Source organism: Sorex fumeus, unplaced genomic scaffold (assembly GCF_029834395.1).
Source record: "Sorex fumeus unplaced genomic scaffold, SorFum_2.1 ptg000007l, whole genome shotgun sequence".
NCBI classification, from domain to species: domain Eukaryota; kingdom Metazoa; phylum Chordata; class Mammalia; order Eulipotyphla; family Soricidae; genus Sorex; species Sorex fumeus.
This window is the reverse complement of record NW_026606064.1, coordinates 3,804,331-3,876,419: the sequence shown is the minus strand read 5'-3', so window position 1 is coordinate 3,876,419 and position 72,089 is coordinate 3,804,331. Positions and strand designations below refer to the sequence as shown.

At 40.4% G+C, this 72,089-nt stretch overlaps 1 protein-coding gene across 1 annotated transcript; it reads left to right on the top strand.

Annotated features, from left to right (window-relative positions):
• Positions 1 to 27,732: 27,732 nt before the first annotated feature.
• Positions 27,733 to 67,472, top strand: LOC130041898 (fatty acid desaturase 2-like protein FADS2B). Its single transcript, XM_056134181.1, has 12 exons — positions 27,733 to 28,071; positions 38,912 to 39,022; positions 42,774 to 42,971; positions 44,784 to 44,885; positions 53,837 to 53,962; positions 56,647 to 56,707; positions 59,158 to 59,234; positions 59,428 to 59,525; positions 60,511 to 60,607; positions 61,861 to 61,940; positions 63,156 to 63,281; positions 67,421 to 67,472. The coding sequence occupies exons 1-12, from the start codon at positions 27,733 to 27,735 to the stop codon at positions 67,470 to 67,472; spliced, it is 1,467 nt and encodes a 488-aa protein (XP_055990156.1).
• Positions 67,473 to 72,089: the final 4,617 nt, after the last annotated feature.

The following is a 72,089-nucleotide window of genomic DNA, read 5'->3' as shown; positions in this document are numbered from 1 at the left end:
CGAGCTTTTCAGGAAAAACTGCCATTTATTAATAAACATAACAAAATCATATTAGAAAATTAGATTGTATTGAATTGGTAAATTATTATTATATAAGTCTATCTGCAGACTTAATTATCATAAATAATAGAGTAGAACCAGAGGCATGTTTTGTCCATGACCTGAGAAGAAAATAGAAGGGGCCAGAGCTATAGTACAGCGGGCAGGGCATTTGCTTTGCACAGGGCCTACACAGGTTCAATCCCCAGCATCTTGTATGGTCCATCAAGCACTGCCAGGAGTAATTTCTGAATGTTGAGCCAGAAGTAATCTTTGAACACTGCTGAGTATGCATCCCCTCCCCCCCAAAAAAAAACAGAAAAAAAAGAAATGAAAGATGACTGTTTGCAAGAGATAGAGGCTCTTATATTATCGAATATTACCTGATGTAGAGTTTCTTAACTTGGCCCTTCCACAATCCACCAAAGTGGAATTGTCACTTCATGATCAGAGTACACACTACAAAAATAGCTTATGACAATATGACAAATGAAATTACACAGTAATTTCCTTTGGTAATCCTATAAGATCCTCAGAACTAGTAAATTACAACACTATGAACATTTTTATCTTCAATTATAAAAACTGCATGCATATATGTATCTATTTAGGACAACACCATCATTACCAAGTCATGTTGTGTTTGTGGTTTTGAACATCTTACCACCAAATGATCCATAGTGAGAGCTTCCAAATGTGAACTCAGTATGCAACAGAAAAGTAGAGATATGGAGTTTCCAAGTGCAGATATTTTTGTGGTGTATTCAGCTAATATGTGATGAGAATTGTGACTCTAGATACAAGAATCAGTATATGCTTTATCACAATTTAGCCTGCAGCCCTGGGAATAGGGGGTCACAAGTACCATAACTTTCAGGATCTCTAGATACAGGCACAACTTAATAATACACAATGGTGCAACTTACCTTCATGAACTTCAGATCCCTAGTTCCAGTTTTTATTGGATTAGGTAGATCTGTGCCCTACCCGACCAAGAAGCACACATAGAAGTCAGAATAGATGACTCTTACTAAATATCATAAACGTCAGGGTTTTTAAAAGAAAAATAAATATATATATATATACTCTGATTCTCTGATTTTACAGAATTCACTTCTTTACACTGATGGGTAATTTTTCTGTCATTCTCATACAATAAAATTTAGGATCCTATAGTAGATATTGCTTCTTTATTCATCTAAAGAATGTGAAACTGATTTCTTATTAGGAAATCTCAAGACCAGCAATCAACCATTTTTTGGTTTATCTATGCTTTATACTTTTAAAGTATCTGCTGGGTGTAGTTTGATGCTACTTAAAATTAGTTTATGCAATGAATAATCTCATTTAGAACTGGCAGCTAGATGAACACCCAGGGCTGGAGATTTATGGGACTCTGAAAATGGCTGTTCAGCAAAATCACCTGGGAAACTTTGGGGACACACAGACCTTGGGACCCCACCCCAGACTAATTAAACCAGAATTTCCACCATTTAATACCCAGAATTCCACATTTCTAGAAAGCTCTCTAGGCAATTCTGATAGTATCTGTTACTTAACTAATAATGGACCTATATTTTTCAGAACAAAATATTCTAAGCTAATATGATGTAATCAGTTATGAAAAACAAATAGACTCCTTAATGGGGTATGCAGAGTCTCCTACCCCCATGCCTGACTGTCCTCACCGGGGCCCCTTGGATGTGGGCGGGGTAACTTTCCCTCCCTGCCCCAAGCAGAGCCCTGGCAGCAGAAGACCTCTGGAACCAGCCACAGCCATGCTTAAGACCACTCTCCACATGTTCGGAAAAGCCCACGCATGAAGGAACTGGCAGAGGAACCCAAGCATGCGGGACCTGGGGCTGAGATCTCTAAGCCTGCTTGGATCAGGACTGTGACTCCTCCACCCAGATCCCCTATCTTCCAGTATGTAGGCATTACACCCACCAACTGCCCCCGGCACCATGTTATCTCATCAACAGCCAAGACCCAGAGACTATAAAACCCAGCTCCTGGAAGCACGACCTCTTATTATCTAGTTCTTACTCTGGAGAACCTGGCAGGCTACCAAGAGTATCCTTCCTACACAGCAGAGACTGGCAAACTCCCCGTGGTGTATTCAATATGTCAAAACCCAGTAACAATGATGGGTATCATTCCCCTGACCCTGAAAGAGCCTCCAATGTGGCACTTTCTAAAATCTCAGGGCTAGGATGAAGGAGACATTACTGGTGCCTGCTCGGGGAAATCGATGAACAACTGGATGGCAGTGAATAGGGTATGAAACCTTCCAGAGAGGCTTGGAGAGAAAGCTCAACAGGCTAAGTGCATGCTTTACATGAGGAAGGCCCAGGTTTGATCTCCAGCATCAGATGGTCCCCCAAGTTCTGCCTGGTATGGTCTAAACACACACACACACACACACACACACACACACACACACACACACTTTCTAGAGAGGAGGTTTTGAAGCAACTGTCCTCCCTTTCCTTCATTCAACTCTTTTCTCTGTTCAAGGAACACTTATCCTTTCATTACATAATGATTAAACGTTTACTTATAAGACAGAAGGATATTGTAGCCTATATTCTCATGGAGCCATGGATTTTAATCACTCGAGCATGACAAGAGTTTTATCCAGGAAATTCTCCTGAATTTATAAACTTGACTTTTTCTCTTGATATCTTCTTACTCTTTAAACTTGATGCCGATAAACATTTGGGGGGTTAGTAGATGTAGTTCAGTAGTAGAATATACTTGACATATGTGTGAATCTCTGAGTTCAATATGCTGTAAACACACAAACAAACACACAAACACACAACACACACACACACACACACACACACTTGATGTTCTGGTCCAAATAGTGAAAAGGATATACTGTCAAGTGTGGTCACTTTTGCATTTACATCTATTGCATTCAAGATAACACTATCCAAATGAAGTTGATTGTTTCGACTTGGGTTGGAAAACTTTTCTGGGATAACTACCATGACCTGGAGGAGGAGGATTACAGGGACAGATGACTTTAAGCGAACAATCATCAGGGAAAAGTTAGGCAATTTCCTCAGAAAGAGATGAAAAATAAACAATTCAATACAGTTCCATCACACTTCTCTGAAGTCAGCTCATGCAATGTTCTTTCTTATTTAATTCATATTTGTTCTGTTCAGATAATTAAGTTATTGTAGTTATTATTCAGTAATAGTGAGCAGTTACATTTCCTTCTCCTGTTTGCAAGGATAAGAAAAAAGGGGGTTGGGTCCATTGCCCCTCTTGGAGTTCATGATGCAGTGAATGGGGCAAACATATAAGCACATAATGATAATTAGTGTGATAGAGTTAAGAACCAACAAAGTACAAGAGAATTAAAGAATTCTTTGCAGATTTCTTTAGTGATTTTTAATGTTTTTTTAGGGTATGTAGAGAGGAAACTTCCAAACTTTTTTAAGTCAAAGGAAAGGTTAATGTGACGAAAAAAAAAGTCTCTAGAGATAAGGAATACTGTATGACTGAAACTTAATCATGAACAGCTTTGTAAGGGTCTATCTAACAGTGACTCAATAAAAAAAATTTAGGGAAAAGGGAGCTCAGATAGAGAAGGGAACACCAAATAAAGGGTGTTGGGGGGATCCTCCCAGGATGGGAGAAGCATGCTGAAAGTAGACTATAGACTAAACATGATTGTCACTCATTGCCTCTTTTGCAAACCACAACACCCAATAAGAGAGAGAGAACAAAAGGGAATGCCCTGCCACCACAGAGGCAGGGTGGTATTGGGGGGGGGGGGAGGGATACTGGGATCCGTGGTGGTGGGAAATGGGCACTGGTGGAGGGATGGGTATTTGATCATTGTATAATTGAAACCCAAGCACAAAAATTTGTAAGTCTACACTATACCTCATGATGTCTCACTAATAAAAATTAAAAAAAAAATTTTAAAGAGATTAAAGTAACCATTAGTTCCCATGTAAATGACCTCCCAACCCCACTCATTTATATACTATATAAACTTGGGCAAGTTACTAAGTTTAACTTGCTTGTCCCATAAGCTTGTTACACAAATCAACTTTTTAAATCCAATTTATTTAGCATCATGCCAGAGAGATGGTGATTAAGACTTGACTCAGGGTATGAAGTTCAGGGATCAAATACCTTAGGTAACTGACAAGATCTGAGGATCTCAAAGGATTACCAAAATTCCAGTGTAACCTCACTGCCCACATCACATTACAGTTTCTGTGTAATTACATGTGTGCTTTGATCATAAGGTGGCCATTCCATTTTGAATAAAACAAACTTTTACTACTTGTATTGTAACTTAACTTTGTCCCCATTAGGAAGTCTCTAAACCAGAAGCCAACCACATCATCCCCAAGTGCTCCAAAGCCAGGTGTCCAAATTTATTTGGCCTATTTCCCTCTTTCCTGAGAAAAAAAATTATCACTCAGCATCCTTCTGAATTCGTACCTTCCTTAAGTGAATAAGCAGAATGCACTTCCCAATAGCACTTGAGGCTACTAATGACCCTCTGGAAGGTTCCAGTGCTTCGCATGAGTTAGTTTCATGAACTTTAGGAAACACTGCAGCAAAGCATGAGCCAATCTTGAAACATTCAATGTTAGAACACACAGACTGCTAAATTTCAACTTTAGAGCTATCGCTCTGTATTTTTATGGCTTTGGCCAAGAGTTGAGAACAACACCCTCAAAGATTTGGGTAGGTATTAAGCTGGTAGGCAAACAGAGGTGGGTCTAGCAATGAGTTTCTTGGAATGTAGTAGAGAAACTCTTCTGTCACCACCAGCTTTGAAGTAATCCAAAGGCATGAAACCAAACCTCACTTGAAACTGCAAAAATTGAGCCTTGCTAAGATTAAGTGGTGCGACACAACCCAAAGAAAGAGGAACCCTCTCAGGAAGGGAAGTTCCCAAAGGAAAAAAAGAAAACCACGAGAAAACTACAAAAAATTCTAAGTTCTTCCTCTGTGACAAAATCCTGCTAATTTCTTATGTAAGCAGAGAACTCCAGGCTAAAGTAATTTGGATAATAAAGGTAAAGGTAAAGGCCCTCCCGTTGATCGTCGATTTGCTCCAGCGGGCCCAGTAACATCTCCATCGTGACACTTGTTACTGTGTTTGGCATATCGAATACGTCATGGGTAGCTTGCCAGGCTTTGCCATGTGGGCAAGATACTCTCGGTAGTTTGCCGTGCTCTCTGAGAGGGGCAGAGGAATCGAACCTGGGTCAGCAGGGTTGGCTGCATGCAAGGTAAACGCCCTTCCCATTGAGCCCATCAGAAAAATAGATAAATAAAATAGGTGGTCTTTGCCTCTTCATCAAGGGTTGGGACTACATGATGACCAAGTCAAATAATTAAACATCATAGACACATTCAAAGCAGTAGAAACCAGCACCTCACTGACTCCAATCAGACATTCATCCAGTGCATGTTCAACTAACAGAGGTTTATTTATTACTTGGCCCATATGAACCTAATTATATTCGACTGGAGCTTGACAAGAAAGTAAATGCCAATTAAGAATGATTCAACATAATAAAAGTTAATACAGGATCTGATGGGCTGGAGCCATAGCACAGCCGGTAGGGCATTTGCCTTGCACGCAGCTGACCCGGGTTCGATTCCTCTGTCCCTCCCAGAAAGCCCAGCAAGCTACCGAGAGTATCCCGCCCACATGGGAGAGCCTGGCAAGATCACTGTGGCATATTCGATGTGCCAAAAACAGTAACAACAAGTCTCACAATGGAGTTGCTACTGGTGCCCACTCGAGCAAATCTATGAACAACAGGAAGACAGTGCTACGGTGCTACAGGATCTGATAGAATCAAGCATAGGGAGTGGAGGGACTACCAATGAGAAGCAAGAAATAGTTTTCCTAAATTTCCCCTTTTGTTGCTTCCTGGTTGCAAAAGGAATGCATCTGAGGAAAGTCTTGAAGAACAGACTCATAAATTCATTTTAATTTCACTGCCACTTCTCCTATCCAATTCACTGTCACCACAATCCTGGTCTCCATTGACCTTCTCTAACCCTTCTGCTAAAGAAGGCAAGTAGTTAAGTAGGAGCCATGGAGGAAGGAAGGAGATAGTGGAGGAAGGAGAGAGGTGGAGAGAGGTTAAATATAGAAAACCACCTGGGCCTTCTCATAGTTTTTTTGATCTTGATGTAATCAAAACACCCTGATCTGTGGTCAGAAATAAAGGTGAAGTGACTCAGTGGTACATCTGTGGCTATTTATGCAAATGACGTTGTTGTTCAAGTGTTGTTCAATGAACTTCCATCAGGGGGTTCTAGACCAGGAAGGGCAAATTAGGGTCTCAGTATAAGTGCATAGCCACAAGCTGGCGTTAAGAACAGTGAACTATGGACTCTGAAGGAAGTGTGAACTCCCCATTATTTTTTAAAATTTTTTTGTTTTATAAGGTATTTCACAATATTTCATTACATTTAATATTCAAACACCAATCCCACCGCCATGACACCTTCCCACCACCATATTTGGGATGTTTCCATCCCAAGCAGCAATCTCAGTCTCAAAGCACAACCAAAATAATATATTTTGTATTGTTTGTGATGAAAAACTGCTAAAAATGCTACAAAAAAGGTATCCATAGAGGAAACTGTGAAGATTGTTCTATTTTGGAAGGGGCCATTAAGACCTTCTTTAGGATATCACTGACATGTTGTTAAAGGTTGAGTGATGTGAACTTTTGTATATATATATATATATGAAAAAAAATATATATATATTTCCTTTATGATTGGTTGCCTACTATTTGATCCCCATCAAATGTGATATGATATTCTTGGAGAATGACTCCCCCTTATTTACCCACTTACCAAAATCTCTTTCAAACCCAGTAGTATGTCACACCAGTAGCAGCCCCACATCTTGGGTGTGTACTACCTCGTTAATAAATTTCTCTACTATTATCTCATTATCTCTATGTCTCAAACTTTTTCCAACCATGGTCCCCTTTGACCTTCTTTTCATCTTATGGACCCTACCATTTAGCCCCCTAGTCTTGTGCAATGACTTCCCACTTCTGTGATTTTCACACGTGGTTCCTTGTAAGATCCTGGAGACACGTGGGGGAAAGGTGGTCCCAGACCAACGAGAAATGCTGATCTAAACTATCATTTCCTGGGATTTGTTGTAGTGTAAGTGGAAGAGAAGGGAAGGGTTTCAGGTAGTCTAGTTAATTCAACTAATCATTTTAAATTTCAGCTACCTGAGGGGTAGCCAAACAGCTAATGGAAATAGCTAAGTAGGGGTAGAGACAGCTAAAGCATTAAAGGGATTATGGGGCAGGTAACTTCCTCTTTGACCCCACACTTTTGCAACAACAGGAAATGAAGTTGTTTTCACAGTGGTGAATGAGTGAGGACAGAGAACAAGAAAAATCCAAGACACAAAGAATAACAAACTTTGGGCTGGATGTATAGTACAGCAAGAAGGGCGTAGGCCTTGCACAGGGCCAACCAGGATTCAGTCTCTGGCATCCCATATGGTCCCCCAAGTACTGCCAGGAGTAATTCCTGAGTGCAGAGCCAAGAGTAACCCCTGAGAATCACTGGGTGTAACCCAAAAATAAAAAAATAAAAGAATAACAAACACTATCAAGAAAAGAAGGCAGACCACAAAATACCAATGAGAGGTGTGTGATCCATCAACCATCAAGAGCACCAGACATTGTGGGTCACACCCAGTGTGGCACAGGACATAGTACACAGGACTGAAAGAAACCCCTGGACTTCATTCACGAGACATCAAAAGTCCTACATCTACTGATTTAAACTGTAGAATAAAGAAACAATGATACCGAAACAGCTAGGGCCATGTGGTAATTTTACACTCGTGTTTTCAAAGACCCATTCAGGATCTAGTCAAATTCATTATATCAGATTCTTTGTTTTCATTTGTTTTGTTTGGGGACCACACTCAAGCAGTGCTCAGAGGTTCATCCCGACTCTGTGCTGGAAAGCTAAAGTCCTTCACTCCACAGATCATCAGATGCCTACAACTCTACCCAAGCCTCTTCAGTGCAAAGCATGTTCTTTAGTCTATTGAGCTATCTCACCCCCACTTGTCCTTAAATTCTTTTTCCAACAAAGACTGAAGATTCAGTGATGCACATCCTATTTCTTTCATTTCCCCATTGCACTTCTACAGAAGCGCTGGAGTGATAGCACAGCAGGTAGGGCATTTGCTTTGCATGTGGCCGACCCTGGTTCAATTTCTTTGTCCCTCTCGGAGAGCCTGGCAAGCTACTGAGAGTAGCCCGCCCACAGGGCAGTGCCTGGCAAACTCCCCCATGGCGTATTCAATATGCCAAAAACAGTAATAACAAGTCTCACAATGGAGATGTTACTGGTGCCCGCTTGAGCAAATTGATGAACAAAGGAGGACAGTGCTACAGTGCTACTTCTACAGAGGATCTAGACTGTCTGGTTTTTGAAAAGCTCCCAGACCAGTTTCCTGTGCTGTGTAAAACATCCCAGGGGCGACCACTTTCACATAAATAAAAACATAAAAGCTATAAAGCTACCAGGAAGATCTTGCACCTGTTTCCTCCTTTCTTCTTTTCAGTCTTCATCCTACTCAGGCGCACAGAGCTTCATTTTTTCATTACTCCATCACAGTCTGTGTTTTAATGCATGTATCTGGCTGAAGCCTCCAAGGAAAGTTTTTTCATTAGAATAACAGGGAAAGTTATATAAATTTTGACTTCATGTCAAAACCTTATTAAACCAGAGTTGTCTTTGTTATTCCTTATGCTACACCAACCAAAACTCAAAGGTGTGTTCCATTTTTAATATTCTTTTTGGTAAAAGTATGCTTTTCTTTAGGCATTTTGTATTATTGAAGTTCTAAATCCACTTTTTTCTCTTTGTATTCTCCTCTTTGCTCTACTCAGTTTTGTTTGGTTCTTGCCCAGAATCAAAGCAACAAAAGGCTTTTAGTGAGTGACCTTTCCCTATTCCTCTCCACCTGAGGTCTTCCAGTCCCACTGGGACCTCTTTCTGACCTTTGCATAGAGATAATAGTCTGTCCCGCTAGTAGGACCTATATGCTCTCCCTCACATGCATGGTCTGCATCCATGAGTCTTCAGGCATAACAAGTATCACTTTCAGGATAACAGGTGGCAGCCTCTTAAAATTTATTGTCAAGGTCCCTGCCATATACTTACCACCAACTTCAGAAACATTTTGCTATCCCTTATGAATTAGCTAGAAGTGGTAGCCAAAGACCCAGATGTTGTTTAGAACTGTTTTTTTTTAATTCACTGTGGAAAGAACATTTTAGAATCACAGCAAACTTGCCATTATGAAAATGAACATGTAAAGCAACAATTCTACGGAAGACAGAGAAAGAGGGATGCTTAACCCCCTGGAAATAAGTGACAAGGTCTTGAGAGACAATTTAAGTGTTATAACTTGATTTAGAGATAGAGGGTGTTTGCTATTAAGAGTTAGTAGAGACTGGACAGAGATGGTGTCCTATCTTCTTCAGTGCTCTGAAAACTCCTCCCTGGCTACACCACCCAAACAATGAAGAATTATCTGGCTCCGATAGTCCATAGTGCTCAGGTTGAGAAACTCACATACAGGAGCAGCAATTGCAACAGGTAAAAAGACATTCCTTCCGCGCCCCCCTCTCCCATTGTGGTTGTGATAGGAACAAAGGAGAAGAGGTAGGGCAAGTTTAGGGTTATGGTCCTGAAGAAAGGGAATCATCTGTAGGGACGGTCATAGGGAGGGAAGGGAGGGGTGCCTGATAACCTTGATGACCTGCTGGAAGTAAACATAGAAGAGAATCATCTCAGCATCCTCTCCCTTCGTTATTTGTTTGTTTGTTTGTTTGTCTTGCTTGGGTCACACTTGGCGATGCTCAGGGTTACTCCTGGCTCTGCACTCAGGAATTACTCCTGGAAATGTTAGAGAACCACATAAGGTAAAGGTAAGGTAAAGGCCCTCCCGTTGATCGTCGATTTGCTCGAGCGGGCCCAGTAACGTCTCCATTGGAGACTTTGTTGTTACTGTGTTTGGCATATCGAATACTCTCGGTAGCTTGCCGGGCTCTCCGAGAGGGGCGGAGGAATCGAACTCGGGTCGACCATGTTGGCCGCTTGTAAGGCGAACGCCCTAGCCGCTGTGCTATCGCTCCAGCCCACTACTCCAGAGAACCACATAGGATGCCAGAAATGGAACCCAGGTCAGAAGTTTTCAAGGCAACACCCTACCCACTGTTCTGTCACTCCAACTCCCCTCTTCCCAGTTTTAATGGCCAACATTCTTGGAACATAATACAGAAATTGGTGCCTCACCTACCTTTGCTAAAGGGGGAAAAGCTTCTGCCTTTCTCCAAAATCCTTTACAAGCCCTCTCCTGTAATCTGGGAGCTTCCTGTCTTCCTTTCCTTTTCCTTTAATAAACTCTTCTCTGAACTTGGCCATTCAATCTTCAGTTCCTTGCTTTAGATTTTGACTGCTTGAGGATAAGAACCTAAGCACCTTCATCACTATAGAAATTGGGCATTTTTGGGCATATTTGGGCATATTTGGGCATATTTCTAACCTCTCCTCTCGGTTCCAATATCACTGAATCACTAGGTTGATGCTGCAAGTCATTTTGATTGTTCGGAGTTTATTTTCTGCTTTCAGGTTCTCACATATGTAAGACAAAGGCTCTACTGCTAAGCTACATCTCTGGTCCAAAAATTTTCAACTGAATATGAGGTTGACATTTTTTTTTAAAATATGAAGTTCTTGTGTACCCTTCGCCTACCTTCTTCCTTCACCTACCTTCTATGATTATGTTACGCACCTGTAGTAGATAGCCAAACCGCAGGAAAAGGATTATGACGCAAATGATTAATTCAGCTACCGGCATTACCTAAATTTTTACCAGTACTTGCATGACTCTATTTACTTGCTTTAGCGTAAAATTCTATGACATGTGTATTATCACATGGGTACACTCAAGTTCGGAGAGCCCGGCAAGCTACCAAGAGTATTCGATATGCCAGACACAGTAACAACAAAGTCTCCAATGGAGACGTTACTGGGCCCGCTCGAGCAAATCGACGATCAACGGGAGGGCCTTTACCTTTACCTTTTACACTCAAGTAACCATCACCATAATTAAGAAACATGCAGAACTGGTCTTTTCTAAAGCCCTCACGTTCTCCTGTCGCACAATCTAATTTCTGACAATCTTGTATCTGTTATCTGAACCAATAGATTTGTCATTAGATGTTATGTAAATGAATGATAAAGTATATAGCCCTTGGATTCTTTTTCTTTCATTTAGCACAATGCCCTTGAATTGTCTAAAGCAAGCTACTCTACTATCAATCACTCTTTATTACTAATGAGTAATATCCCACTGGATGGATATATAATCATTTATTGACAAAAAGCTGTCTGAAATGTTTTCAGTCTAATCAATGGTAAATGAAAGTAGTATTGAAGGAAGTCAAGAGAGATTAATATGAACTTTTATGTTCAGAGTGTTTTTTTTGGTTTGTTTGTTGCTTGTTGGTTGGTTGTTTTTGTTTTGTTTTGTTTTTTGTTTTTTGTTTGTTTATTTTCGGTTTGGGAGCCATCCCCAGTAATACTCAGAGGCTACTCTGAGCCTCTTTCAAATCTGTGGTCCGGTGACACTTCCAGAAATGCTGAGGATTAAACCTAGACCTCCATCATGCAAAGCATGTATTCTAGTCAATTGAGCTATCTCCCTGGCCCCTGTGTTCATTTTTGAATATGAACATAGTTTTAATTCCTTTGGACAAATGCCCAGAAATTTAATTGCTATAGTACCCTTTTAAGTGTATATTTGCCTTTATAAGAATCTAGGAAATTGTTTTCCACCAGGTCTGGGCTGTTTTGCATTTGCATCAGCAATGCATGTAATCATCAGCATATATATGAGATGTAAATTGGAAAGTGTTATGTCTTAATAACCCCAAATGAGACTCTTTGTAAGTAGAAAGACTCTATGGCAAAGTACCTGACTTCAATTGTCATACAGCTGGTGCAAATGCCAATTGAGCCAGTCTTTCTGGAAAACTGTAAATCTGTAAACAGTCCAAGTGCCTAAGAGCAGATGAGTGGGTAAAGAAATCATGGTACATCTACACAACAGAACATTATGCAGCTGTTAGGGAAAAGGAAGGCATGAAATTTGCTTATACATGGATGGACATGAAGAGTATCATGCTGAGTGAAATCAGTCAGAAGGAGAGGGGCAAACAGAATGATTGCACTCATTTGTTGAATTTTTTTTGAAAAAATATAATATATGACTAATACTCAAAGATGGGCTGGTCACGTAATGAGATTTAAAGACGACCGCTGGACTAGAGCTGTTACCGACTGGATTCCACGGGATGTCAAAAGACCGCGTGGCCGCCCACCTACCAGATGGTCAGACTTCTTCATCAAGATCATGAACAATCGGTTTGAGGCTCTTCATGTTCCTAGAGCGAACAGATGCCATTGAGCTACACTAGCATGTGACAGGGACAAATGGAGACGGTACTGGCTCCCACTCAAGCAAATGGATGATTAACGGGAAGTCAAGTGATCAAGTGACTCAAAGACATTGAAACAAGGGCCAGGAGGACCGGTCAATGGTAGAAAGCTTGTCACAAAGAGTGTGGGGTATCGCAGTTAAGACAGAGAAAGGACTATTGTAACAAAGATAGTTGAAATTAAAAGTATGAAAAAAAGTTGGAAAAAACAGTATTATCTCATACTTTTAATGCAATTTGATAATATATTTAAAGCAGTCAACACATTGCCTGGGATTCTGTGAATGCTGAATAACTGTTGACTACTTTTCAGAGAGAACGGCAAGTAAGAGGGTGGAATCAGAAGTTACAGAAGAGGAATGATGTCGTGCATTAGTATTAAAAAGAGATGTCAGAATATCAAGCTGTTTTAGAATAGAGATTAATTGGATTTGAGACAAATGGAGAGTAATTTGCTGTTATCTGACAGAGAGGAGATCTGCACTTATATATTTAGATCTGCAATTATCCAGGAGATAGGATAACCACCTCATGTGGTTATTTACATGTATATTTGAGTTAAGTAAATTAAAATTTAAGCCATAGTTGTCCCACTTAAACTCTAGCCACATTTCAAGTCCTCCATAGTCATGTATGTCTGTATCTGCTATATTAAACAGACTTTGAACTTTGCCATTCGTAGCAGAAACTTCCACTGAATAAAACTAGTATATTTTCAGACCATTAGTCATGGTTTTTTATTTTAGGATGTCTTCCTGTAGTATTAGGAATTTTTGTTTCTGTACGTGTTTAAGTCTTTACAGAAAGAATCCCATAGGCTCCATCTGATCTCCCAGTAAGATTTAAAAGTATGAGTAAAATATCAGAACCAGGAAGGCATCCTTCGGATGAGATGATTAGAGTCAATGATAGAGTCAAAACAATTCAAACAAATTCAAACAATTCAAATAATTCAAAACAAATCCCTTTACCTACTTTCAACACTCAGTTCACCTTTCAGTATCTATATTGAAAATCAAAATACCCAAAAGAAGAGAGAGAGAGAGAGAGAGAGAGAGAGAGAGAGAGAGATAAAAGAAAAAAGAAAAGTGTCTGCATCAAGGCAGGGGGGAGAGAGACAGAGAGGTGGGAAGGAAACTTGGCATATTAGTGGCATGAAAGGTGTTGGAACATTATGTGATTGTAACTCAATCATAAACAATTTTGTAACTGTATATCTCACTGTGATTCAATTAAAATAGTAAATTTATTACATATTTTCATAAAATCACAGAATTTAAAAAAAAATTTTAAAATAATTCAGTATTCTGATGTCAGGAGAGGAAGGAATGGCTGATAACTGAACCAGATGCTACAAATAGATTAGAGGATGAATTCAAAGCTTTTAGATGGGAATCAGAACAGGTGCAGTAACTCAGAGAAGTTTCCATGAATAGCAGGTCCGGTATCCAGTCCCCATGGAAGTAAGTGTATGTGCTTAGGAAATGGTGCCCGAAGATTACCATTTCAAGAAGTTAGCAAGTATGAAGGGAGAAAACAGAATGTATCTTGAATATATAGACTTGAAAAAATTGTAAAAGACTTGTGTATTAACAAAGGAAAATGGGTTCTGAGTCAGAGAAATACCAAAAATACCTAGTAGCATAATAAATATGTATTATTTATTTCTTGTCCCCTTGATGATCATAAAGATATCAGATGCGCTCGAATTTTTATGATCTACTATCTTTTTTTGTTGTTGTTTTGCTGTTTTTGCTCTCCGCCCCTCTCGGAGAGCCCGGTAAGCTACTGAGAATATCTCACCCGCACGGCAAAGCCTGGCAAGCTACCCATGATGTATTCAATATGCCAAACACAGTAACAACAAGTCTCAGGATAGAGACGTTACTGGGCCCGCTTGAGCAAATCAATGAACAACGGGAGGACTGTGACTGGCTGTGACTGTTTTTGTTGTCATAATTCTTAGAAATTATTGTGATAGGTTGGAGATATAGTACAGGGCTAAGGTATTTGCCTTGCAGCTTGCCTGCCTGCCAGGAGTAATTCCTGAGTGCATGAGCTAGGAATAACCCCTGTGCATCGCTGGGGGTGGGGGGCAATTTCATCCCCAGAACACATGATCCTCTGAATATCTCCATCAGGGATGCCAGAGCACAGAGCCAGGATTATCCAGTAAATACTGCTGGACATGGCCCACCCCAACATTAATTAATTAATTAATTAATCACTGTATCACTATGTCATTGTCATCCCGTTATTCATCGAATTGCTCAACTATGCACCAGTATCATTTGCATTCGTTCTAGCCCTGAGATTTTAGCAGCCTCTCCTTACTCCCAATGGTGCTGCATTGGAGGCTCTTTCAGGGTCAGGGGAATGAGACACATTGTTACTGTTTATGGCATGTAGAATAATGCCACAGGAACTTCTTTGGCTCCGCAGTGAAAATTAATTAATTCTGGAGCTGGAGCGATAGCACAGCAGGTAGGGTATTTGCCTTGCACGTGGCCGACTCAAGTTGGATTCCCAGAATCCCATATGGTGCCCCGAGCATGCCAGGAGTAATTTCTGAGTGCGTGAGCTAGGAATAACCCCTGTGCATCACCAGGTGTGACCCAAAAAGGGAAAACAAAACAAAACAATAAAAAGAAGGAGGTCATTAATAAGAGCGGATCTCATCCCATCCCCTGGAGTCTTTAAGCAAAAACGTAAAGAACGTAATTAATTAATTAAAAATAAAATAATTGTGAAACTAGAGAGATAGTACAGTAGATAAGGAGCTTGCCTTGCACATGCCTTGCACATGCCAAATCCAGGTTCAATCCCATCATCGCACATGGTTCTTTGAGCACCAGCAGGGGTAATTCTGAAGTATAGAGCCAGGAGTGACTCTTGAGCAGTGCCAGATATGAACCCAAAACTAAAATAAATAAATAAATAAATAATGCTAAAATAAAATTTTGCCACTAGTAAAACATTTTTAAACAGTAAAATGTTTAAAGAGGGGAAAGTAAAAAGTGTCCTTCATCAAGCTTAGTTTCTTATATGTTCACCTAAACTGAAATCATCTGATCATATTGACATAACATCCATTTTGATTAATGTTCCGAGTTCTATTCCTCCGCCCCTCTCAGAGAGCCCAGCAAGCTACCAAAAGTATCTCACCCGCACAGCAGAGCCTGGTAAGCTCCCATGGCATATTCGATATGCCAAACACAGTAACAACAAGTCTCACAATGGAGACGTTACTTGGCCCGCTTGAGCAAATTGATGAACAATGGGGGGACAGTGACAGTGACAGTGCAACTTATTGCTTAAGAGATATCTTCTTATATAACAAACTGGATAATCTCACTCTTTTTTTCTCCTTCAGATCCGCTCTGGTGCAGGGCAGTTAGGTAGTATTAACATAAATGAAGCCATAACTCTTCCATGATCACTAACTGTAGATGCTTCTGGGAGCACCCTACTCTGAGAAGTGGTCGAGTCGTCAGTGAGTGAAACTGCTAGTAAGGCAGTGAATTCTGGGAAGAAATGTACCAGCAGAGATATGACAGTGGAAATGAAGTCTCAGAGAGTTCTTCTTCACTGCTAATGGTTTACAGTCACAAAACATGTCATGAAACTAATGAGCACAAATTGCCAAAGGCAATTTGATAAGCAATATCAATAACTATGAGAACAGCCAAATCCTCATCACCTGTATTCAAGGATTTACCTCTACAGAAATAATACAGATAAATGTTTTGGAGAAGATTTTCCTACTTCAGAGAGTGAAGTTGCAAAATAAAGGACATGGTGGATATGAGGGTATAGCCTTAGGGTAGAAAATTATGTCACCCTGTAAAGTTGTGATTTTGCAATAGTTTTTTGTAACTTCTGTTTTACGATTTCTTAGCTATTTTTATTTTATATTGATTTGGGGGGTTGGGGGAGGGCCACACCTGGAAGTAGCTCAGGGCTGCACACAGTGGTGATCTGGGGAACACGTGGTCCAAATGCAGTGGCCTGCTTGCAAAGTATGTGCTCATGCAGTTAAGATCTCTCTTCAGTCCTGGCTTAATATTTTTGGTTAAACTAAGTTAATAGGCAAAGAAAATAACTCGGACACAGATACAGGTACCATAAACTGCTACTTCTTAAAACTAATGATATTGTAATGGTTTAGAACATCATATAGGCTTCAGATCTATAAGCTTATGAAGCAGCATCTGTGTATATTACCCTAATCCACCAAAAGCCTAGTTTCCATTCATCTTCATGCAACCTGCCCCTTTACTCAGTGTGCCACTAGCCCTTTCCTTTCTGGTAACCAGTATTTTGTTCTTAGGATGTAAGGATTGTTTTTCAGTTTGTTCACTTGTTTTATTTCTTTATATTTTACATATGAGTAGACTCATATCGCGTTCGACTTTCCTCATCTGATTTTATTTCATTAATTTAACATCTCCCAGGCCCAATTCATGTTGTTTCAAATGGCGGTAGCTTATATTTTTAGATTAATAATAGTAATAGTAATATTTTTAGAGAAAAAGTATATTATGTATATACAGTTAGATAGCACTATATTTTTAGACCTGAGTAATATTGTATTATGTATATGTCCACTGTCCACTGTCCTCCCGTTGTTCATCGATTTGCTCGAGTGGGCCCATCTTGAGATTTGTTGTTACTGTGTTTGGCATATTGAATACGTCACAGGGAGCTTGCCAGGCTTTGCCGTGCGGGCGACATACTCTCGGTAGCTTGCCAGGCTCTCCGAGAGGGAGGAGGAATTTAACCCAGCTGGCTGCACGCAAGGCAAATGCCCTACCGCTGTGCTATATACAGTTAGATAACATGTAACCACAGTTAGTCAACAACAGACCCCACACATAGTGGTGTTATTAATAAGTTATACCTTACAGTCTTTGTCTATAGGAGACTCTCTAGTTTAGAGTTATCCATGTTTCATATATTTAAATGTATGGCATTTGAGCAATGATGAAGATCTCAAGCAATGCATATCTCACGACATATTACTATCATTCAGCAACTTATGGCTATAATCATATTTTCTCTATCCACTCATCTGTAGGTGAACACTGACTTTATTTCTATTCTTGGTTACTGTGGATGATGTGGATAGATCTCTTCAAGTTAGTCTTTTTGTATTCTTTATACCAAGACTGGGGTAGCTGGATCATACATATTTCTAATCTTCACTGGGGGTGGAGGTTGGTATCTGCAAACTTTCCTCCATACTGGCTATACCAGTTTACTTTCTCACCAGCAGTGAAGGAGAGTTCCCTTTTCTCCACATCTTCAACAATGCATGTTCTGTATATTTTTCTTTCTATTTTTGCTTTCGGGTCACACTGGTAACTCAGAAGTTACTCCTAGCTCTGCACTGTGGAATTACTCCTGGTGATGCTCAAGGGACCATAAGGGATGCTCGAGATCAAACCCAGGTTGCCTGATGCAGTCACACAACATCTTATGCTATTCATTACAAGCAATACAAAAGAGTATGGGGGAGATTGTATTCCATAGAAGAAGGGGGATGGGTGGGATGGGGGGACACTGGGGACCTTGGTGGTGGAAGATGTGCACTGGTGGAGGGTTGGTTGATCGATCATTACATGACTGAAATTCATGAAAACTTTGTAACAGGAAAGCTTTGTAACTATACCTCATGGTCATCAAAAAAATAATGATAATAAAAGTAGTAATAATAAAATAAAATTAACATTTTAATAAGAAAAAGTAATGTAGAGTTCATGCCCAATTTAATCAGCTTAATCAATGGCTGAATAAATAGCAATAGTCCTATACTAAAAAAAAATAGGGACTGGAGCGATAGCACAGCGGGTAGGGTGTTTGCCTTGTGCTCAGCCAACCTGGGTTCTATTCCCAGCAACCCATATGGTGCCCTGAGCACCGCCAGGAGTAATTTCTGAGTGCAGAGCCAGGAGTAACCCCTGAGCATCACTGGGTGTGACCCAAAAAGCAAAATATAATAGTAATAATAATAATAACAATAATAATAATAAAGCTGCATGAACGAGTCATGTAACATGATCTCCAGAGTAAGTATTAATTTTTCTTGAATAGTAGAATCTTCATATGGAAAATTATAACAGGCCATGTCCAGCTCTACTACTTTTAATTTATCAATATTTAATCTCTCTATATCTTTTCTCTGGAAATGGAGCTAATAACACTTATGACACAATAAAGTGTTTGTGCATCATATAAAATGAAGTAATCTGACAGACGCTTGCCAGTGTCAACACTTGCCTTAGATACAAGATACATAGCCCTGAAGGTCAACAGCAATCCTGACTTCTAACTTGACCCTTTGGTCATTCATTTATGCATTTTTTCACTTACTTCACAAACACCAAGTGAGGATGTAATCTCTCTCCTCAGCCCATCTCTTTTTTTGACAAGGACTTAAGTATGGATGCTTGTCTTTATCTTCTCAGGTAAAGGTCTCCATTTCTCCATATCTCCTATCCCCCCATGAGACGAGGCAGAAACTAAGACCACAGATATAAATGATTCTGTTGAGTCTGTGAGATTTGAGGTCATTTTTTGATCCTACCCATGGCAGGATCTGATGACTAGTCAGTCACCAGTTGACAAGGGACAGGCTGAGTACTGGGAGCAGCTGCAGCTAAAGCAGTTCTTCCGGAATGTCAGCACTGAGACAATGAGTCTCATCAAAGCCAGGAGCTAATTGGGGTGTTTTTTGCAAACAAACTTTGTTGAAATGTGAAAGCAGTGCTTCAAAACAGTTGTCCTGGGAAATATGGGTGTGTAGCTCATACAACCTTTCCATTCATCGAGAGCCAGGGTGTGCCCCAAGACAAATGACCTCCTCTGAAAAAGCAGATTAGCCTGAGATTCAAAATAACTGCACTTATATGCAATCATATGTCAATCCTCAAGGAGACGAAAACATTAAACAGAGATAAGTATGTAAATAGCAACTAAACATAATTAGCCAACAAAAGGATTGAATCCCCTTATATTAAGTCCCAGCATTCCACATGAAACTGTAGTTAAGAGTTATATTTTTTCCACCTGGCACAATGAATCTAGTTAAAATATTGGAATTTTTTCCTGTAGAGTACTTGGATGATCTTACATTTGCTATAAAAATCACAATTGGGCCAAAGAGATCACACAAAGTTTAGGGCACTTGCCTCATATATGACTTATGCCAATTTGATCTCTGGTACCACATGTGATCCTCTGAACACCATCCAGAATAATCCTTGAGCACAGAGTCAGGAGTCATCCCTGGGTACTGCTAGATACGACTCCAAGGTCCTCTCCTTCACAATTTCATCATTAAGTTACTGCATTTAATCTTTATCTCCATTGCCTCTTTTGATCCTTACCAGACTTTTTTTTTTAAATTTTTATTACTGAGACACCATGAGGCACAGTTGTAGACTTACAAATTTTTGTGCTTGGGTTTCAATTACACAATGATCAAATACCCATTCCTCCACCAGTGCCCTTTAAACTCAAAGATAACGACCACTGTTACACCCAATTTAAAGGAGAAGGAGACTGAGCTTTCCAGAGGAACAGTAAGTTACATAGAGAAGCTCAGAATTTATAAAGGAAAGAACCAAGAAAAAGTGAGATAAATTCATAGACACACCCAGAACTCACTCATTCTCTTATGCTGCATCTTATCAAAGTACTTTCTCCATTAGTTGCAGAGCGTGAATTCTCAAGACTAAAAGATATCCCAGACTAGCATCTGAGACTGTCGCATCTTCATAAATGAATGATTTCTTTTTTTTAAACTGAAAACAATGCTCTTGTTTAAGGACAGTACTCTAGGACTGTGCATTATATAGAACTTTTTGTGAAGTTGTAGGACACCACAGAGCTAGATAATGTCCACTTAGCCATTTAACATGGAGACAATAAATCTAAGGAAGAGATTAAAAGAGGTTCAGAGAAATAGGCATAACAGTGCTAAGAGGAGAGTCTGATTGGCTTTTATACTTGACCATTTATTTCCTGCTTCAGTTACTGAGTAGTTACAAGCTGGTCTCATTTGATTGACCCCTTCCCACTTCCCTTAATAAAACAGTTACCGTAAAGACAGCATCTCGAGGCATTAAGTGCTCATCAAATATTCACTATGATTGAGCAATGATCTGATTCAGATAAAGGAGGTTAATTTTGTTTAAGTTTTTTCAGTGTCAGGTATTGAACTCAGGGCCTCACATAAGCTACTGATAAACTATATTGCCAGCCTAGAGAAGGAAATTGTACTTAACATTTATTGAGAGTGTAATATATCTTACCTATTGAGAACTTAATACATCCTGAGTATTTTCTGAGCATTTTAGATGTATTAACACCGGACAAAATATGAAAGGTCTTCAATATTATTAACATCATCTCTATTTTAAAAATGAAGAATCTGAGTCACAGGAAGATTTAAGACACCTATCTAAATCAGGACTAAGGGCAAGATCATGGAATTTGAGAACCCAGGAAGTCTGAACTCTACAAAGAAATGAAACAATGATGGGGCAGGGAGATATCATAGTAGTAAAGGACTTGCCTTCCTTGCACATTTCTGACCCATGATCAATTTTTGGCACCCCAACGATCCCCTGAATACTACTAGGAGTGATCCCTAAGCACAGAGCCAAGAGTAAGCCTTGAATGCTTCCAGGTATGTAAGAGAAGAAGAAATGAAACAGTGGGATGAGGTAGGGTGAGGATAACATATTTTTTATTTGTTTAGTCTGCAGCAACTCCCATGACAGAGAAAAGAAAATTGAGTTCATATCCCATCTCCAAGTTATTAGCACAGCAGCTGGAAAATAACCAATTCTGTTGTCTTTGGTGAATTATGTAGAGGAGAGAAGGTTGTTGGTAACAGAAAGTACTTCTGTAAGGCTCTACAAAGCTTCTGATTGATAATTGGAACACAATGTTGGGTTTAAACTTGATGCACAGTTTGATTACCAGGGGATGCATAAAGGACAGGGGGAGGGAGAATGACAATGACAACAGAAGGGACACAGGGACAATGATAGAGTATCATGGGCATTTTGGTGATAGAGGTGTGAGTAACTTGGTACATCAATGTCATGAACTTTAACCTTTCGTAGTCATATTATTCAAACTACAGTTACATGGGGGGGGCTGGAGCAATAGCACAGCGGGTAGGGCGTCCCCTGAGCACGGCCAGGGGTGATTCCTGAGTGTAGAGCCAGGAGTAACCCCTGTGCATTGCCGGGTGTGACCCAAAAAGCAAAAAAAAAAAAAAACACAGTTACATTTTTTTAAATTCATAAATAAACTTACAGCTTCAAGTTCCCTAAAATATTGAATACTTTTATTCAAGCCATAGCGAATCCTACTCCAACTTCTTGTTTGTTTGTTTGTTTTGTTTTGTTTTGTTTTTGAAGTAAAAGGACTAAAAAAGACTGGCAAATTGATTTCAATGATGCTAAAAAGACTGAAAGGCCACAATGTGAACCCAGGAACTCCTCTGAAGAGATTCAAAGATAAGTGAATAACATCTCTGCCCTGAGAAAAGATGATTCTGGCTTTTAAAAAAGAAAAAAGAAAAAAACTCCTGGTAGACTTGTTGTGTGACTAACATCTCAGAATCATACCATCAAAAAAAACTTTGTGTTTAACACATACTTTTTTGCCATCAGAACTATCTTTAGGGGTCAGAAAGATCATTCAGGGGTTAAAATTCTTGTCAAATGCACCTGAATCCCATTTCAACTCCTGGCACTATCTGGTCCCTCAAACATCATGGGATGTGCCCCTAGTGGCCCCCAGTGACTCTGGAGACCCCCAAGGAGCACCATCAGAGTGGCCCCCGGGACCCACAGGATCACAGGGCCTGAGCTACACTGCATTCTTTTTGTTTGTTGGCAGGGTACAGAGGAGGGGAAAGGAAGATTGTTTTGTTTTCAGTCCATACCTGGCAATGCTCAGAAGTTGCACCTGGATCTGCACTAAGGAATTATTTCTGGTTGTACTCAGGAATAACCTGTACCGACCATATGGGATGCCAGAGATGGAACTGGGGTCAGCTGTACAAAAGGCAAACACCCTCCCTGCTGTACAATCTCTCTAGCTCCAGCACTAAATTTTCTAGCCCTAGCACTGAAAAGCCTGCCTGATTGATAGAGCATCACCTGGGTCTCCTGAGCAGGACTTGAGAGGACTCCCTAAACATGACCTCTGCATCACTGGATCAGCTCTGTGGATCCAAGGCTGGGGATGATTTCAGCACAGCTAACATACTGCCACATTATGACTCACGGTATCTATTCTATAAAGGAATGTTTGCTGGGAGCCAAAAGAGCTAAGTAATTTTTCTAGGAAAATCTGTACTATCAGTACTTTCCTGGGTAGGAAGTGTGTGTGTGTGAGGCGGGGAATGGGGGTAAGAAAGGTGGAGTCCAAATAAAGGGTGTTGGGAGGATCCTCCCAGGATGGGAGAAGCATGCTGAAAGTAGACTATAGACCGAACATGATTGCCACTCTATGGCTCTTTTGCAAACCACAACACCCAAAAGGAGAGAGAGAAAACAAAAGGGAATGCCCTGTCACAGAGGCAGGATGGGGTGGGGGGAGTGAGGGGAGTGGGAGGGATACTGGGACCTGTGGTGGTGGAAAATGGGCACTGGTGGAGGGATGGGAGCGATAGCACAGCGGTAGGGCGTTTGCCTTACAAGCGGCCAACATGGCCGACCCGAGTTCGATTCCTCCGCCCCTCTCGGAGAGCCCGGCAAGCTACCGAGAGTATTCGATATGCCAAACACAGTAACAACAAAGTCTCCAATGGAGACGTTACTGGGCCCGCTCGAGCAAATCGACGATCAACGGGAGGACCTTTACCTTTACCTTTATAATTGAAACCCAAGCACAAAAATTTGTAAGTCTACAACTGTACCTCATGGTGTTTCACTAATAAAAGTTTTTTTTTTAAAGAAAGAAAGGTGGAGTCTCCCAAGCAGTGAGATTCTCTGTCTGCCAGGGATGGAACCAGGATCTACCAGATGCACCTTAGCCCTTATACTACTTTTCTGTTCCTTATAAATACTTTCTGATCCTGCACACACCTTTCAAATAAAATGGGAGATGGTGTCTCCCTGGCACCTAATTGAACAGGTTCTGGAACCCAACTAGCAAAGTTTCCAGTTCTCCCCCATCTGTGACAAGATCTTTGTGAGAAACAATTCTTTCTAGATTGTTTCCCAAAACACAAACAGCCCTCCCTTCCCTACATGGGAAAATGTGTCCATGGCTGTTGACGAGAAACACTTTAACTTTTCACTTCCAGGTACAACGGGATAAAGGATGTCTCTCCTCTTCTCACAGATGTGGAACTGATCCTGGAGCCACCAACTGCAGCTTCACATGCTACTTAGGAGGAAACAGTCCCAGTGGAAAGTCCCACAGTTTATAGAGGGTCAAGCTAGTGTCGTAGTCTAGTCTCACTGTGGGAGGTACTTCCTTTCTCTACTCTGTACCATTTCTTCCTTTCTCTCCTGTGTACAGTTTCTTCCTTTCTCTACTCTGTACCATTTCTTGTTGGGGAGGGGTATTGGGATCACACCAGTTGCCTGGGGCCTACTCCCAGCTTTGTGCTCAGGGGTTGCTCCGGAGCTTCGGAGGTGCCCTGAAGACCATGGGGTGCTGGGGCTCTATCACAGGACCCCACATGGAAACCACGTACTCAGCCCATTGAGCCATCTCCCATGTCACTGATCCTCCCCTTTGGGGACTCTCATTCCATTCTCAATCTTAGTCCTTCTACCCCTTTCATTTTCTTCCTCTTTCTTCTGCAGAATTGAGTAAAACAGAAATAGAACACACTAGAAGTCAATTCCTCCTGAAAGAATATAAAACTGAGTTCCAGACATGAGACTCCCTATTTGGTGGAGAACAAAGAGACTCATAGACATGCTCCGACATCTCCTCTGGTCTCTTCTCCCGGGTTATATAAGAATAATGGTCAAACTTTCTTTTCATTATTATTTTTGTTTTTATTTTATTTGTTTATTTGTTTTTATCTGAGGGGTGAATCCTGACCTCATGAATGTAAGATATGTGTTTTACCACCGAGCCATAACCCTAGGCCTTGTTTATTTATTTTGTGGATTCCACGATCAAAACCAGGACCCCATTAAAGCAAGGCAGGTGTTCCACCACTGAGTCACATCCCAGGCCCATGATGTCATTTTAATGATAGCGTTTTTATAATGTAGTAAACAAAATGAAGCGAGGCCCAGGGAGCTGAAGTAATAATGAACAAATGCAGGCAAGTAAATTAGAGCTAAAAATAAGCCAAGTATCACAGAGTAAATGCAGCTACTCTATCTACCAGGCACCAGACTAACTTCCAGGCACCAGACTAACTTTCTCACCTTTGAAATATAATTTTGTTCTTTGGGTAATCACATCTGTATAGCTCTTGTTCACCGTATTATATAAAATATGAACAGCAAGACACGGAGATAATAGCAATCTTGTGCAAGAATACACTATTCACAAGCTGTGGAGATAGCTCAGAGGATTAGAGTCCATCCATAAGATCCAAGTTCAATCCTCAGCACCCCATGCCCTACTCCTGGTACTACTCGATACAGTTCTAGTATCTCCCAGCTACTCTGGACTGAATTTAATGGGCCACACAACCAGGCTTTGTCTAACTAGGAAAGATTCTAAGGCAACATGAGCAACGCTTGGGAGCCCTCTGCTCCCCAAAGAAAAGAATACAATGCTTAGATATTTCTGTCTCCAAAGGTTGTGATACTTCAGGTATGGTAAGCAGACTCATGCCAGCAAAACAAACTAACAAAAAATTGCAAATGTTTTAAAGAAATATCTGTACTGTCAACTTGATATTCAAGTTTGCACAGAGAGAAAACTAATAATCACAAAGTCACTGCTATGCAACAAGGGTCACCAGCAGCAAGAGGCAATGCCAGTGGAGGGATGTGAAGGCAGTTAGCTATGTCATCTGATACATGTGCACATGTGCATGTACACACACACGCACGCGCGCACACACACACACACACACACACACCACACACGCATTCTTCCCATCAGTGTGTTTGCATTGCGAAAGATGACAAGATGAAATTATCTCAAGGCCTACAGAAATGGCTAATTAATTTCCTTGGACAAGTCCCTAAGCACAACAAACGTCCAATTAGACACGCAAGTCTCACTTATCCTGAAATTCAGAAACCATCCTGAATTTATATACAGATAAAAATCATAAATGCCAAGTGCTTTTATTTTGTGTTTGTGAAGCTCCCATGAAGAATCACGGAAACTACCGCAGATTTCTGTAGATAGAATACATTACATAAATTGCAAGCTAGTGTATGTAATCCTGAGACTTGTGCTTTTTCTATCATTTTACTGATGGGAAAACCAGAGACCAAAGAAGTAAGGTCATTTGCTTGATGTTATACAATTAGTAAATAATAGAGGTAGAATATGATCCCAGACCCATACAGCTCCAAAATCTTTAGGTGTTTTGTTAGTTTGTATCCCTATTTTTAATTATGCTCTAAATTTCAAAAGTGGCATAGATCATTTGTAGAAAAATTGGGAAATGCCATAAAGAAGAAAAGGGGGAAAAGCCCTATAATTCAAATAAAACTCATACCAATATGTGGTCAATTGTTTTTTCTTTGTTTCCTGTACTATTGACTAAGAAGAGAATTAATAAACTCATATTTCTACTTGTTATAAACAAGAGACCTTGCCATTAAAAATTTTATGCAAACTCTTTTATTATCTATGTACTACTATTATTCAATAGACACATGATTAATTAGTTTTCTTCCTTATTGCTGGACACTTAGGTCACTTCTGATTTTTAGAAATAATAAATAATATTGTAAAACCTTGGTATGTAATAAAACCCTGAATATGTAAATGTTGAATTTTATATACTTTTAACTTATTCCTACTGTGAAAATGTGAATTTTTCTTTCATGGGATCTCTTTTATTAAAATTAAGGTCCTTTCCTCCACTCCCCACCACCCCAGAATATCTTCTGCCTCCTTTCTAAACTGCTGAGTCAACTAGGTTAGTATTATTTAGACATACATAATTTGTACATCTACAACTTAGATTTGGAGAATGGTGTGGAAAGAGATTGGAATCAGAAAGTCTGGATTCTGCACCAGTTCACGTCTCACTCACTGAATAATTCTGGCAGTGACCCTAATATTCAGCCCATGTTTTTCAAATGGAGAATGCAGTGCAGATATCACCTTTCCCAATGATCAATGTGAAGATAAACTCAGATAAAACATGTAATGAGGAGTTTGTAAATCATGAGCCCTAGAAAAATGTCAGTTGTTGTTACCTTTAGGCAGGTTGACAGATTTGGACAGCTTTCAAAGAAAATCTAGAAAGTGGAAAAAATACTTATAGTTGATTTGTTTTTCTGGTGAATTTCAACTTTAAAAAGATAAAGAAAATTAAAAAGAAAAAAATATGTTGCTGTTTTTTTTAAAAAAAGAATAAACCCTGGAGAGACTGTCATAAAGAATATTTCCAAGTGTGTTCATCTCTTATCCTGGGGATTTTGAAAGCTTTTCCTGGTATGTGGAATTAACAAATTTAAATGTTTCCATAGACCTGTCAGAGGGCTTTTGAACCCAGCCCAGCTGGACATAGAACTGGAAACGTGTGACTAAGCCTGACTCCTCCTCCCCGAGGGACTGGTCACCACTTTCAGCCAGGCTGTCATTGGTCCTGGAGGACCAATTAAAACTCAGAGACTTTTAATACAGAAGGAGGGATGTTCAGAAGAGTGCAGAGAGCTGAGAGAAGTGGAAAGAGAAAACTTTGAACCTTCCAAGGTAAAAAAAAAAAAAATAGAAAAAAAAGGGCAAGAATAAAAGGAATGTTCAGGACAGAAAGAGAAGTGCGAGGCTGGGCAAGTATTTGTGAGGATGTGTGTGAAGGGATAATCACTAGGCTGATAAATTTCCAGTGTAAGCATCCTACTGCAGGGAAATAGGAGAGGAAAAGATACATTTCACTTCTCCATCAGAGTGAAGGATTAACTTTGGCAGGACACAACACAGAAACGTCAGTAGTTCAGGCAAGATGAAGCCTGAAGACACGCATGTGGGCAATGGAATCTTGGCAACGAAGAGTGATTTGCCCCAAGGTCAGAAGTCCAACCTGGGTGAGAAGCGTCAGGCCAATGGGAATCCCTTAGCAAATGGGAAAGCCCGGACCTGTGTGAAGCAGGAGACGAATAGATTGTGTGACGTGCCCAGAAAAAGTCTCAACACGTACAGCTGGCAGGAGATCCAGAAGCACAATCAGGAGGCAGACCAGTGGCTGGTGATCAATCGCAAGGTCTACGATGTCACTCTTTGGGCTGACAAGCATCCTGGTGGCCACCGGGTCCTCAAACACTACGCTGGGGAAGATGCCACGGTAAGGACCTCAGAGTTCTGTCCTCCTCCTCTTCCACCTTCTCTCTCTCTCTCTCTCTCTCTCTCTCTCTCTCTCTCTCTCTCTCTCTCTCTCTCTCATCTCTGTCCGTCTCCCCCTCTCTCCCCCTCTCTCCTGCTGGCTCCTGCCCCTCTAGTTATTGGGTAGCTGGAATCTTGGCTCACTTCCCAACTCCCCAAGTACGTGTTCAAGCTCCACTATTACTCACCTCTTCCAAAACTAATTTTTCAGGATTCTTCTGCAGCAAGACGAAGGATATTATGTCTGTGTCTTTGGGGGTTGGTTTGGTTTGGGTGTTTTGTTTTTAAATGGAGTCACTGCATTTATATGTTTTTGTTTTATCGTTTTTTATTTTGGTTCGTGTAACACGGTTACAATAGTGCTGGCGTTTATAGTATTGACGTAGGAAGTTACTAAACCTCACCACCACTAAAGTATCCAAGAATCTCCATCACATTGAGTCACTGCTATTTAAGAAGAATGTTACAAAGAGATGATAAAATCAGGGAATTATTTAAATCCAAGTAAAAGTCTCTCAAACTCCTAGAATTGCAGTTTCTAAACGAAAGATAGCAATTCATCTGGTAGATACCAAAATATTAATAACCATGATGAAGACCCACAATTATATAATCTTTTACTTTGCAGAGCCCCTTTCATATGCTTTTATGAAAAAATGAACTGAAGTCAGAGCACATAAATAACTCACCAAAAGATACCCAGTAGCAGATTTAAGATTCAAAACTCTTATCTTTCTGAACTTTCAGTTTTTGCTTCACTGCATTTCTGCGTCACCCTTCCCCACTAAAATGGTTAAGGGAGAAAAGAATATCCGTAGCACATGCTATAGTTTCCTAGAATGACTGAGGAACATTCAGATGCATCACTGCATTTAAATTTTAACATAAGGAAAAGATAAGAAAATCAACGTGTAAAGAAGCAAATAACATGTTACACACCCAGCAAGGCTGGAGCGATAGCACAGTGGTAGGGCATTTGCCTTGCGCACAGCCAGCCTGGCCCAACCGGGTTCAATTCCTCCACCCCTCTCGGAAAGCCTGTATTTTGCCCGCACCGCAAGCTACCCGTGACATATTCAATATGCCAAACACAGTAACAACAAGTCAAAAAAAAAATAAATAAATGGAGACACTGGGCCCGCTCAAGCAAATCGATGAACAACGGGAGGACACCTAGCAAAAAATTGCTCAAATTTTTGAAACCACATCCCATAAGGACCTTTAAAAGTAATTCTTAAAAATAAAATTTTTCATTTAATGTTGTTACATCTCCTTAAACCCTTAAATGCATTTTGGAATGCCTTTATAAATATTCCATAAAGAAGTAAATTTTATCCCAATCAAGAATCTTATTCTCCATGCTGTACTGGTGAAGATATGAAGATTGTGAGAAGTTGAATAACTGAAGATCATGAAATATCAATTCATGTATAATGAAGCAAAAAACTTTAATATGGACTTTTTTAACACTTTGTTTCCCATGAGGTTGAAGAGATAAGACAGTGGGTAGGTTACTTGCCTTGCATGTGGCTAATTTAGATTAATCCCTGGGCCCCCATAGATTTCCCCACACCCCTAGGAGTCATCCATCTCTTAGTGCAAAGCCAGGAGTAAACCCTGAGCACCACCATCGTGACCCAAAAAACCATAACCAAAATAACCTTGTTTCCCTTGCTTTCACAGTTTTATATATAAGTCCTATTTAAAGAATAGGTTTGAAAAATCTTTATTTACTAAGCACTGTTCTATATATGGTATGGTGACAATCACAGTTCACAAGCACACAGCAAATTTGTGAAGTAAGGAAGATTTTGGTACCATACACAATTAATTTATTTTTCTACCAATTCTTATTTCCTCCCAATTCTTATTTACTCAGTTTCCCCTTCTCTGCATAGGTTTATTTTTTAATGATTAAAATAATCTTGATTGGGCTGGAGCGATAGCAGTGGGCTGGAGTGATAGCACAGCGGGTAGGGCGTTCGCCTTACAAGCGGCCAACATGGCCGACCCGAGTTCGATTCCTCCACCCCTCTTGGAGAGCCCGGCAAGCTACCGAGAGTATTCAATATGCCAGACACAGTAACAACAAAGTCTCCAATGGAGACGTTACTGGGCCTGCTCGAGCAAATCGACGATCAACGGGAGGGCCTTTACCTTTACCTTATAAGAGCTGTACAGTATATAACTCAGTTTCTGCATATACTATGTATGATCACCCCAAAAAGTCAAGTTTCCACCCCTACCCTGATTTAGTTCTTACAACATAAGCTTTTGCTTGTTAGGTTGGTTGTTAGTTTCTTTATCTTCCACACATGAATGGGGTCATACAGCATTTTTCTCTCTCCATCTGATTTATTTCAGTAAATGCAGAACCCACTAGATAAGTGATTTCCTACATTGGCACCCCTGGGTGCCCTGTAATAATTTGGATGGTAGGGAAGGAGCAGTAGTAGTCTTGAGTTAAACAGGAGATTATTTTGTTATTTGCTTTAAAGAGGGTGATGTCCGAGGGAGGATAGTGAATAGTTAATTTTTCTAAAAAGGGGGTCATACATAAAATAAGTATGGGGATCTCAGTCTGCAATACATCCGTATTATTGCTAATGTCAGAGTTTTTTCTTTTTATGGATAAAAAGTTTACCATTTGGGCAGGTGTGTGTGTGTGTGTGTGTGTGTGTGTGTGTGTGTGCGCACGTGTGTGTGTGTGTTTATCCACTCGTCTATTGACTGGCCAGATTCTTCTACCATCTTTCTATCTTTATTCTATAGAGAGATGAGTATCTTTCCACACATATCTTGATATAATTCCACCAGTACTGTCAGATACTGTTATTTTAAGGAGAGTTGACTGTCTCGTGGAAAAATAAGCATGGTCTTATAGTGCCAGATGGAAAATTATGTGTGTCAAGAAGACAAATTCTATAAGAATCCAGAGAACTGGAGGTTAAAAAAAAAGCAAAGTAGAACACATGTAAGTGATAAAAGAAGACAGATAAGCAAGGACGAAATGAAGGTGTTGGAAAGATGTAGGAGTTAAGGTGCTTGTCTTACATGTGACCCAGATTCAAATCCTTACACTCCATATGGTTCCTGAAGCACCATCAGGAGTGACCACTAAGCACAGAGCCCTGAAGTAAGCCCTGAGCACCACTGGGTAATATCCCACAAAAATAAATAAATAAATAAAGATAGTATCACCTGTCTTCATCGATTTGCTCAAGCAGGCACCAGTAACATCTCCATTCATCCCTGCCACATGATAGTGTAGCCCAATGGCATATTGGGGATTCTTTCAGGGTCAGGGGAATGAGACCCGTTATAGTTACTGTTTTTGGTATATTGAATACGCCATGCGTAGCTTGCCAGGCTCTGCCGTGTGGGCAGGAAACTCTCCATAGCTTGCCAGCTCTCAGAAAGGGAGGCTGTTGGGGGCGAAAATGCCTCCAGGAAGTACTTCGTCACTGTGTTCTGGGAGCTTTGTTATATAGTCTCTAGATCTTGGCCATTGATGAGATTACATGGCGCCAGGGGCAGTTTGTGGGTGTGACTGCCAAACTACTGGAAAACAGGGGATCTGGGGAGGCACAGTACCAATCAGAGCAGGTTTGGAGATCTCAACCCCAGGCCCTTCATACCTGGGTTCCTCTGCTGGTTTCTTCATGCGTGAGACTCATCCAAGCATGTGGAGAGTGGCCTTGAACATGGCTGTGATTGGGTTCTGGGGGTTTTCAGCTGCCAGGGTTCTGCTTGGGGCGGGGAGAGAGACTCAACCCACCCCCCTCTGAGGGGGCCCAGTGAAGACAGCCTGGCATGGAGGCAGGAGATTCTGCCAAAGATAGAAAATAAATAAAATATTGCACAGCTTTTCTAATATACCCATTCCCATTCTTTCTACAACTCATAAAATATGGTGCTTTACTAACACCAGTTTCAGAAATAATGTAGAGTAGTGTTTTTCTATAAGAGCCCATATGGGTATGTGAGTCCCCAGGCCATAGGTGAAAATGGAATAAATAGAGGACCATGATATAAGACTAGGGGAGAAGTGGTTAGGATGGCATGGGGTGGGGGCTATCCTACCAGTCCAAGGCTGGAAAGAAGTAAGATATGGGCTATGATTGGAAAAAGTTTGAGGAACACTGGCTTAGACGATGTGTTAGCCAAGACATCAGTGTTCAATTACCTTGAAAATAGCTGACAGAAAAAACTTAAGGCAACTTCTGGAACTGATAAACCTGTCACTTGCGGATGGTTTTGATCTTCCCAAAGTTAGAAGATCATGATCCTGCATTTAATTCTAATTAACAAAGAGTATTTATAATAAAAGAAACCAAAACCTTGGAAAAATAACCTGGACCACCTCACTTATGGAGAACATAGTCTAAGCTTAGTTGGTTGTATACTTTAGGCTATAGGAATGCAAAAACACTCATAAAAATTCCCACAAAAGGGAATGCCCTGCCACAGAGGCAGGGTGGGATGGGGGCGATGGGGGTGGGAGGGATACTGGGATCCATGGTGGTGGAAAATGGACGCTGGTGGAGGGATGGGCATTTGATCATTGTATAATCGAAACCCAAGTCTACAACTGTACCTCATGGTGTTTCACTAATAAAAATTAATTTAAAAAATTGTTCTCCAAATAGAGAAAGCTTAGTGATAATGAGATAGTACAGGAGAATTTAAATAGCCACAGTGTTCCATGACTACTCAAATACAGGAAACCTGAGCTTATTAAGTGGTATATGAATCTGAGGAAGTTATTTAAATGCTCTGAGGTTCAGCTGCAATATCTGCAAAATGAAAATGATATGACCCACCTAACTGGTTTATGGTCATGGAACTAATGCTTGTGAAGTGTTTAGCATATTGCCAGAAGCTAAATTAAATCATAGTTATTGTTATACTTATTGCCAGCAACTGTAGCCTCAGAGATGAGATTGTTACTTCCTGTTCACTACTGGCTTAGAAATCTTGATTGTATTTGTTTTCAGATGATTGGGACCAGAGAGCCATATGGTAGAGAAGCACCATGCTCTCTAGTAGAGAGAGAATTTTAAAAAGCCAGAGAGCCTGAGATCCAAGAGCTGATTGTACACCTTAAAAGATTTGTGCAGGCGGAGCTGGAGCGATAGCACAGCAGGTAGGGCATTTGCCTTGCATGCAGCCAACCCGGGTTTAATTCCCAGCATCCCATATGGTCCCCCGAGCACCACCAAGCCACCAGGAGTGATTCCTGAGTGCAAAGCCAGGAGTAACCCCTGAGCATCGCCAGGTGTGACCCAAAAAGCAATAAAATAAAAAATAAAATAAAATAAAATACAGCGGGTAGGGTGTTTGCCTTGCATGCAACTGACCCAGGTTCGATTCCCAGCATCCCATATGGTCCCCTGAGCACCACCAGGAGTAATTCCTAAGTGCAAAGCCAGTATTAGCTCCTGTGTATTGCCAGGTGTGACCGGAAAAAAAAAAGATTTGTGCACATTTTGTACTCTTAAAAGAAAAATGAACAAAGTACGGTTCCTATGTGCCGACCCTAAACCCATGACTGCACCTTTCAAAAGAGGTCTCTTTTTCTTATTTGTAGAGAAACCCTTCCTTAAGACTCCATGCTCTTCATACAAGGTGAAGAATGATGCCTACATAGTCTACCACAGAGTCATTAATCCACTCATATACCCAGTTATTTGAATACCCTTGTTTGGGCTTCAGTTTAATAGTTAAGAGTACAGAATTGGCAAAAAATTAAAAGAAAAAAAAAAACGCAGGTCTGGTTTGTATCTGGGCTCCACCATTTACCAGGAATGTCCTGGGAAGATTGATAAAGCTCCTGAGCCTTGGTTCCCTCACTGAGGAAGTAAGGATAATAATACCTTCATGTTAGTCATCTTAGTGCTATTGTGAAAGTTGGTGGAGGTAAACCAAAGCATTCCCTTTGGTGATTATCTTTGGACTACACTAGCATGCGACAGGGACGAATGGAGACGTTACTGGCGCCTGCCCGAGCAAATTGATGAGTAACAGGATGTCAAGTGATCAAGTGATCAAGTGATTATCTTAAATACTAAAAAAATACCACCCTGTATTATTAATTACTTCTTCTGAGATGGGTTGTAACTTTCCCCCAAGGAACTTAACTAAGGAAAAAAATTAAGTCCATAATACAAAATTAACACATCAGTGCCTTGATGATCTGATTGCTCTCAAACTATCAGATTTAAGACTGTAAGTAACACACAATGTGAGTAACAAGAGTCCAGACTCAGCACTGCTCATTTGGAAGAATTCACCCAAGAGAAGCCAGAAATCACCTGTGCATCCAACAAGACAAACCGATTATATAGATTACAACATGTGATGAGTTATTTTACAATTTCAAAATGAGGATTGCAAAGCACTTAATGACAGCAAATAATACCAATAGATCATATCATCTGATAAGACACAATCCTGAATAGCTGCAGGACAATTTTTCAAAAGGCAACTGTGTGTGGAGCTCCACAAAAGGAGGAAATGCCAACGTGTGATACGTGCATATGAGCAACATCTTGAGAACAAAGAAAGCTGTTATTATCTTGTGTGTTGGTCAGCCCAGTCATTCCTATTTTCTGAGCACTGCACTCTCAAAGGTACACGGAGGCATTTAACATCTTTACTATGACAGTCAGAAGCCAATCAATGTAGCAGACGAAAGATGATAAAAATTTAGAGGAAATATAGCAAAGTGTTTTTCAGTTATTTGGGGGACTTCAGTGTGGTGGAGACAGAGTTGTGTTTCCCTACCGAAGAGCTGTATGGGAAGAGTTGTTGCCCACAGAGGGAAGTCAAGAACAAAGGAAAGAGAAGATATGCTCAGACAGGATGTGCACAAGTTGGGCACAGATGTGATTTGTGTCATGAGAAAGCCAGAACTGGCATGCCCACGTAGCCACTTCCTTTGCTTAGCATGTTATTGTCAAATAGTATGTGCTCAATTAGTGCCGGTGACTGTCGTGGACATAAGTGAAGGAGAGAAGGAACAGAAAGAGGACCAAGGAGGAAGAAGAGGAGAAAAGACTTTGAACACTAAGCTAAGAAGAGTTGTCTTCCTCTCCTTCCTCTACACATGATGACATTTCTCTGGCAAAACTTCCCTCTGTCTTCCACTGCAACCAGGACAACAAAACTAACCAGGATTTCTCAGCTGTTGGTGAAAGAAAAGTTATAGAATTGCATCTTTCCAAGATTATCAATTTTTATTAAGTTATGTGATTCTAATTTGCTTGATTGTTCAAGGTGGAAGTACTGACAGACGACAAAGGTCAAAGAAGAGAGGCTGCTTGTCAGCCTGTTTTTCATTTCTTTCAAAATGAAAAGAGTCTAGGAAACATAGCAAAGGCCAGAACAAGACAGGGGAGAAGAGTGGATGGGTTTCTAGGAATCTAGAATTTATTATTTTCGATATTTGATGAACAAATGACAAAAGGGATAGAGGAGAATAAACTGACTTATGGATGTCTGGCAGAAGTAACTAGATGGTATTTTATACTATAATATTAGAAAGTGAAAGATGAACAGGTTGAAAAAGAGACCAGCTATCTTATCTTTCCTACAGAGATGATGGAACCGCCAAGAACCAAAGTGAGACTTATGAACTAATCCACAGAACACCTTTCAAATAGAGTACACTCAGTCAGGTTTGGCACCGTCTCTTCTCTGCTTCATTTTATCTTTTCACCTTTCTCTAACAGTTATATAAATGTCCAGGAATGTTGATAGCAGGATCCAGTTTTTGCAAGTTTTTCAAAAGATGATTTCACCACCTCGTTTCTGGGCTGTATTAGGAAATTATGCTCATTCAAAGATTCCAAGAGAGTGCCCAAGCTCCTTTGTCATGCTGTCCATCACGACAATGACTAGAGTGCCACAGAGCAGGCCAAGGCCTGCCACGCTGGAATACTCTGTGGAGCTTAAGTGTTTGCTGCTCCAGCATGGACCTGGGAAGCCAGGGTATCCCGTTCTTATGATGCTCAGAACAAGCTGTTATTACAGAAGCTTGCCTTTGCTCTCTGATTTGGGCCTTTGCTCTCTGATTTGGATGCCTTGTGAATTCTTCTATCTGCATCTGCTCCTAAACAACCAGCAGAATGTGTTTTCAGGATGTGACTCCCTGAAAAATGCAGTTGCCAGATGATTCTTCCTGCTTTAGGAAAGCTAAATTTTGGAATCACAAAAATATTATGAATCATGAATCATGACCATCCTGTTATTCATCGATTGCCTCGAGCAGGCCCCAGTAACATCTCCTTCATCCTAGCCCTGAGATTTTTAAGAAAGTGCTATATTCAAGGCTCTTTAGGAGAATGAGACCCATCATTGTTACTGGTATTTGGCATATTGGGTACACCACGGGGAGTTTGCCAGACTCTGCCGTGTGGGCAGGTTACATTCGGTAGCCTGCCAGTTTGTCCAAAGTAGGAATGAGATAATAAGATGTCATAATAAGATGTCGCGTGGCCGCAAATGTGGCCACGTGGTTCCGGGAGCTGGGTTTTATAGTCTCTGAGTCTTGGCTGTTAATGGGATTACACGGCGCCAGGGGGCCAGGTGGTGGGTGTGACCCCGCCTACTGGAATTTGGAGGATCTGGGTGGAGGATGCTCAGCCCCAATCCGAGTAGGCTTGGAGATCTCAGCCCCGGGACCCGCTTGCCTTTGTTCCTCTACCGGTACCCTCAGGTGTGCGGAGAGTGGTCTCAGCATGGTGGTGGCTGGTCCTGGAGGTCTTCGGCTGCCGGAGCCCTGGTCAGCGTGGGGAGAAAGCTCAACCCGCTCCCCTCCAAGGGGCCCCACAAAAATATGATAAATGTAATTTACTTCTGAAATCATATAGGTCATCTTTGACCAAAGGGGCCAGAGGAGGAGTGCAGAAGCAGCATAGGCAACAGAGCCTTAGACTGGTTCTAATGGATACAAATGAATCAATGTATCAATAAATGCAGAAATAGTTAAGTGAGTCTGAACAATTGAATTACACTATTCTAATATAAACTGATTTTGTGTATAAGCACCTCCTTCTAAGTAGTCTAGTATGTACTTCTTCGAAGATAGATTTACTCTGAGATTTGAGGATGGAGGATTCATTATATTCACAAAGATAACTAAAGATTTTATTATCATTAGACATGGGGGATATAGAATTGAAATCTTTATATTGAAGGTAGATGGCTTTTTATATTGAAGGCAGGTAGTGAATAGGCACCTAGAATTTGCTAAAAGATGAGTTGTTAAGGATAAGAGTCAAGTTAATTTACTTACTATTAAAAATAAATTTGTGGATTTTCCTGTTGTCATCATGACTCCCCCACTAGAAAAGAAAAAATAGAAGCAAGAACATGTCATTATTGTCCCTAATTGCTCAGCTGGTCAAGGGAAACCCCTTCACTGGAAGCTGTCAATGGAGAAACCTGCTCCAGGATCTCTTTTCTGAAAGCCTCATGCAATGACACCCCATGTCAGTGGTTCTGTGTATCTGCCCAGCTACAATCTCAGTGACATGTCATTTCTAATTACTCTTCGCTCAACACCATAATAAGAGGAAGCCCAGCATTTTCCTCCACAAAGAATCCTGGGAAATGCCTTCCCAGGGAAGAGAAGATAATATCTCTTTCTCTCAAGTTCAAGTCAAGTATAGAAGCCACTGCTCCTTCTCACAGCCAGTTGGAGTTGCAGGCTACTAGTGGGTGCCTAAGACAGAAAGATACAACTGGTCACTCTTGTGTACCTGGCAGTCACAGTTCCCTCTTACCCCCCAATAACTATAAATACATTTATAGGAACAGTCATGAGGCTCTTTGGTGATAGTGTGCTTCTGTTTTGTTTTATTTTGTTTGGGGGCCACACTCCTCAATGCTCAGAGGTTACTCCTGGCTCTACTTTCAAGAATAACTCCTGACAGTGCTCAGGGGACCATATGAGATGTCGGGGATGGAACCCAGGTTGGCTGCAAGCAAGGCAAGCACCTTATCTGCTGTGCTATCTTGTAGTCCCTGAGTGTGTTAGTTTAGGCCACTCAGAACTCAAAGAGTCTAGACCTCAAATTCATGTACACATTTGTCTTAAGCTACATAACAAATGTTAACTGATGTCTAAAGATATAGAGATATATTGGCTTGGAATCTATACCTGGTGTTGCCCAGAAACTATCCTTGGCTCAGGGCCCACTCCTAGCGTGGTATTTGGAGGCTCATGTGGTATCAGAGATTAAACCCAGGACCCCCAAATGCAGAGCATATGCTCCAAAACTTTAATCTCCCTGAACTCACCTTGCTTTTCTTTACAAGTAACACAGTTAAAAGACCCTATTCCCCTGGTCCTTGGCCAAGAAACAGGAGAGAGGGGAAGACTGGTGGAAGATGTAATGTACAGGGTTAGCCTTGCTACTCTCTGTCACCAGAGAGTGTGCAATTTCCACCTGGATCTATAAGGTTTCATCATGGCCCAAAAACTCACATTAACTATTCCATCAGGTGCTCACTATAAATCATAGAGATCTTTTCCATTGCTCAGGGATCACCTGCCTGCATGGAACATGCGGACTGAAGCAGGGGATTGGGTAAAATCTCCAGGGTGATCCTTTCATAGATGGTTCTCCAGGGTAATTTTGACCAGTCAACCTAAAGCTTCAACCTGCAACTAGAAGCAACAGATCCTCAGACTTCATGGCTGATGCCAAGATGTTCATATGTCAGGTAAGAAAGGGGGCTAATCTGTGCATAACCGGGTCTTTTCTAAGTCTCTATACATTTCTCTCTGGTTGCAGGATGTCTTCAGAGCCATGCACCTGGAGAGTGATAAGGTACAATTGTACCTTAAGCCCCTGCTCATTGGAGAGCTTGCCCCAGGGGAGCCCAGCCAAGAGAGAAACAAAAATGTGAGTGAAGCCTGAGACTCAAGAATTTGTAGAGGGATGGACCAGAGTATATTTTGGGTCTAGTCAGCCAGAGCGATAGCATGGCGGGTAGGGTGTTTGCCTTTCATGCGGCTGACCCAGGTTCTATTCCTCTGCTCCTCTCAGAGAGCCCAGCAAGCTACCAAGAGTATTCCGCCCACATGGCAAAGCCTGGCAAGCTACCCGTGATGTATTCGATATCCCAAAAATAGTAACAACAAGTCTCACAATGGAGACATAATTGGTACCCGCTCAAGCAAATCAATGAACAATGGGAGGACAGGGCTACAATGCTACAGTGCTCATATGAAACCAGACATCATGCCTGAATAGGCCTCCCTTTGCCTGAATTTGTAGATTCCACATATCTCAAAAGAATGTCATCCTGCTTAGATTCTCAGAACTCCAAAACATCTATGATGGTTTTAAAACATCATGATGAAGGAACAAAAGTATGAAAGAAATAAAGTTCCTGGACCTGCACCAAACAGTAATTTCATATCTGCAAGCACCTACTTCATGCCAGGCTCCTACACGTATAATTTTTTTTGGTGACTGCTTATAATTATTTGTTTAATGTCTAAGCTCTCTGTTACCCACAATTCCATGACAACAGGGAATATCTATTTTCTCCTTATTATACCTGTGTCCTTAGGACTCATTTGCACGAGATCACACATGGAGTCGGAATGTAGTAAATAGCTGTTTAATGAAAGATGTGACTATATCCTAATCATAGTCCTTTTAATATTTGGGGTAAATATTGTTTAGGGGAAAAAACTATCTGAAAGTCTCTCAGCTGGTGAGTAAAGAATTAGAATTCCTAGTCACTTTTGTTTTTGTGGGGGTGGGGGATGAATTCCCAAGCAGCACCCAGGGTGGGTCAAGAAGCCAGTCACAGCTATACTAGGACAACTGGGCTGAAAGTTCAGTGCAAAGGCCTGAGGAAGTGGTACTTCTCTATCCCAGTGGTGCTAGGACCCTTCAGAACTACAGCTGACAATGCTCAGAGAACCACTGTGGTGCCAAGAATAGAATGAAAATTGGATGCATCTTAATCCCTGTGCTGTCTCTTCAGATCCTGTCTGGTCAACCTTCTTAAATATCTTGACTACTTGATATTATGTCTTCTAAAGGACAGAAAATCTGTGAGGTCCTAATATCTTTCTCTAAGAAAAAGAAAGCCCCACTAATGACAGATAATCATTCAGATCAGGAGTATACCTCAAAGAGCTGGAGCACATGCTTTGCATGCGGAAGGCGCAGGAGGCATGCAAATTCCATGATTGATGTACGCAAATTGATGAATCATGATTCATTTGAATCATGCCAATTCTACTGCATGATTCACTGAACAGCACTGGAAGGGGCCCTTGAGCACAGAGCAAAGAGTAACTCCTGAATATCACCAATTTGTCTCAAAACTATCAAACCAAAGATCACCACTGATTATTTAAAAGATATCACAGCGGTAGGGCGTTCGCCTTACAAGCGGCCAACATGGCCGACCCGAGTTCGATTCCTCCGCCCCTCTCGGAGAGCCTGGCAAGCTCCCCGTGATGTATTCGATATGCCAAACACAGTAACAACAAAGTCTTCAATGGAGACGTTACTGGGCCCGCTCAAGCAAATCGACGATCAACGGGAGGGCCTTTTTTTTTTTTTATTGTTCTGTGAGGATGAAGTTCCACCATAAGTTTTCTTTAGTACAACTATGTGGGCTGGAGCACAGCGGGTAGGGTGTTTGCCTTGCACGTGGCTGACCCGGGTTCGATTCCTCCATCTCTCTCGGAGAGCCCAGCAGGCTACCGAGAGTATCTTGCCCGCATGGCAAAGCCTGGCAAGCTACCCATGACGTATTCGATATGCCAAAACAGTAACAACAAGTCTCACAATGGAGACATTACTGGTGCCTGCTCGAGCAAATCCATGAACAATGGGAGGACAATGCTACAGTGGACAGTGCTACAGTGCTACACTATGTGGATATATGTATGTATCTATGCATAGATGTAGTTATGCATATATGTGTGTATATGTTTATAGGAGAATTATTGTGTGAGAAATATTTAATTTCATAAAGTATGTCGTAAAGTATGATTCTAAGTTACAAACTTGATAATGATTTCATACCAGTCACTCTTCTGGCTGTTGGTAAATCCTTCCTTTGTACAGTATTGGATTGCAAAAAATGAACAGACTCAGTGGCACCATAGAGACTGAAAATCATTATGGCCATCAGAATTCCAAATCCCATGGAGACTTGAGATTTAAGTCCATCCATATCTTTTCCCAGCAACTGATCCTTTAAATTTTGTATCACTCTATTTTGAAATGCAATCTTTTGGGGCTGGAGCAACAGCACAGCAGGGAGGGTATTTGTCTTGCACTTGGCAGATCTGATTTCGATTCCCAGCATCCCATATGGCCCCCGGAGCACCACCAGGAGTAATTCCTGAGATGTACACAGACAAAATTCACTTTAATTAGATCAAAGAATGATTGAACTGCTCAATGAATCATGTTTTTTTTTCTATTCAACCAGAAATAGGCCAGATTTCCTAAGGAATTAATGTGTTTCTACTAATGGAAAGGTTCTTAGTCCTGTGCGAAGGTACCATGAGCCACGAGTAACCCTGTGCATTGCCGGGTGTGACCCAGAAAGAAAAAAAAAAGAAAAAGAAAGAAAGAAATGCAATATTTGGGCCTCAAGAATTATGTTTATAGATAAAAATTTCTCAATTTTTCTTAATTCTGAACACTCCTCCTTTCATTCTTATACTCTGGTCACTTTTCAACTGTCCTAGTCTCAAGTCCATTCTAGTCATTAAACTGAGTTTTCTTTCTCCCAAATTTTCTATCAATTTTCCAATATGGTGCTGTAATTCAATGATTGGAAGTCAATGTTAGCATTGTATATACACATACATACCCACAAGCATGGTACCTTCACACAGGACTAAGACCCTTTCAATTAGTAGATACACTTTAACTCTTTAGAAACTCTGGCCTGTTTCTGGTTGAACAGAAAACACACACACACACAAACACACACACACACAATCCATTAAGCAGTTCAGTCATTCTTTGATATAATTAAAGTGAATTCTGTTTGTCTGTGTACATCATCATTTATTAAAGATCCCTTTGCACACATAAAAAGCTGGTGATATAGAAAACATTTTACAAACCATACCACTAATTACAGTGTACATAACCTTGCAAACAACAAAGTTCCCTGAAGAACAGGAAATTTACCAATACCTGAAAATCCTGAAGATGATTTAAAAGGCAATGAATTGTGTCCCTTTACTGGCCACTACAATACCTAAAAATGAGAAATTCTGCTACCAAGATCTGACTCAAGAGGTAGAACCCGGGCCATAGCTGTGGGTTCGTGCCCTAGCATTGCATGGCCCCCTGAACACAACCAGATGTGGGCCTGACAGCAATCACAAAACATTTTGTAAAAATAGGCACAAATCTTAAACTCCTTAAGTCTGAGGATAGTCAACAAATAATTGTTCTCTTCTCCAGAGAGAATAACACCCTAACCTTTTAAAAGGTTTTGTTTGTTCACTGCTTCTTATTTTTAATACTGCCCAATTAAGTGTATGAATAAATTTTTCTTCTGGAAAGTAAGCAGTATATAAAATTAATGCAGTACATTATGATGTATGTTTGTGTGCCTATCCCTTAAAGTAAATAACTTCTTTGAATATTTATTTCACAGGCCCAGTTGATGGAAGATTTTCAAGAATTACGGAAGTCATTAGAGGCTATGAAGATGTTTGATGCCAACTTAGGGTTCTTCTTCCTCCATTTTGCCCAGATATTGATTTTGGAAGCCTTGGCTTGGTTAATGCTGTGGTATTTTGGCACTGGATGGGCTGTTACAATATTTATTTCTTTTCTCCTCACAATTTCTCAGGTGAGCAGGAGTCTAAATTGATGCAACAGCTTCAAGAAAGCATCATAAATTCTCTCTCTCTTAAATAGAAATTAGCAGTTGCCCTATGCCTTTTAGAAAGCTACCCAATCAGGCCTATGATGAGAAACTTTCCAATCTCTCTGGGGACCCAGTTCTCTTGTCTGTAAAATAGTGTAAACAATGTTCTAGGGAGAACTGAGCGTCTTCATGTGTAAAACATGTACACCAGTTGCCTAGTATAATAACTGAGAAGTTTTTGTTCATGACTATTGTACTATGTCCAATTTTATCTGCATGAATTCAGTTACTGAAGTTTTGTTCTCAGCCGGCTAACATTCCTCTTAATCTTTCATTCATTTACACACCAATGTTTAACAGTTAATCAGATCATGTATTCTTCAAGAGCAGAAACTATGACTTAAAATATGAGTAAAGTAAAGATCCAGGGTCCAAGAGATCATACAATAGTTAGGGCATACCTGAATTCAATCCATGGAACCATCAGGCCTGCTAAGCATCATTAAGAGTATTCCTAGAATACTAGGAATTCCTAGACCTTTGGGGTGGTCCTGGTGTCCCTGGAAATACAAGCCCAAGAAGCTTCTTGTAGCATCCTCGAGTTCTTGCTTTGAACTGCAGGCCTGGTTGGCCAAGACCTCCACTTGGACAAGTCACCTGAACTTTTAAGTTCAGTGAACAACACTTCAGAGAGTCTCCTCCCACATCTGAGCCTAAAAAGAAAGTATGAATTCCACCATAAAAGACAAACAGCCTGTGGCAACAAAGTGCAGTTGACAAATCTTCATTCAGTGAAGAATGAATGTCTCATCATGACCTTTTGTGAGCACAGTAACATTGTAGACATGAAGGGAAATGCACTTACTTCCTGCCCTTTCTTGAGTAGAAAGCCATTCAGTGTGTTTGGGGGTAAGGAATGGGATTGTGGGATTGATGTTCAAACATATCTTCAAACAGATTAGAGGGCAGAATGCCATGGGAGAACAGGGAGAGGAATAAGCATGTATTCTTGGAGCAGAAAAGCATTTCATTCTTATGAGAACACTCAGAAAATGTTTCATTAAAAATCCCCATCAGCTTGTTTTATAGATATCAGAATATTTCATGTTAATTTCTTTTTTTGAAAAGCTAGTTTACTGTATTCCTTGAAAAGTTACTCTGGTAAGTAAGAAAGGAAACAAATATGTTTTTGGTGCTTCAACAGAAGCCAGAAATTTTGCACGTATTTATATTGTACAATTGCTTCACCAAGAAGTTATTATTATCAGTTTCATTTTTTAATTATTATTATCATTTTTACCAGATGAAACTAAGATTCCAAGTGACTGACAACTTGTCAAGATATCTTAAGCTATTGATAACTTGCAAATAACACACAGTAAAGGTTGCATCAAACCCAAATCTGTCTATCTCCACAAGACAGACTCTTCGCACTTTACAACTCTACATGGGAAGAAGCGTGTGTATGTGTGTGTGTGTGTGTGTGTGTGTGTGTGTGTGTTTGTGTTACCATGGATTTGGACCTGGCTCTCACACATTCAAGACATGAATTTTACCATTAAGTTATACCCTCACCCACTCACGTTAAAAGATCTTTGACAATAAGCAAAGATGTTTTAGGTGAGAGAACCACATCCATGGAAATACCAAAAGGGAAAATCAAAAGGAAATTTATCTTAATTTCAGATAAGATCTCCCTCTGTTCTCCGATGAGCTCTTGAATTGGCTGGGAACTCTTCTGAAATTTTTTCTTCAACTTTCCGGCTTCTCTAACAACCACTTCATCTCTCCTAGGCTCAAAGTTCATTTTTGCAGCATGATGTAGGACACCTTTCCATATTTAAGAAGACCAAGTGGAACCACCTGATGCACAAATTTGTGATGTGTCATCTCAAGGTACAGGATGCTCAGAGAGTTTAATGGGATTCTTTTGTTGTCTGTTTTGATTTGGGGGCCACACCTGGCTATACTCAGGAATTACTCCATACTACACGTGGTGCTGGGGAAACTGTATTTGGTACCAGGGACCAAACTCGGATAAATCACATACAAAACAAGTGTCCTACCCACTGTACTGTATCTCCAGCCCCTTACTGGGATTCTGAGAGCTTATTTAAAAGTATGTGCATTTATAGTTATAAAAATTTTGTGCACACCCACAAATAAATATACTTTAAAAGATATTAATGTGTAATACAACATTATAATAGCAAAAATTAGAATTTCTGTTTGCTTTAAAAAAATTGAATCCCCATGAGATACACAGTCCAAAGCTGTTCTTGGTCAGGTTTCAGTCATACAATGTTGTAACACCCATTCTTTCACCACTACATATTTTCCACCACCTATTTTTCCCTCTGCCTACCCCATCCCACCTCTGTGGCATAAACTTCTCTCTGTTTCTGTCTCTCTGTCTCTCTGTCCCTCTGTCTCTGTCTCTCACTCTTTCTCTCTTTCTCTCTCTCTCTCTCTCTCTCCCTCTCTCTCTCCTTTTGGGATTTGCAATAAAAATACTGAGAGGTTATTATGTTTGTTCCTTTACCTACTTTCAGCATGCAGTTCTTATCAAGAGTAATCATTTCCAACTATTTTTGTCATAGTTGTTCCTTCTCTGTCCCAACTGCCTTCTTCCCCAGCACTTGAGGTAGGTTTTCAATCATAGACCAATCCTCCTGGCCCTTGTTTCTATTGTCCTTGGATATTAGTTTCATGTTATATCTTTTTTTAATATCCTAAAAATGTGTGCAAAGATTCTATGTCTTCCCCCTTCCTCTGATTCATTTCAATCAGCATGATACTCTCTATATCTATTCATCCATAAGAGAATCTCATAACTTCATTTTTCCTAACAGCTGCGTAGAATTCCATTGTGATATTCTGTTTTTGCTTTTCTGCAGTGCCAGGAATTAAACCCAGAGTCTCACACATGTAAATTTGAGTTCTACCTTTGAGCCACATGCCCAGTCCTGAATTAGAATTTTTAATTTGACAAGTAAATGTTTATTTTTAAGGTCTAATTTTTTCTCAAATCAAAAAATATATTTGGCTTAGGAGGACCAAATATTTAATATCAAGGTGTATGGGTCTATAAAATCAAATTATGAGTGGGAATATTCTTGGGAAGGATCTAGATCCTTTTTATGGGAACCTAGAAAAATCCATCAAACCTGAATAGGAAAAAGCACAGTAGAATAGATAGCAGTGAAGAGGAAGTGAAAAAGTGGGTAAGGAAGATCAGATAGCTGTTTAAGAATCAAAAGGTACAAAATCCAGGCGTCTGGACAAAGCAGGTGATGCTGGCAGTTGATCTTATCATCCTGAACATACTAAGCTCCATGAGTGCCAATATAGGGTCCTCTGGATTTTATACCTAACTTTACTAAAAATATTAGACTTTTCCTATATAGGCCTTTGTTTCCTGCAAAATTTTAGAAGTTGTTCCATCTCTGTCATAGCCAGCCCTCCCCCCAAAAAATATTACCGATAATGTTACTATCTTCAGTTTCAATGAATGGAACGCCTTTGTACAACATGATGAGTGAGTCATTACAAGTGCTTACGAAAGGGAAGGTCCTTTTTTGTTATTTTGAGTCTGTATGAAAATGGCTTATACAACATGACTTCAAGTCAAAAAATGACTATATTCCATCAAACAAAATGTGAGGTTTTTTAATTAAAAACTGCACTGCAGCACCTGGCAGCATGACCAGAACACAGAGGGTCTTCAGCAAGCACTTGTCGGATGGATGGATGGATGGATGGATGGATGGATGGATGGATGGATGGATGGACAAATCAAGACAATAGGACCAATAGGACAGGACTACTAAGAGTAGATTTGAGCCCTGGCTCCTGCTATGTTCCTCTGTGATATCTTGGATATGTCACATTCTCTTTCTGGTCCTTTTCATCTGTAACATTGTAAGTCAAACTTTTCTCTGCTGTCCTCAGACATTCTAGGATTTGGCAACTCTGTCTTTTTTTTTTGTCTAGACAGGAAGAAATGGCCCTGAGCCATCCACTAAGCCAAATTCTTGCATTCAAGCCAAAACATCTTAATAAAAACTCAAAGCCTAGTTGTTTTTCCTTAACATGGTGCTTTTGTTTGAATCTTAGGCAATACTTAGAGTCACCTATTACAAATCCTGTTTCAAGTTGAGGCTTAAATACATTAAATCACATGGATGTGGATTCATATAAACTATGTTTGTACCCAAAATGGTCAGAATGAATAAGGTCATTTCACGTGACAAGTTCATTTAACCAGATATTATCTATATTCCCTCCATTCTTAATACTAAGACAGCAAAAATAATGGTGGAGTCAGATCCAGCAGAATTTAGTGGCAACACATGAAAAAGGAAGAAACAAAAATTAGATGAGAATTTGTTAAGTATCAGCTTCAGCACAAGTCCCTTTGACATTGTTTACTGACTCCCAGGAGATGGGGATCATAGTATCCCTAATTTACAGTCAAGACTGATAGTCACAGGGGCTCAATATATTTTTAAATAGTGTATCTATACCCCTAAACATGAGCATCAGACAGACTCCAGTACAGAGCTTCTCCCTTCTGACTGTCATTCAAAAGTACATGAAGATGGATACTCGATCATTGTATAACGGAAACCCAAGCGCAAAAATTTGTAAGTCTACAATTGTACCTCATAGTGTTTCACTAATAAAAATTAAAAAAAAAAAACAAAGGTACACGAATAGCTTTAGAAAAACTCTGCGCCCACCTGCCCTCTTTGGACGAGAACTTCCTGACTTTGTTCCACTTGCGGCTCCCCTTCACCTGCATCATGGTCGAGCATTGTCAGAAATACAACAGACTCCTTATGCAGTTAACTTTGAATTCAGGTTTGGTCACTGCGCATTCAGAAGCCTTTTACTGCTGCCAAATTTTTGTGCCTCTCTAGTTCCAACCATGCAGTTACACAACCTCATATGGGGTCATGACCCACAGTGTAAAAAGTTAGCATCTAGATGTTCTGATCTAGTTCACCTGTGGTGGGGTTGGGACATTAGCCATTTTGAAAGCTCCACTGCTGAGTCTAAACTCCAACTTGGATTAAGAAGAGGTTGTCTAAGAACAACACTGCCTACTTTGGGAATGCAGTCACTAATTAGCTGAGTTATTTTGAAGAAGTTGCTTAACGTCTATGAACTTCAGCTGTTTAAGTGTCAAAAGGAGATCGATGGGACCAGAGTGATAATACAGCAGGTAGGGCATTTGCCTTGCATACGAGCAACCTGGATTCAATCCCCGGCATCCCATATGGTCCCCCGAGCACTTCCAGGAGTAATTCCTGAGTGCAGAGCCAGGACTCAACCAACCCCTGAGCATCGCTGGGTGTGACCCAAAAGGCAAAGGGGAAAAAAAAGATCGATAACAGAGATATTTCAGGGTAAGATGTACTGATGTACTGTTCATGTGTTATGCATGATGGCTGGCATTTGGGAAATGCCTATCATAGTTGGCTGTTACTAAAGTTAAGATCAATCTTTGTATTGTCAAAGCGAGGAACTGGGACGAAGAGACAGTACAGGAGTTAAGGTGCTCGTCTTACATGCAGCTAAACCCACTTTAATTCCCAGTACTACATATGATCCTTTGAGCCCTGCCAAGAGGACCCCTGAGCAGAGAGTCAGAAATAGCCCTTGAGCTCTGCTGGTTTTCCCCAAAAACAAGCAAACAAACAAACAAACAAACAAAATGAGATACCAAAATTAAAGAAAAATGTTTAATTGTGATGCTACAAAAAAGATATTTGGAATTACCTCCTTGTATCTACTCTGTCCAGTTGAGCACAACAAGGGCTCATTAGAATAAACAGCTCAGAGTTGTATCTGGACAGGAACTCGCAATGAGTCTGTCACACTAGAAAGTTAAAATAAATAACCCTTTCTTGTGACAGGATTTATTTGACAAAAAAATTGCTTCAGACACACTCTTATGCCCTCTGTCCTCCAGTAGTAGTTCAGTAAAATGTTTTTGGAGTTGCTCACAATCATGATGCCAGAAATAAAGCAGAGATTTTTTGTGTCATTGTGAAATTCAGATAATGAACCCTTAAGCTCTCTCTGTGTTTTAAGTCAGGAAAAAAGTTAGACTCATCTTCCCTGGAGATAATTGCAGTTGATTTGGCTCTGTTGTTCAGAGTACTTCCAATTAGTCTTACCTTCGCTGGTGGTTGTTTAAAAAAATATTTTCTGCTTTCCACATTTGTCATAGTCCCCTGTCCCACTCTATATAATATATATGTGTGTGTATAGATATATATGTATATGTATATATTCAGAAACAATTTTTCACTCACTGAAATGAATCAAATCTGGGTGAATTATGAATAGAATAAGAAAATAGGAAATGGCTGTAAAAGCAAATCAAGTGCACTCTATGTTTTCGCAGGCAGAACCAGTGATTCATGAACAAAATGAATATAGGTTTCAACTAAGCACAGGAGAGAAAATTACTCCCCTGAGAAATGTCTTCCCCTGTGAAAAGGAAGAGGTGGGTGGAAGGGGAGGTAACAAAGGAAATTACAAACAGCAACATCCCCACCTTAAACACGCATCATGATCTTATATTTCAAAACTTGAATTTATGTCAGCTTACCTTCCCCTGCACTCCAGAAAGGCACAGAATGAGATTCACCAAGATACTCATTCATTTGTTGTGACAAAATATATATGTTGGGGTTTTGAGCATTTTTGCAATAAATTCACGATCACGATCATCCTGTTGTTTGTCAATTGCCTCAAGCAGGCACCAGTAACATCTTCATCTGAGCCCTGAGATTTTAAAAAGTGCCATATTCAAGGCTCTTTCAGGGTTAGGAGAATGAGATGCATCATTGTTACTGGTATTTGGCATGTTGGGTATGCCACGGGGAGTTTGCCAAACGCTGCCATATGGGCAGATTACATTCGGTAGCTTGCCAGGTTGTCCACAGTAAGAATGAGATAGTAAGATGTCACATGGCCACATTCACTTCCGGGAGCTGGTTTTATAGTCTCTGGGTCTTGGCAGTTGATGGGATTACATGGCACAGGGGGCCAATTGGTGGGTGTGACCCCGGCCTACTGGAAGATGGAGGATCTGGGTGGAGGATGCTCAGTCCCCATCCGAGCAGGCTTAGAGATCTCAGCCCGGGACCTGCATGCCTTTGTTCCTCTGCTGGTACCTTCATGTGTGTGGAATGGTCTCAGCATGGTTGTGGCTGGTTCTGGAGGTCTGGATAGCCAGGCGCAGGGGCAGGAGACTGTGCTGTTCTCTTCCGGGAGCTGGTTTTATAGTGCTCTCCCAGGCCGGGCCTAAGCCGCGCCAGATGAGGGACCACTCTTCTCCTTCTGCCAGCTGGCCTCTCGCTTCTCCCCGACCTCGCGGTAGGGGTGGGCATTCAAGGGTGTGGACCCCGGCTGATCCTGTTCTTGCCGCTCTCCCACCATGCAGGGGGAGTGAGCTTCGGGGTCGTATGACACGGTGGACAACCCTCGCTCTGTGGGACCCTCCCCGGTTCCCATTCTCTCGAGCCGACCCCTCCTCACTGTCTGGGGCGGCAGTTGCCTTGCCTCAACCAGTCCTCGGTGGTGCCCCTGAAGCACTCCAGGTCGTTTCCCCATCACCTGGCTTTGCTGTCCTTCCCTTCTTGGGCTTTCCTCATTCGGTAGGGTTGCCCTTTGGGGGTCGAGCCAGTCATCTATGTCAGCGGGGTCGCCTTGCCATCGCCCCCTTGCTGCTTGCTGCTTGGGCCGTGGATGGGGAGAGGCCTCTGTTTCCAATAAATTATCGGAATAAATTAGCCACAAAAAATATGCCATGAAATATGTATATAGACATTTTGGATGCCTATGCAATACTAAAATCAAAATGCATTCTTCATAGCATATCTTCCAATATACCCACACGCCACTAAGCTTATTTTAAAAGTTATGTGAATTATAAGTATTGTTCTAGGTATAAAAGGGGATAATATTTGAAATTAAGACCTTTGAAAATCTTGTCTATACTGTTTCTATGACATCCTAAAACATTGAGTGGGGCCTATATCAAGCAGGTTTTTTTTTTCCTGAAATATTTCTAGTAACTTTATCCATTTTATAAATGGGGAAATTGCTCAAGACCACACAACTAGAAGCATGGGTTCAGGACATTTTAGGTCAAAGAACTGAATTGTTTATACAGTACCAAGAAAAATGATTCCTCGAAAAAAGGAGGAATTGCTTAGGGAAGGTGGTTCCCGTATGGAACTTGGCATACGAAACCTAAATTTCACGTAGCTAATAATCTCCTCTGACCCATGGATCTCTCTCTATCTCCAGTAATAAGTGGCTTCCTGGTAGAGGGGCCCAGGAAGAACCTGCTGCTTTAGATTATACCCATAATTACTCTGACTAATGTCATAAACTCTGAGACCTTGGGTTATCAAGATCCTGCTTATCGCAAATCAGAACACGCCTCTTCCAGCACCAATTTCCATAATTATTCCTCACCTTTAAGGGTACACTTGTCTAGAGCAGGCCCTGGTTTCCCTCCTTCCACCCACTGTTTCCTTTTCACAGGGGAGGAAATTTCTCTGGGGACTAATTCTCTATCTGTCTTTCTGTCTCTCTTTCTTTGTCTCTCTCTCACTGTTTCTCTCTCTCTTTCCTTTTGGGCTTTATGGTTATCCATTCTATTCTTACAACCCATTTTAACCCAATCACATTCCAAGTGCCAAGTTGCCACAAGTGACTAGTAGCTACTATACTGAACGATGTAGATCTAAACATGAAACAACCACTCACGAAATGTTAACTGTAGCACTGTAGCACTGTCCTCCCGTTGTTCATCGATTTGCTCAAGCGGGCACCAGTGACATCTCCATTGTGAGACTTGCTGTTACTATTTTTGGGTCCCCATGGCGTATTCGATATGCCAAAAACAATCACTGTCACTGTCCTCCCGTTGTTTATTGATTTGCTCTAGCTGGCCCAGTAACATTGTGAGACTTGTTACTGTGTTTGGCATATCGAATACGTCATGGGTAGCTTGCCAGGCTTTGCTGTGTGGGTGAGATACTCTCAATAGCTTGCCGGGCTCTCTGAGGGGGGGGCGGAGGAATTAAACTCGGGTCGGCCGTGTCAGCCGCATACAAGGCAAACACCCTACCCCCTGTGCTATCACTCCAACCCAAAAATAGTAACAACAAGAAATGTTAACTAAGCAATTAAAAGTACCACTATGGCTTAGACTTCTATAAGTGGTTAACAATTGTGGAAAAGAGAAGAAAGCTAGATTTCAGCTTCAAAGAGGTTAGACAATTTGTCCAACATACCCAGCAATATTTATGCAGCTTATATATGAAGCTAGGTTGGTATAGAAAGCTTTTCAGGTTGCCTCTAAGCCTTTGATTCATTGAAAATCTTCATTTTTATTCAGAAATATTAAAAACCACTAAAGGCTAATAAAAATTATTCAAGCTTGGCAATAACTGAAATTTTTATAGTATAAATTCATTTATAATTTTGAGCTGGAGCGGTAGCACAGTGGTAGGGCATTTGCCTTGCACGCAGCCAGCCTGGCCAAGCTGGGTTCGATACCTCTGCCCCTCTCAGAGATCACAGCAAGCTACTGAGGGTATTGCGCCCTCAAGGCAAAGCCTGGCAAGCTACCTGTGACGTACTCAATATGCCAAACACAGTAACAACAAGTCTCAAAAATGGAGGCATTACTGGACCCACTTGAGCAAATCAATGAACAACAGGACAGTGTGTGTGACAGACTGTCCTAAAATTATTTTAATTGAAGTAACAAACACATAACATTATATAGGTGTATAGCTATACAAACCATCACCTATATGTACCTGACTGCCATATGGTCATTTCTGTTCATCACATGCAATTGATATCTTTTACCTGAGTTACTCGTACTCATTTCTCTCTTCCTTTCTATAAACACTCTTCACTCTTTCATTTTTTGTGGCCTAGAAGTCTGAGCATAGGTTTGTTTTGTTATTTGTTTAAGATTTGTTTGAGGTTTAGGACCACACTATGTAGTGCTTACTACCGGCTCTATGGTAGTGCTCTGTGGAGGAAATCATGTGCAGTGCTATGGATTTAACCCGGTTCAGCTACATGCAAGACAGGCACCTTACCCTCTGTTCTGTGTGTCTGGTTCTTGTTCATTTGCTTTGTACCTTTATCTTCTACAAATGAGGGGATTCCAGGATGTGTGTCTTTCTCCATCACACTTATTTCACTAAGCATAGTACTCTCTAGTTTCATTCTTGAGACAAATTAACAAACGGTAGGATTTCATCATTTTTAGTAGCTGAATAGTATTCCCATGTGTGTCTGTGTCTCTTTCTGTGTATGTGTATGCTAAAATATATGTGTTTTGATATACATGCAACTCCATATTTTTAATAACTAAAATATTTTATTCTCATTATTTTTCTATGAGATCATTGAAGTCTGATGATAAAATACAGTTTACCCTATGACAGCATATCAGATCCATAAAATACTCATTGATATTGGAAACTTATTTATTCCCCCAAGAACTAAAATCTTGAGGTTTTGTTTTTTAGGAAAAATATTCTCTGCCCCACCTACCATCAGATACTTTTTAATAAGAATCAAAACTCAGAAGAGTAAAAAAATTTCAACAGTTGTGGTTTTTCATTGCCCATTGCTTCTGCCCAAATCTGTGTTCCTAAATCAGAAAATGATTTGTTTCATAAGCTTTGTGATCCCCCAATCAAGGAATTGTTTTGTGACCTGACAGCAGGGGTAAGTTTGAGAAGTTCAACTATTTTATTTTGACCTTTGACCTCATGAGCCTCTCTTCTCCTCAGGGTCTATCCACAAACTGGTGGAATTTCCGACATTTTCAACATCATGTAAAGCCAAATGTCTACCCCAAAGACCCAGATATTGATGTGGGTCCACTTTTTCTACTTGGAGAATTGCAACCTGTGAAGGTATGTTTAGAAGTCCTGGGCACCAACATGGAGAGTATCATGAAATGAGTCAGAAAGAGAGGGACAGACACAGAAGTACTGCACTCATTTGTGGAACATAAAGTAACAGAGGAAGACTAACACCCAAGGATAGTAGAGATAAAGACCAGGAGGATTGCTCCATGGCTTGGAAGCCAACCTCACATGCTGGGGAAAAAGGCAGCTCAGATAGAGAAGGAACCACCAAGTAAAGGATGCTTGGAGGGCCACTCGGGAGATGCGTGCTGAAAATAGACTGTACACAGAACATGATGGCCACTCAATACCTGCATTGCAAACCACAACACTCTAAAGGAGAGATTAAAGGCAATGTGTCTGTCTCAGAGGCAGAGGGCAACGTACTGGCGGGGGGGGGGGGGGGGGGGGGGGCTTGTGGAGGGATACTGGGAACATTGGTGGTGGAGATGGGCACTGGTGGAAGGATGGGTACTCGATCATTGTATGACTTAAATGTAAGCACAAAAGTTTGTAAGTCTATAACTGTACCTCACGGTGATTCATTAAAAAATAAAAAAAAATTAAAAAAGAAGTCCTGGCCACCTGGAAGGGATTCTTGGAAAGACCAGCTGCCCTGATTTAGAAAGATCAAACTAGAGATTTCAGCTTCAAAAATCCAGAGTGCCTCCCCTTTCAGAACACATAATTGAAATAACTGACTCTGACGTTGTAAGAATTAGAAGATGTGGAGTGCGTGAATTTACAACCTTACAAGGCCATTTAGTCTAAAATCCCATGCTAGGAAATAAGACAACCCATGTTTCCCTGCCTGCACAATTCTACTGATTGGTGGTTTCCTGCCTAGTACTTGTCACTATCTCTGAGGCTGCCCAATCAGATAGGGAAATTTGTATGACTAAGGTTGGCTTTGACTCTCGGCGTTTAATAAGAATTTGGAGACAGTCACTGTGCAAAGAGAGGCCAGCTTACTCATTAAGCTCTAGATCACAGACATTTAAATATCTAGTTATCTCAAGTAACTCTAGCTCAGTGAGAAGTGAGTGCTGATATTTTTAGTTCTTGCTCATCGTAGTTCATGTCTAAATGAAGCACAGCCCAAATCTTTCTAAGGCACTTAGAGATCCTACTTGATAAGAGCTCAAACAGAAGAAGGAGAAAAGTCTCGAATTCCTCTCATTGATTCTTTTAAACCTCATCAGGAAAATTAACCGCCAAATTTATTAAGAGTAAAGGTTTTTTAAATGTATTTATTTTTTAATTGAATCACAGTGAGATGCACAGTTACAAAGTTGTTCATGATTGGGTTTCAGTCATACAATGTTCCAACACCCATCCCTTCACCACTGTACATTTCCTGCAAGAGTAAAGATTGTTTTGTTTTGTTTGTTTTGTTTTGCTCTGGGGCCATTATCAGAGTTTATCAGGGATTACTCCTGGCTCAAGAATCACTCCTGGCAGTGCTTGGGGAGGCATGTGTGGTGCTGGGGATCAAACCCTGTTCAGTGGCGTACAAAGAAAATACCCTACCCAATGCACTATCTTTCTGCTCAAGAGTAAAGATTCTTGAGCTGGAAAGAAAATATAGGAGTTAAAGCACGTGTATTGCATGTAGCTAAGCAACATTTGACCCCTGATCCACACAAAGAGATACTCCCAGCACAGTCAGAAGTAGAACGTAAGTACTACTGTGTGAGGCCCAAAACCCAAAAAAATTTTGAAAAATAAAATAAACATGATTTGTCCTAATTTACTGCCAATTTTTCTACCACTTTTTTCAAACATTTCTTCCTTTTAACAAAAACTTAATTAAATCTTTGATGTTGCAGATTCTGTACACATGTTTTTAAAGACTTAGAGTGCTCTCTGGGAGAATACTCAAAACACTCAAAATTGAGTACTCAGAGTACTCAAAATTGGTCCCTCAACTGCCAAGCACCTTCCACTTACTCTCCTTTCCATATTTATTAATACTTAAAAATCTGAAAGTTTAAGAGTTATTGCAAATATCTATTATTACTTTTTGCTGTTATATATCTTTTTATTTATAACAATAATAGAAGAAATAAAGCAATCCTACTGTCCAAAGATTTCTCTGTAGAAGAGAAGGATTCAAAAGAATTGAAAGAGTAAATCAAATACTGCTAATAGGATTGTAACTAAGAGGATACAGAAAAAAATATCGACTGCATCTGAATTTTTATTTAGTCACTCCATGAATTAAATCATTAATACAACAAATCACAGGCTAAGGATATGTTCGCAATATTTATTATAATTTAGAAAGAGCAAATCACAGCTTGAGATCCATGATGAGAACAGAAAGGAGAAAAGGAGAAAAAATGGCCAGAAAAGGAGAAAAGATGGCCAGAAGGAGCTATGTCTATAATATTTACCACATGGCCATTTAATTAGTAGCTCATCAAAACTCCTAGTGACCATTGAACTAAATCATTCATGTAATAATTGTCCACATTTAATTAAAACCCAAAGGAGGTCACAGTATATCTTCCTACTTTTGCTTCTTCTGAAAATATCTGTTTTGACAGTGAATTCTAATCAAATGGCATTCCCATAGAGATTCTAGACACACATCACACCTCATACACAGACATACACATACACAGAGATGACCTTGAATGTACTCACCACAAGTAGTATTTCTTATTCAAGTCTTACTCTTTATTTAGTACGGCAAGAAGAAAATTAAATACATCAACTATGAAAAGCAGCACCTGTACTTCTACCTGGGTGAGTGTCCTTGGGGTCCTAGTTCTTTTCAGCCACTTTTTGATAACCAACAATGATGTCACTGGAATAATTTCACAGTGACAATCTGTGTCTTATCATGACTTCAGATGGAAGTAGCAAGTCTTCTTTTAGACTCTTGGTGTAGGGGAGTGTGTAAAATTCAAAAAAGAAAATGGGATTTTTAAGAGGCATTTCAATGATTCTGGGTACTGAACAGAGGAGACACCAAGGAAGGTGAAAAATAAGGTGTCAACCAAGATTTCTTGCAGATAGATCCCCATCCTGGAAATATTAGACAGAATACCTTTTATTAAAGTTATTGGAGCTCCATTTTAAAAGGCAGCTGATCCCAAGATGAACTAGATGTTTCTTCATTAAGAAAAACAATTGAGGGGCTGGAGCGATAGCACAGTGGGTAGTGCGTTTACCTTGCACGTGGCTGACCCAGGTTCGATTCCCAGCATGCCATATGGTCCCCTTGAACACCACCAGGAATAATTCCTGAGTGCAGAGCCAGAAGTAACCACTGGGTTTGACCCAAAAAGCAAAACAAAACAAGCAAACAAACAAAAAAACCAATTGATGCCTCTTTTTACACTCTCCTCCCCTTGATTGTGTTGATGCAATTGGTCTTAAACTTATTAATGATACATGAGTGAATAGTGTGGTGTCACTGCAGAAAGCCCACCTATTTCAATAACAATAACACTGCCTTTGGGGGATGTTGTATTATTTCCTTTCTGTTCAGATACAAAATTAGCATTTCAGATACAAATAAATAAGTCTTACTCAAATGTTCAAAGAGAAACAAACAACAACTGGATATTTGGTAAAGATGGAAAGAAAAATTTGACTCAGACTCATGCAATGGAGGAGAATTCCCAAAGAAAACTGGGTTTAACTCTGCTGAAACAAACAAACACTGTCCTGTTGTTCATCGATTTGCTCGAGCGGACCCAGTAACGTCTCCATTGTGAGACTTCTTGTTACTGTGTTTGGCATATTGAATACTCTCGGTAGCTTGCTACGCTGTCTGAGAGGGACGGAGGAATCAAATCCAGCTTGGCTGGGCCGGCTGTGCGCAAGGCGAACACCCTACCTCTGTGCTATCACTCCAGCCCTGCTGAAACAAAAAGTGGAGATATTTTAAATAGTGAGGCATGCGAAAGGGAAAGCCAAGAGAGACCAGGAAAATAGGGAGAATTGTGATTAGACTATCTGTATCCAATTACTGGGCCTTATGGATATTAGGTTCCTCTGTTCCATGGGCATTAGAAGACAGGCCCTCTTCTTGATAATTACATCTCCAAAAATGATGTCCAAGTCTTTCAGAATGACATAACTTGGTCCTAGGAGAGATATCTTGGTGTACAGAGATTTTACCAGCCAAAGTGCTTAATCAATCTAAGTTTTCTATCACAAATGCTCTGGGGAAAGTTAAAGACTTATAATGAGATATTGGCTTGAATACACAGTAAACTCTTTTCTCAATGTACTCAGGTAGGGACTTAAAATGCTTTGGATCATCCTAGGTTCTAATCATCTTAGTTTGAAGTTTGCAAGTTGGATTAGCAGCAAAGTCTAGTCAAGAAGTGGTCTCAGATGACCAGACAAAGTTTGTTCAAGCAGAGAGTTTGTCAAAACCCAGAATCTAGAACAAAATAGTGGTTATCAGAGAGGAATGGAGGTGAACAAATTCGAGAAAAGGGATCAATTTCTTGGTAAAAGATAGACCACTAGCGTGTTGTAGTATAAACAGATGTTGAGTTAGAACGTATAACAACCAAAATTCATATAATTTATAAACCAGTGTTATTTCAATAACAAAGATTTAATTAAAAACAAAATTAAAAAACAAAAAGAATTCCTTGCATATAGTTGAAACAGGTTTAATCCTGGGCATCCCAGATAGTTCTTTAAGCACTTTCAGGAGTAATTCCTGCCTGTATCACCAGGACCAATACCTGAGCATCATCAGGTATGGTTCAAAAACAAAAAACAAAAAAAATAAATAAAAAAGGACTCATTTGTGTTCTGAATGTACTCACTGATTGTGAAGTAAATACAGTTTTAAAACTTTCTGGCTAGAAAAACAAGAACACCCCCTTTATCACTGCCACCTCCCTATGTTGTGACTAAAGTTTGGAAAAGGTTGGATGAGCTCATGGACCTTGACATTGAAAGCTCACAGTAGAAATCCTTCCAGGTCTCTCTCAAGAATGACTCAAATCTCCAAAGTTTCCCTAGTGCTCTTAAGGGACCTTGTACCAATTTGCCTGTTCACTCTCAGACAGCTGATAGGTTCAGAGGACTCCAGGATGTGAGGAGAGAAGCCATCTCTTGTCCCTGCACAAAGGTCACCTTGCAGGGCTGTGTTGAGAAAAGACTCCTGTTGACTTGCATTCACATGACTTCCTGCTCATTTCTTGCGTGTCTCTTGTCTCTTTCAGTTGGACTCCCTCTCCTTATGCCTGTATATTTCAACCTTCAGTCCATGCAAGTGATGTACCTCCGAAGATATTGGGTGGTGAGTAACTTGGCTCAGGCTTTCAAGATATAGCAGATTTAAAAAAAACACGTGATTAAAAAAAAGATATGAATGTACTCAGCACCTTATTGAACCTACCTCCTTCAAAAACTGGATATAATACTTAGTGTATAACTATGGGGAGATGAATTTGTATTCTGAGCAATTGATTGTCAAGCATTTCTCTCTGCAGGACATTGCTTGGGTTAGCAGTTTTTATATTCGTTATCTCATCACATTTGGCCCTTTTTATGGAATCTTTGGAACCATTTTGCTCATATACTTTGTCAAGTAAGCAAACATATTCTTTTATTCTTGTAACCTGTATGATCCTATTATCTTTATTGTCTAGGCTAGTTTTATCTACAACTAAGACATTTCTCCCCCCAAAAAAAGAAAGAAAAGAAAAGAATTGAAGTAGTTGAATAAATAGAGCTCCTTGGTTAAAATAAAATTGTCCTATCTACTCCTTTATAGTACTTGCTCAATTCTTCATTGCAGAAATCTATTTGATCCTCACATCCTTTAAAAATTATAATTTACTCAGATTTTATTATCTTTTCTAACTTTAATGGAAAATGAAAATTTTTTGTTGTTTTATCACTAATGTTTTTCCTAAAAACCAAAAGGACTACCTATTGAATATCCCTCAGTGTTCATATTTATTTTCCCCTCATTCTTCTGCATTTGTTATGAAAAATCCTACACAATTAAAGCTACATAGTGACGCTACTACGCAGCAATTATTTGATTAAAGGTTCTCCATGTATTCCTTTATTTTAATGTAATCCTGTAATTAATGTTGTAATGTAAATGGTATAGGTATCATTATTATTTTTCTTCTAGAGAAGTGGATGAATTCAGAGAGATTAAATAACTTGCCAAAGGTTATAGATCGAGTAACGGTCAATGCCAAACCAGAAGCTTACCCCAATCAATAGTCAATAACAGTCAGTCATGCTGTCAATCATTTTGTATAAGAGCTTAAATTCTCTAGGGATAATTTGATCCTTGCACCAATGACAGCAAACTTTGGGGGCATTGCTCCCTTGTCAGAGGCAGCAAGACCAGTCATGTGACTAAAAGTTTGCAGTTTTGTTTTTAGACAAACAAGGACTCCGAAGAGAAAAATAGATGTCCCCATTTTATTGGAATATGAGTTCCTGACATTTCTTTCCTTCAGTGCTCAGCTAGGTGCCCCGTGCAGTTAGGGTAGCTCATTGGCTGGAAACAGCATCCCAATGAATTGTAACTTTCAAATTTTGTTCTCCAAAAGGTTTCTTGAAAGTCCCTGGATTGCCTATGTGACCCAGATGAGCCATATACCAATGAAAATGAGCTATGAGGAGAACCGAGACTGGCTTAGCACACAGGTAACAATGAAGTTTCTGGAAGCCTCCTGTTGTAACGATTTCAAGTCTGGTTACTTCAAAGACTAATAATAGTGAATACTCACCAAAAGCTGGCCAGGAGCAGGCATTGACCAGTACTTTTCATGTCACTACAGGCAAGTGATAGGATTACGAGTGATAAAATTGAGACATGAAGAAAGTGGATAACTTGCTAAAGTTGTACAACTAACAAGGGTAGAAGTAAGTTTTAAACCTAAACAGTTTGACTTCAATTTAATTAAAGTCAAACTCATTAAATCATAGTTCAACAACCAAATACAGCTTTACGACATCTTCTCTCCTATAATAGCATAATGAGTGGTTATGGCAAAGAAAACATTTGCAATCTGGCACTGTAGCACTGTCCTCCTGTTGTTCATCGATTTGCTCGAACTGGCCCAGTAAGGTCTCCATCGTGAGACTTGTTGTTACTGTGTTTGGCATATCAAATACATCACGGGTAGCTTGTCAGGCTTTGCCGTGTGGGCGAAATACTTTCAGCACTTACAGAAAAAGATTTGTTAAGCCCTGATTTTGACCTTCACAGGAGTCGTCGAAGAAAATTGGAAACTTTTAGAATTATAGATTAAGGAGGAATTACTCCCACCCTGGCCATCATATTTTTTAATACCTACTTCTTGTGTCCCAAGTTCAATTCCTCTGCCCCTCTCGGAGAACCCGACAAGCTACTGAGAGTATCTCGCCCGCACGGCAAAGCCTGGCAAGCTACCCATGATGTGTTCGATATGCCAAACACAGTAACAATTGTCACAATGGAGATTTGGGCCCGCTAGAGCAAATCAATGAACAATGAGAGGACAATGACCGTGACAGTGACTTCCTTGTGTATTCTTTATTTTTTTTAATTATTAATGAAACACCATGAGGTACAGTTATAGACTTACAAATGTTTGTGCTTGGGTTTCAGTTATACAATGATCAAGTACCCATCCCTCCACCAGTGCCCATCCTCCACCACCACGGGTCCCAGCATCCCTCCCACCCCCTATCCCCCCCATCCCATGACTTGTGTATTCTTTTTAGTAAAATGTTGAATTATCTGTTTAAAACAGTTTTAAAATAAATTCTTTGAACCCCGGGCTGTATATTTTTTAATCCCTCTGTTTCTATACAAAAGAGGTACTTGATCAATATTTGATAAATGATTGAGTAGATAAAAGAGTAAATACTCTGTTTGGGGTCATTAATATCTAATCTAAACTTTATTTTTTTAGGTCTTGGCCACCTGTAATGTTGATCAGTCCTTTTTCAATGACTGGTTCTCTGGGCACCTGAATTTCCAAATCGAGCACCAGTGAGTGATAGTAACAATGATGATAAGGATGATGGGGGTGACCACTATCAAATGTTAATAATCTCCTCCCATGGACGCTCAAGAGTCCTAAGCTGAGGGTCTCAGGGGCAAGAAATGAACCACAATTCTCTAATAACAGTTATTGTTCTATTAGCATTAATGGTGAGGAAGAATAGAATGAAGAAAGGTAAATGATTGTAAGAAGAGTGGAATCATAGTAGTACTGACTCAATTTCCAGATTCCTAGGAATTTAGAAATTTGGGTGGGGCTTGCTTTCTTTGCATTTTGTTTGTTGGGCAAACCCAAGAAAAATTATTCTACTTACCATTTAGATTATTCGGTTAGAATAAGCAGTTAGGTTACTATAGGTCAGTTAGATGATATGGTAGTAGCATGGATTAGTTAGATGGATATGACCTAAAGAAATAAATTAGTGATATTTGGAGAGTTTTTCTTTCCAGCATATTTATGGGAAAGATTTTACACATCCTGTTTGTCAAAGCCATACCTGTGATTTTCAGAGAAAGAATTTATGCTTGTAAATTTGTGGGATTTTCTCATCCTTTCTTTCATGTTAGTTCTTTAAAATCTTATTAAAATGAGAAAGAATCATTACTTATGTTTTATAGGAGGAATGCTAAACTCAAGAAGGCCATGTGACTGATTAGTTCAAACATTGGATAAAAGACCATTTTTTCCTCACCTCTCATTTCTATCCTATTCTTTTCCCATAAGTGACCAGAACTTTATTTTAATAGTCACCTACTCATGGTGCAGGAGTAAAATGTATGTGTACTGGTGATAGGGGAGCAAAAAAAGAGATGTGAGGGTGTGATGTGATGTGAAGTGATTTGTGTGTGTGTGTGAGAGAGAGAGAGAGAGAGAGACCTCCAGTCTCTACAAATACATTGATTTGAACTGAATAAAAAAAAATATATATAGTATATATATATATATATAGTATATAAAGCTACTATTTATTTCTTTAACTTGTTTCAAACATTTGCTACCACATTATTGGCTGACTATAAAGAGATAAGTATTTTGGCAATAGTTCTCAAACTTCCCTACACAATTTCAAAATTATGCAACATCCAGATTGAGTCTGCATTGCTGATATGACTTTAATTAGTTGGAAAAAAAAGGTGTTGGAAAGGGGTAATACTTAAGCTTTCTCCTGAGGTCTGAGTATAATCTCCCATCTGTTTCCTTAGTCTGTTCCCGACAATGCCACGCCATAATTATCACAAGGTGGCACCTCTGGTGAGATCGCTGTGTGCTAAGCATGGATTGCAGTATGTGAAAAAGCCCATGTTGAAGGCATTTGGAGATATTACCAGGTAAAAACAGTCTCACTGGACTCATGGTTCTCTGGTTCTCATTTCCCTTCGCTACTGGCCACCAGTCACTTTACTGACTTGTGAATCATTTCTCCAACAACAAATATTAAGGGTATCGTTATGCCCAGACTGAGGCTTTATACCCAATCTGAGGCTCTGCAGGGAACCACATCAAGAGCAGCAATAATACTAACTCTTACCCTTTAGTCCTGTCTTCTAGGGACATAGAGAAAATACCTTAATACACAATTACATTTCTAGCTTCTTAAAACCAGGGCTGGGCATTTTGTCTTTGTATCCTCTGTAGAAGTCTATGCACTTTGGAAATTAAGTGGCAGGAAGGACCTTCAACTCATCATGTCCTGGTTGGCTAACATAGACACTAGTGGCATCTAGGAGGACCTAATTGTGTCAATAAGCCAGGCAGGGGTAATTTGTCCTTTTTTTTTTTTGCTTTTTGGGTCACACACGGCGATGCTCAGGGGTTACTCCTGGCTCATGCACTCAGGAATTGCTCCTGGCGGTGCTTAGGGGACCATATGGGGTGCTGGGAATCGAACCTGTGTTGGCCATTTTGGCTGCGTGTAAGGCAAACACCCTACCCGCTGTGCTATCGCTCCAGCCCCTAATTTGTCCTTTTAAACCCATCCCAGGGATGCCTGACCAGTACTGGTGAGACTGATGGAGACTAAAAAGCTATACTCACCCCACAGCACCTGCAGTCTTTTAGAGAACAATGTGCTGGTCAATTTCACAGTAAATGGTCTAAGTTTAAGAGTGTTCTCTTTCTCTTGGGTGAAGATCAAAAACAAAACTGTAACCATGGCCACTTGAGAGTCAATTAAAAGAGACATGGTAACAGAACTCAAAAAGGTTTCCTTGAAAATGGGCTAGCAGGTTGGACTCATGTCCTCAGAGCAAACTCTTTTTTTTTAATTTTTAAAAAAATTTTTAAATTTTATTTTCATAAGGTTGTTCATATTAATTGATTATATTCAATATTTCAACACCAATCCCACCACCAGTATACCTTCCTACCACCATTATTTCGAATTTTCCCACCATCATTCAAGCCAACGCCAGGGACAGATACTAGATATTTATTTTCTATAAATGAGAGTTCATGTGGCCACAAAGTGGCCATGTGTATAAAAATCAAGACGACCTGGGGAGACCCTGGCAGCTTTCCCTCTGGCCACGCGCGTTCAGTGGGCCTGGGCTGCTCCCCCACCTGGGGCAGCCCTGGCCATGGGGCAGACAGAGGAAGAAGAATGAGGGCCAAACCAGTTGGTTGATCAGATGCCGTTTATTCCATTCTCTCCACGCACCTACTCCAGCCTCTTAGCCTCCCATTCTATTCACACACTGCCCCTCCTTCCTGTCTCTTTCTGTATCTCCTCATCTCTCCACACTCCATCTCGCAGCCTGGGCTCGCTATCTCTCTCCACGTGCCTGTTCCTGCCTTCTTTTTCTACATCTTTCTCTCTCTGTCCCCCTTGTTAGTCTCTGGGGAATCCATCTCGCAGCCCTGCTCTCTCTCCTCTCTCCAACTCTCTCGTCTCTCTAACTCCCCTGCACTCTAGGCCGATACTGCACCCAATGAGGTAGTCAAATCAACATAAGGAACTCCTTTCTGACTGCCCATCAGGCTCAAGGGCGGAAACACACCTACAGGTATTTCAAAGCCCTTTCTGACTGCACATGGGCAAAATACCTCTTAAGGTGTTTTTCTCCTTTCCTCAGTCCAATAACTCAAACAACATCTTAATACTAGTTTTTTTTGTATGAACGTAGTAAGAGATATATTGAGGCTTGTAGGGCAACTCTCCTGGGAACATCTTGCCACAGACTCAGGCTACGGTGCTCAGGCCAGATTAATCATTCCTAACCCTAACGGGGTCCGAATCTAGTTATTACTTTTTGGATCATGACAGCATTTGTCCATGACCAAGCTCTTAACTTATAGTTAAGCATTAGGCACCTTGGCCAGGCCCCTCTAGATGCCAGGGTAGCACATAGCTTACCACTTGCCCTGGTTCCATCCAGTGCCTTGTCGGGATCCTGCTTTTGGGGATGCTAGGAAGTAAGGGTAGTTGAGGCTTAGGTTGAGATAACAGATTCCCAGGAGGAAAATATCACTGAGAGTCAATAAACTCCCACATCACAGAAGCATAGCATTTACTGTCTTCTTGTGTCCATATAAGAACTTTGATTGCTTTGAATAAACTATGCAAAGGATTTAAGGAGAAAAGAAAAACAATATTTACAAGTCAACAGAGAACAAACAAAGAAGTTACAAATAAACACAGAGGAATGGGAGCACTGTGATGGGAGCAATCCAATAAACATAAACTACCTTAGGCTATGCAGGAAGGACAAAACAATGTTTTCCTACATCCGTGTGCCTCTGGAATTCTAAAATTGGGAATGGTTGGGGTCCAGAGACATCTCTCTGTAGGGAGCTAATCCACTTTGAGATTCATTTGAGGGACTCTGGATCAAGGCCATTGATGCACTGAGATGGCGTCCAGAGGCAGTTCATGGACATGACAGCTGGGACTCCAAGTGGGCGAGGGACAACTCTTACCTGAAAGGTGAGAAAATTCCTGACAAGACTTTTGACTTACCTGACACACACTCATGTCCTCAAAGCAACAGCTTACCTAAAGTGACAAGAGGGAGGTTTATACTGAAAGAGAAGAGGGAAGCACATTTTTAGAATCTAAACAAAGTCAAGTCTGGGCTTTTGGGGGAAAGACAATGGCCTTTGTCTAATATTGGTCTTTGACTGGGTTTTAATACCGAAGAAATGCCTTGAATGGGACCAGCTATGCCAGGTCCATTATGCTCTGGTCTCAGATTCGAGTTTCCTTTTCAGATTCTCCCTGCCCCTCCTAGTCTACTCTCCAGATGTCCGCCCTTCTTTCAGTTGCTATATAATTTTCTGTTTCTTGCAATTTAACTTCCTTTACCACGTTTTTTATGCCTAGAAGTTTCTTCCTACCTGCCACCTTCTTAATGGCACCTTGTCAGCTTCCATTCAGTCTCCAAGGCTCATCTCAGATGCCTTTTTCTGAAACCCCAGGATAAAATCCATTTTATAGAATCTGGTTCTCTTCCTGAGTGGCCTTTGAAAACACATGAGATTAAATAACACACTGGATAATAACTTAGTTAATGTGTGTTTCCCAAAGTAGACCAGGAATTGCATGTGATGAAGACTTACCTCTATCTAATTCATTGCTGTCTCTCAAGAATCTAAAGCATATCTCTTACATAATAAAACAGGATAGGTATATAAATGCTGAATGGGTGGTATGCAAGGATAAGTATTATATTATAGAGAATCAGAAATTTCTTCATTTGGAGGCAATAGGTCAACCCCCAGGGGTTCCTCAGGAGGTCCCAGAACCCTCCCAGCAATTTCTGGTCAACCAGCACCACGGTTCAATGCAAGGAACTATGTCTGCAATGCTGCCTGGGTCCTGAAATACTATGAACTACGCAGTTTAACTGAACAGTGCTCAAGGGAAGGCCTCCAGAGTTGTACCCTGCAATAGTTATGGGACCAGGTGGTGCCAGAATGGAACAGGAATCAGATGCAAGCTGGGAACTTGCCTTAACCCCTTCACTACCTTTCCAGTTCCAGAAGCATCACGAAGCATGACTGGGGTGACAGTAGTTGCCCCCAAACACTGACCAGCAGTCCCACACTACCGGGAGGAACATTGCTAGGAGTAGCTCAGAATCTCACACCTACACCTCCCCCTAGCATTAGTAGAAGTAGCATTAAAAAAGAAATCGGGTATTGCATGGGCTAGAGCGATAGCACAGCGGGTAGAGCGTTTGCCTTGCACGCAGCCAACATGGCTGAACCGGGTTTGATTCCTCCGCCCCTCTCAGAGAGCCCGGCAAGCTACTGAGAGTATCTCACCAGCACAGCAAAGCCTGACAAGCTACCCGTGATGTATTCGATATGCCAAACACCGTAACAACTGTCACAATGGAGACATTACTGGGCCCACTGGAGCAAATCAATGAACAATGGGAGGACAATGACAGTGACAGGTATTGCATAGGGTTCCTTCTTTTCTCTGAGTCACACTTGCTGGTGATTTTTGTTTGCTTCTTCCACCTAGGGCCTTGAAAAAATCTGCAACCCTCTGGATGGATGCTTACTACGAAACATGATGCTAGACATCAGCTTCTTAAAGTGTGTGTAATCACACCTCTAAAGAGAGTGGGTGAATGTGCAAGAGCTCTTCCCTGGTTAATTGGCAGTGCCATTGGCATACCAACTGCACCAGGGTGTGAATTCCATGGACACGTGAAAACCTAAGCCCTGAATATTTTACCTGCAAAGAAGAAAGAGAGGAAACACAAGACAGCTTTGGCCACAGAGCCCAATGATAACATTTTTCAATAGATCTTGAATTTAGTCTTACTGTTAGATCATCTCATATCACCTTAGTTGAATCATCTTAGTCTGATGAGCATGAATAAATGTAGAAGTCAAGTAAAAGTTTTAGTGACGAAGTAACACCGGTAGCAGTGAATCAAAGGAAATGGAAATACCTCTGACTGGAAACAGTACAATTGCTTTAGAAGAGAGTAGTGTATTTAATAAGTCCTGATAAAAGAAATTTTGCTAATCTTTATTTAAATTTTACTTTTCTTTAAAATGTTAAGTATAATATTAAATTCTCTTTCGATATTTAATACCATTTTGTATTTTATTCTTGTGGGTGCACATGTATAGTTTATATATGTGCCTATCTGTATATATATAAATACACACAGGTGTCTATATTCTAAGTTATAAAATATCTTCAATGAATCTTCCTATATCCAAGCCCTATAGCAACTGAGTTAACAGGTTCAATGTTGAAGATGACTGGGTTATGCTAAAGAATAGAATATCAGGCTAGAGAAACAGCTCATTGAACTAGAACTCATGCTTTATATGCTGAAGGCCCAAGATCAATCCCCAACACCACATGGTTTCTTGAGCACTGTCACAAGTGTCTCTGAGCAATGAGATTGAATGAGCAACATCCCCTAGTATCAGTGGGTAAAGTCCCAAAACAAAAGAAACAAACTCAATTATGAAAACTTTGTAACTATATCTCTATAGTTACAAAATTTCGTAACTATATCTCATGGTGATTCACTAAAAAATTATTTTTAAAAAGAAACAAACAAAACAATAAAATGTCCCTGAGTATATGATTCATTTGCTTAATACGTAACAACACAGCAAAACTTTAGAGTTTTATTATGAAGTGGTCCTAAAGAAAAAAAAAGATGCATTCTTTTATATCATATAGACCCCAGGCTGTACATAGGCAAAGCTTTAAGCTTGGTATCAAGTCATGAATTACATGAGAGAGTTTGGATGCTAGAAGGATGAACAGACATTCGTTACCACATAGTGTCAAGTGTCTTTGTGCATCTCTTCATGGGGGCATAGACATAAAGCACTATTCATCTCCAGCTCCAAGCAAGTCAGCACTACCAGTTTGTTGTCTAAAATCCTACCAAGAAGCATTTAATTTCCTTACCACAAACCCTACAAAATACTGCTCTGATTTCTGAATTCTATCCCTGTTACCACACTTGCTGTGACAGAAGAAAATGTGACGAACTTGAAAGGAGCCACTGGAACTGAAGACACACGTGAGCAAAATAGTTTAAGGTGGTGCAGTAAAGGACAATTTGTTAAATTTCTTACACGAATTTTAGAGTTAGCCTTAGATGCATTTCAAAGCTTAAAAGTGAGAAGATTTGTCTGAGAGGACCTAGCATTGAAGTGCTTATAATACCAAGTAGGGAAGTTAGGTAGGGGATAACGATCACTATCATGACCATCCTGTTGTTCGTCAATTGTCTCAAGCAGGCCCCAGTAACATCTCCTTCATCCTAGCCCTGAGATCAAAGCTCGTTCAGGGTTAGGAGAATGATACCCATCATTGTTACTGGTATATGGCATATTGGGTACACCAAGGGGAGTTTGCCACACCCTGCCATGTGGGCAGGTTACATTCAGTAGCCTGCCAGTTTGTCCAAAGTAAGAATGAGATAATAAGATGTCATGTGGCTGCAAATGCGGCCACGCGCTTCCAGGAGCTGGGTTTTATAGTCTCTGGGTCTTGGCTGTTGATGGGATTACACAGCGCCAGGGGGCCAGTTGGTGGGTGTGACCCCTGCCTACTGGAATATGGAGGTAGGGGATAAGGATGAGCAAAAGCTTTGCTGATGTCATGGTTATCATGCAAGCCCTAGATGCATGTATTAAGACCCCAGATTTCTCCTATTTGTGGAACTGTAGATGATTTCTACTACTTGAATTCGAGGTGGCAATGGGGGTACAGGGGCTGGATTTTGCTGTCTCGTCTCGTCTGGCTCCTGGAAATGCTTTAACCATATTTCTGGTCACAAGAAGTAACAAGTAAATCAACTCGCTGCCTCATAGACATTCTTTCCACAATTTCCCAGACTAGCCCACTCTGTAATTCCCCATCTCAGATTGGTGACTGTATAACTGAACAAATTTCATTTAGATGGAAGAGAAGGAAAGAGCAGAAGGTAAGAGGAGAAGAAAGGAGAAAAGGGAAGATAAATATTTATCAAGTATGTAATAAGCACTTCTATACTGAACGGGACCCTCCATGTGTATTATTCCATTTAACACTCATAACCACCCCTATAACTAATCTCATGTTATATAAGAAAAACTTGAGACTTAGGGAGACCAGGCGACCTCCCTGATATCAGAGATAGGAAATGGTAGAGTTTGAAACTCAGGGGTGTCTGATTCCATAGTCACTGCTCACGAAATGCCATGTCAGGAAAGTAGATGGGAATGAAGGAGCATCTGAAGATATGAGTAATTGGCATTTTAAAAAAACACATCTTATAACTTCCCAGGGACTGGTGGAATAAGCATTATCCTTTTTCATTAGTGAGAAAGGAATCAAGGAACCAGGAAAGGGAAGCAGGAAGATCAGAAGACAAGAAAGGGGCCCTAATGACTAATTTACATTCACCAACCCTAATAAAGGTGTCTGCCTTGGGAAGAGCCAAGCTAAAATTTACCCTTTCAAAAGGCATAGACACTGTATTAAACATGAAGGCACCATATAAAGGCATGCCTCTGAGATGTTGTGATAACACTGAGTCCAACCCAGGAATATTTACCTTTCTCATGGCTATCTTCCTATAGTTTCCCCTGATAGTTTATTTCCTCTAAAGCTTTACTCCTCTTGGGAAAATTAGTCTGTGAAGAAAATGCCTGCATCTCATGTAAGCATTCAAAAAGGATGACCATATTAGAAGTCGGGAACTTAGATTCTAATTTCAGCTCCTAAATTTAATAAACTACAATGAAATTAGTCAGGGCACTTACACACTCCATACCTCAATCTGAAAAGTAGGTGTGGTGCATACTATTACCTGGCCTGTATGCGCTATAGCAAGGTGCAGACAACCAAACGAAGCAAGCCAAGAGGAATTATTTCATAAGTCAGAAACTCCCATTCAGATGCTGGTCATTGTTGTTATTATAATAAGGGTCCCTCCCATCCCAGGCTCTCCAAAAACCAGTGTTCATAAAGTCACACCAGAAAGACACTGAATCATATTTCCAGTGACAGGCCACCTTTTCCCAGAAGTTTATGAGTCACAACTGAGAAAATCGTTTGTCTTGTTGCAACAAGCAACACCCAGGCGTCATCTTCCCTTCCTGACTATAATAAGTTTCCTGGTACCCACATCCAGATCTCAGACTGGAGAAGAAGAAGAAAATCAGGAATTGTATTCATTATCTAACTCCTAGTTAGCCAGTTGAGTGCACAGGCTTGTCTTTAGAAACAATACCAAAAACAGAAGTACGCCATTTGTTGCTTACTAGATATTATATTAAAATTTTATAAAGAACTTTCTTGGGAATTTTCCTGCTAACCAGCAACCCTCAAAATGCAGAAAATATAATAGATTGAACTTTAAAACCTGTATCAGGTCAAGAGTTTACGGAAACTTTTCTTTTATCAACATTGCTTAGGACAGTTTTAATAAAACACAGCAATGCTGTACATTTTAAACAACTGTGATAGTCTTTATCTAAATTTATACATTAGCACTATCATAAACTTCTTCAATTTCTTTTTATTTACTTGAGTTTGAACCATACCTGGTGATGCTCAGTGGCTGCTCTTGGCTCAATGCTCAGGGTCACTCCTAGAAGTGCTCAGGAGATGAACCATGCATGGTACCAGGGATCATATCAGAGTTAACTGCAAGCAAGCAAGGAAGTGCCTAAACCCCTATACATCTGACCCCAAATACTTGTTTCATTACATAGCTATCATTCTACCTATCTTTTGATGCATTTCATTTATTTTTAATTTGTATTAGTGAAACACCATGAGGTACAGTTGTAGACTGACAAATTTTTGTGCTTGGGCTTCAGTTATACAATAATCGAGTACCCATCCCTCCACCATAATGAATTTCAAGGCGAATTTTCAGACAGCAAATTAAACAAATAACAAAGTGCATTTTCTCCTCTTCTATGAAGAATTGGGAGAAGTTAAGTGCAGCTTTCTCTTTAGGGCAACTTTAAGAGAATTCTTTAGTTAGTAGGCATATAGTATCAATAGCTTTCTGCAAAGTCAGTGATTATCTCAATGTAATCCTATTGTGCATGTGCTTAACATTGGTTGTTATTAATTTATTCATATATGTTTACCTTCATCACTTTTTTTTCACTTGGCACAATTTTATTGAGCACCTATTTTATGCCATGCATTG

Coding starts and splice junctions, on each gene's coding strand:
- LOC130041898 (XM_056134181.1), top strand. CDS start 27,733: ATGAAGCCTGAAGACACGCATGTGGGCAATGGAATCTTGGCAACGAAG. Junction 59,235..59,427: donor ACCTCCGAAGATATTGGGTG/GTGAGTAACTTG, acceptor TTCTCTCTGCAG/GACATTGCTTGGGTTAGCAG. Junction 61,941..63,155: donor AATTTCCAAATCGAGCACCA/GTGAGTGATAGT, acceptor CTGTTTCCTTAG/TCTGTTCCCGACAATGCCAC.